A 72089-nucleotide genomic window follows, 5' to 3' on the forward strand; every position below is an offset into this window, starting at 1 on the left:
ATGCTTGCACATCTCCAAGTAATTTATGGCTTCTTGACTAGGAAGATCTGCACATTAATTTTGTCTCATTGCTGTTACATATTTAATTTTTACTCAAATAAATTTCTCAGGCTTTATCTTATTTATTTCTATTGAGCAGATCCTATTGGAAGCACGAGCTATTTATCCTAATCTTTCAAAAGCTTGGTTTAGCTCCTGAAAAGGTATACTAATTTTTGTGTTGTTTCTGTTTGTCGATGTTGAAATCTTCTATGATTTATTGCCCTGTTAAGCGCAAGTTGTGTGGGTTTTCAAGTCTTAGGCTGTATGGTGCAATTGTAAAAGTCTCAGGTTTTCAAGTGCAAGTGCGCAGGTCAAAGTCTTGATAGCAGACATTTCATGCAAAAAAATGTTGGAGTAGGGACTGTTAGTCAAACTACCCCTTCTAGGACCCTAGTGGGATCGGGATCAGCATTGGGTAATGACCCCGTATAATATAAGCATTAAGAGTCCTGCTGGTATGCCTTATTCTGATGCTGCTTTCTAATATGGTTTTGTGAATGTTGATGCTACATTATGTGGCCTCAGTTTTTTGGGTGTGCTTGTCTTTGTGTCTAAGGGTCAGACTCCTCTAATCACCAGACTTTGATTGATCAGTCTATGTTTATGGGTTTTCTTTACGAGTGATCTAGAGATACTACTGATTTTATTTTTATTACATAAGCTTTACAAATTGATGTGTCAACATTTAAACATAATACAAAGTAATTAAATAAATATTTATTATACTGTTGAAGTGGTACCAATCATATTTATTACCATTTCAGATAGTAAATTTTTTGTAGTAAAATTGGTAGTACATTTTTTAATGTTTTTCTTGACATAATCACTAGCTTCATAACGTGTCTATTTGAGGGCGAACGTGTTGTAAGATTTCACAATTCTTATCGTTTATCCCTTTTCATTTTTTTATTTTAAGAGGGGAAAAAAAAAATTCCATTCCATATTTTGTTATGTTTTGCATGGGCACTCATCAAATATAGAGATGTTTGACATGGTCATGGCATACACTGCTTTCCAAATAGTTATAGAATGGTGGTAAAAGTTTGAAAATTGAAATGGCTTAATATATCAATATAGTAAAATTTTAAAAATTGTATTTATACTTTCCTACTATTTTTGATGCTTACTGTTCGGACAATTTATCTTGTCCTGCCTGTAGAATTTGTTGGTGACGTCTATGTTAACCAAATCTATTGATCAATATCCACAATCAACTGTGCAAAAGCCAGATGAACCAGAGAAAGCAAGCGAAGAACTCGAGGCTCACCCCAATTCGGTACAAATGGGGTCGAACCTATGGTAGGAGATGGAGATGAAGTGATGACAGATGTAGAGGCTGATATAGATGATGATTTGACCGTTGACATGGAAGCTTTTGAAGAAATAGTTGGAGCATCAGAAATAAAATCCGAACCAACTACTAATTCTTAGTCTTGGGTGATTATTTTCGGTCAGTTGAATGCCTCAATTTTTACCGAGCTAATGGCTCAATTTCATTGGAGTTCTGGATTTCTAAATGCGCGTGGTTGGCCCAGTGTACTCTGCTTCTGGGTTTGGTAAACTTCATGATAGCGTTAAAGGAAGGATAGATCCTTGGCTCAATATCCCAGGTGCTGTATTTATAACATAACATGAGATCGAAGATTACTTGGCTTTTCATCCGCTTATCAAGAAAAAAAAAAAGTGAGAGGATTACTTGGCTTTTCAGGTATTAAATTGGTAGTGATGTATTAAATTAATAACTTGTGAACGAATTTAAGCTCTTTATTGGATTTTAAATACTCAGGTGCAAGATAGTAGCTCATTTGTTTTTGAGAAACAAACACACGCACACACAAGGATGGGCTCTAACACAGGCACGCAACAAACCCTACTCTAAAGCCATAATAGATAAGTAGTTCAATTTTAGAACATATGTGACATCTTAGAACTTGTATTTTAAAAATATTTTTCCTCATTGCTGAAGGCATTAAGTATATATAATGTTGAGTCAATTGGTTGTAATGAAATGCTTTTGGTTTATTCCCATATATATAGATTTGTAAATTAAGTTAAGCAATTTTTTGCAGAGAGTTTATTAAAGAGCACGATCGTTGGCTACTACCGATAATTGGTGGCATAATTTCCAATTTCCATTTTAACTAAATTTTAAAACTAAGTCTAATGTGATATTCAAATATTAATTCATAAGAGGTCTCAAGAATACGGAGGAAAAAAAAATTCTATTTACAAGAGGATGGCTTTATTTCCTGCAATTTAATTCATTGGAAAATTTGATGTTTTATTTGACTTCTAAAGAGAGTAGAGTTGTTGTGATTGCAAAGAGAAGGGTAGAGCTACCAAGGAGAATTCATAGTTACAATATATCTTTTGATGGTATTTTGTTTAGAGAAGATGAAATTATGGATTATTTTTATGGAACAGGTTGAATGAGTTACAAATTTGAATTATTAGGAGTTTTTATTTTCTTGTTTTTGAATGGGATTTTTTTGTTGAATATTGTAAAAGAATGAAGTTTCTGGAAACTGAGAGAATTCTTATTGATTCACAAAATGAAAATGTCAAAGTGTACAAAATAATTAACCTCTTCGTTTATATATACAAAAACAGAGGCAGGAAAAGCTAAAATATCCTAACTAACTTCCTGATCTAACTAACTTCTAATTCCACCATTGGATGTGTGACACTTGTGCTTTCCTCTAACAAATTTAGACTTGCATCCACGTACATGATCTCCACGTGCCTTCATTAAGCAATACGCTGCCATTTTCTGTATAACTTTATTCCTTTCATTAAAACTACCCGTTGTCGTTTTTCTCTTTGTTTGTTGCTCCTCTTTGTCGTTTAACTTGAATTCTTGTGCTGCTGAATCAGTTTCAACACTCCCCCCAAGTCCTGAACTTTAAGTTCTGAGACTTGAACTGAGGATTGTGTCTTTAATTCCCTTGGAGTAAAAATATGCTTTAAACCTAACTTTCTTGAAAGTCTTGCAAAAGCTGAAAACCCCAGAGCCTTAGTAAATATGTTTGCTACCTGAGAATTAGTAGCTACATGAAATGTTTTAATCATACCCTCCATGATCTTATCTCTCACCAAGTGATAGTCTACCTCGACATGCTTTGTTTTTTCATGGAACACTGGATTTGCAACTATATGCAGGGCTGCTTGGTTGTCACAAAACAACATAGCTGGCTTGGCATGATCTACCTTTAAATCCTTAAGTAATTGTAACACCCAAGTAATCTCATAGGTCACACTTGCCATTGCTCTGTACTCAGCTTCAGCTGAGGACCTTGAAACAACTCCTTGCTTCTTAGATTGCCAAGAAATCAATGATTCCCCCAAGAAAACTGCATAGCCAATTAATGACCTCCTAGTGTTAGGGCATCCAGCCCAATCTGCATCACAAAAGGACTCTATGTGCAGATCAGAATTACTAGGAAAGAAAATGACTCTTCCTGGTGAACCTTTGATGTACTGAAGCACCCTGTTGGTAGCAAGCAAATGGGGCTCTCTTGGCTGTGACACAAATTTGCTTAACCTATTCACAGCATAGGTAATATCTAGCCTTGTCAAGGTGAGAGAAAAGAGTCTTCCAATGAGTCTTCTAAACTGAGTAGGATCTGCAATAAGTTTTCCTTCATATTTGGATAACCTCAAATTTTGCTCCATAGGAAATTTGACTGGTTTGGAACCAAGAAAGCCTGTATCCTTCAAAATCTCCAAAACATACTTTCGTTGGTTTAAACTGATACCTGCATCAGTTCTAGCCACTTCAAGACCTAAAAAATACCTTAAAGACCTAAGTCTTTCAACCCAAATTTGTCATGAAGTAATTTCTTTAGACTATTAACACAGGTAGGATTATTACCAGTCAACAGTATATCATTTACATAAACTTAAAGTACTGTAAATGAAGATCCCTGTGTGTAAGTGAAAAAGGAGTAATTAGACTTGGACTGAATGAAGCCCATTTGCAAAGTGGTGGTTGAAAACTTCTTAAACCATTTCCTGGAAGCCTGCTTGAGGCCATAGAGACTCTTATTCAATTTGCCCACTAGATTCTCCCCCTTGCTGTGAAATTCAGGTGGTAGACACATGTAAACATCTTCAACCAAATCACCATGGAGGAATGCATATTGACATCCATTTGATGAAGAAATCACCCTTTCACAGCAGGCAAAGACAACACAATTCTGACTTGAAAGCTCGAAAATGCGTTAAAAACACAAGAGCTGTTTAGACCCCCAAATTAAAGTTACGGCTCAATAGTTTTTACACTAACTTAGTTCTAAGTGCGGAATAGTGTAAATGCGAGCGGATAAACAAACAAGCTACTCTAATCCATAATCAAAACAACACAGCAGTAAAATGGAATGTAAAAGAGTAGGGAAGAGAGATGCAAACACAAGATAACACGCCGATGTGTTATCGAAGAGGAAATCGAAGAACTCGGCGAAAAACCTTTCTGCCGCCCTTTAAGCGGTAATCGATCCACTAGACAATTAGTTGGGATACATGGGTTAGCAAGAGACCCTCCAAGCCTAATCTACCCGCTGTACCTTAGCCCTCCAAGCTCCTACTCCAACAAGACTTTTCGGAATCGTGTCTTGTCTAGCTCTCTGGATCCCACAAGAAGCTCCAAGTTGCATCTGCCATCCTTGGCTTCTTCCAATGCTTTCCAGTAGCACCAAAACATCACTTGACACTCTAAATGGGTGTGGTAAGTGTTTGGGCTATCAACCTCTCAATGGTATGGAAATTGAGAGGTAGGAGTTGAGGAAATCCACAAGCATATGTGTAGAGATATATGGGTGTGATAATCTCTAACTCTCAAGGTTTGATGCTAGGGTTTTCTCTTAGAAGCACTCTTTAACATTTGTGGGTAATATGGGTACATATAGTGTGGGTACAGATAGTGTGTATCAGATAGTACAGTCTGGCAGAATAGAATGTTTTGCGGGTGTCTCGTGGGAAGGCCTTACTCGCGAGATACTCGCAAAACACAGCTGTCTCCATCTGTACTGACTCTTCACATTCTAGTCATGTGCAAGGCACATGCTTCACTTCGCGGGATGTTTAGTTGCGAGATACCCACGAAAACTCTTCTGGCTTTAATTGCTTGAGTCTTCACACTCTCTCTCTAACACACAACCCTTACAATCAAATCCCATAACAAATACAGGGTACAAAAGATTGAATATAATTACAATCAAATTTGGCATGGAATAAAAGCCAACAAAATACATATTTGTAAATCACAACTTTACATGACTGAAACAGACTTGGCAAGTGAAAGTTCAAATAATGTATAAAATACCCTTGAACGTTTAGACCCCCAATTACAAAATAACCAACTCAAGCTTTATGACAAACAACTAGTGTGTAGAAAATGAACATAAGCTATAAACAGAATTGGTAAACAATCTAAACCAATTAAAATCACATCCACAGCAGAAAATAAAAGGCAAAGATTAAGGGAAGAAAGATGCAAACACAAGGACAATACAACGATGTGTTATCGAAGAGGAAACTGAAGCCCTTGGCGTAAAACCTCTCCGCCGGCCTCCAAGCGGTAAGTAATCCACTAGAAAATGTAGTTGGGATACATGAACAGTAATAGACCCTCCAAGCCTAATCTACCCAGTGTACCTAAGCCCTCCAAACTTCTTGCTCCAACGAGGTTGCGCCGAACCTATTTCTTTTCTAGCTTCCTGGATTCCGCTACTTGACCATAGCATCTACCAATGTCAAGTTGGTTCCTTCCTAACTGCTTCCCAGAACACCAAAAAACCCTCTCACAGTAATGGATATGGTGAGAAAAGATTTTGGTAAAAGGCCTTTCAAGGATTTAACAATGGAGAGGAAAATAGTAGAGGAATTTGAAGAGTCTCTTATGTGAAGATTGTGGATGAATCAATCTTGTTTTACTCAAGGGTTTCTCTATCAAAATTCTCTCTAGAAGCTCTCTTTCTTTCGTGGGTATAAGGGTTATTTATACTGGGGTAAGAATGGAATGTGAAGAGCCAGATTTTTCAAAACAGGGTTGGCTCGCGGCTTCATTGAGTCGCGAGATCCAGCCGCAAGATAACTGAACGGCCAGTTGTCCTATTTTGTCCTGTAGTGCTTCAGCTAGCATGACGCTTCAATTTCTGGTATGCCTGGCACGTGTGTTGCTTCTGGCGGCTTACAGCCGCAAGGCATTGCGAGATCCAGTCGCGAGTCTCTGTTTTTCTTGCACACTCTTGAGCATTTCATCACACTATCTCACTCACTACCTTTACAATAATCCCACCTAAATACAGGGTTACTAATTGCTGAAATACAAACAAATTTGGCACGGAATAAAGCCAACAAGATGGTTGATTAAATTAAACCTTACAACAACTATTATTGAATAGGAGCCTTGGAGCTTAAACAGACTTGGCATGTATCAATCTGAGTGATACTCAACTCTGTAAACCAACTTACATCCAATAGGAGACTTGCCTGCAGGTACAGAAGTTAGTGTCCAAGTATTATTGAGCTTCAAGGCTTTAATTTCTTTGTCCATGGTAGCCTTCCATTCAGGAAACTGAACTGCCTGAGAAAAGGAAGCAGGTTCTGATGGAGTGGTATTAACAACCATGACAAAAGAAAAATACTGAGGTCCAAGATGAGAGTAACTCATAACATTTGAAATGTCATAGGGCAAACCAGAAGTAGGTTTGGTACTAATTACCTTACAAGAGTAATCAAAAAGGTAATCAGGTGGATGATGAGATCTAGTGGACCTTCTTAACACAGGTAAGTCAGGAATGGAAGTAACAGGTATAGGTTCAATTTGAGTAGAAAGAGGTAAAGGAGAAGTAGAAATAGGATCTGCAGAATCCAAAACAGGTTCTGCTTGGACATCAGGTATAGGTTGAGAAACTTATTGGAATCAATGATTGGATTAGGTTGGGAAGGAACCAAACTTGATTCAACCATATGAGGAATACTAGATGGTGAAACAAAAAAAGGATCAGTATTACTAGAGGCATCTGAAACATAGTGAGGAAACACAAAATATTCAAGATATGAATTGGGAGGATGATATGATGTAGCATATGGAAAAATATGCTCATAAAAGGTGATATCCCTTGAAATGTGAATAGAATTGGATTCAAGGTCTAACACCTTATAACCTTTAATGCCATGAGGATAGCCTAAGAAAACACATTTTTTGGCCCTAGGTGCAAATTTTTGCCTATTAAGTGATAGTGTGGAAATGAAGCACAAATAGCCAAAACATTTAAGATGATTATATGGAGGTGGAGAATTAAAAAGGAGTTCATAAGGGCTCTTATTCCCTAAAGATTTTGAGGAAATTCTATTGATGAGGTATACAGTAGTAAGGATGCAATCACCCCTTAGGCATAAAGGCACTTGAGACTGAGATTTCAGTGCTTTTGCAACATTGAGAATGTGTTGATGCTTCCTCTCAACAATGGCATTTTGTTGAGGAGTATCAACACATGACAACTGATGCAAGATGCCATTGGAATGAAAGAATTCCTTTAAGTAAAATTCTGTGCCATTATCACTTCTAATAGTTTTAATGGTAGCATCAAATTGAGTATGAACCATATTAACAAAATCAGGAATTAGAAATTGAGTATCAGATTTATTCTTGAGAAGATAAACCCAAGTACAACGAGAGAAGTAATCTACAATGGTCAAAAAAATGCTTGAATCCCTCAATAATACAAGTAGCGAAAGGACCCCATAGATCACAATGGACAAGTTCAAAAGGCTGAGTAGAGACATGACTACTAGAAGAAAAGGGTAACCTTTTTTGCTTGGAAACGTGATAGACTCCACAACAATCTGATTTATTTGAAACTTTAGAATCTACAAGTTTATTTAACAAAACAAGCTTTGAAAAAGAAGGATGCTGTAATCTACTGTGCCATAAATTTGAAGAAGAATGACCAGCAGATGCAGCCAATGCAGTATGAGAAGTAGGAGCTTGCAACAGATATAGCCCTCTACATTCTTTACCTAGACCAATCGTGCTCCATTGAGTAAGGTCCTGGATAAAACACCAATTTCCAAGAAAAATAAGGCAACATGAAAAATTCTTTGTAAGCTTGCTTACATATATGAGATTAAAACTGAAAGTAAGGACACACAAGACATCAGTGAGTGTTAAAGTGGGAGAAACTTGCACAGTGCCTATGTGTGTAACTAAGGCCTGTTCCCCATTCGGCAAGAAAACTCAAGATTGCACAATAGAAGTGATAGTGGTAAGCTGAGATATTGAATGGACCATATGGTCAGTAGCACCAGTGTCTAAGATCCAATCATTAGACTAAAAAACATGCCTATCAATAACATGAGCAGAGAAAACAGAGTGTGACATAGTTGGTGGAATCCAATATGGATTACCTGAGAAGTTAGAGGAATTGGAATTGGAAGATGAAGCTGAGGTAGGAGTTAAAACTAATTGTATAAGAGGTGCAGGTGCCATAACAGTAGCAACTTGATGAGCAGATTGAGTACCAATACCTGAACCCGAAGCTAAAACTTCTTTTAGAAAGTTAAGAAGTTGCTCACATTGAACCTAAGATATAGGACACTGAGGCAAAAAAGCCTGTGCAGGAGCCTGTTGTGAAGCAAATTGAGCAGCAAAAGGATTCTATGGTGCAAGAACAACTTCAGATTAAGTGCCATGATTGGGAAAAACTGCATTATTTTAGGTCAAATGTGGATTGGCTAAGGCAAATCCATCCAAGTTCCCAAAAGTTCTTGAAGGCAAGGCTATTGAAACTTGATTAACCATGTCCTTGTTGTTTCCCTTGTGCTTGTAACTCGGAGGATACCCATGTAGCTTATAGCACTTGTCGGCTATGTGACCAGTAAGTCCACAGTAAATACAAACAGGTCTTTCCTTCTTGGAATGCCCTCCTTTATTACCATGATAGCCTTGATTCTGGCCTTGATTATCATTAAAACCTTTATTATGATTCACATACATTGCAGTGTCCTCAGTGGGATAGACCGTATTGACTCCATGACCAATACTCCTCCTCTTTTCCTCTTGCAAGAACAAAGAACAAACCTTGCTAACAGAAGGAAATGGCTCAATCAACAAGATCTGGCCTATAATATTCCCATAGCTATCATTCAAACCCATCAAAAAACAAAAAAACTTGCTCTTTATGCTGTGCATCCAATTAAGAAGCCTCAGATCCACATGTACAAGCACAAGTGCATACAGTGAAGGTTGAAAATTGACAAATTCATACCTTCTGGATGGAATAAAAATGTAAAGGCTAGCATGCAGTAAAAATGTAAAGGCTAAGACCTTTGTGGAAAGGGGCTTGGTCTGGAAATCATTCATACCATCTAGAAGGAATATTTGTTTTTATGCATGCACATTCATCTATCATTGAAACCAACTATTTTTTTACCTTTTTAGTTAAATCTGACTCATGGTTATTTTAGGTTCACCATGTGTGATTTTTCCATTTCGAAAATGGGATAACATTTTATCAACGGCATCAGAGGATTAATGGGTACAAATTGGAGTTTCTATAGGTAAATTAGTTTAACTCATTATGAAAAGTGCTACGTCCACAATATTTTCACAACAAATCATAGATGGTAAGTTGTTATTCGTTTTAATTTGAATCCACAATTGAAATTACTTTTTTTGTCCACCCATAACAACTAGTAACAACTTGCCATTTAAGATTTGTTGTGAAAGTATCGTAGATGTAGTACTTTTCATTAATTAACCCTGTCAAAGATATTTCAATGCAATAATAGAATTTTCAACCTCTATCTTAAAACTTTAAAAGCCAACACTTCATATTTTTGCCTCCATATTTTAAGACCAACGTTTTCCAGAAGATAACATAATAATTTAACTACTTAATTTCACAATATCCACAAAGATAATAAACCAACAAAACACTCAAATAGCCTAAATAAACTAAAATAAAGGATTTATTAACCAACTAAACACTCAAATAACCCAAATAAACTAAAATAGAAGGATTTACTAATTGCAACATGTTAGAAAACCAAATTCCTACTTTATTTTGGGGGTCCATAGAAAAAGCTTAATCGGCCACCCGTTGTACAATGCCCTAACCCACTTATCAAATAAGATAACTCCCCCAAAACCAAAATCCATACTCATAAATCATGGTTTAAGGTCTTCACTTAATTGATGTTCAAGTTTGGTGTAGTATTTGAATTGCTAGAAGACATCTTGGAGTGAGGAATGGGCTAAATAAGTAACGATAATATAGTATCTTTAGTTTTTCGGTCTGCATCACCCAACCCATCTCCATATTGGTACATGAAATGACCCATCCTTGCAAGGTGCATTGCAATTTCAATAAATGTTTGATAGAATGGAGAACTCGCAACTCTCTCTTCGTTCAACTTATTCCATGCTGTACTAATCAAAGACTTCACATACTCACAAGCGTCTTTTTCACTAGCACCAGTTTCATTCATGTAACATTGGATTGATTTTGGAACGTCACCTCTTTTTAATTCATTCTAAGTTTCCAAAGAAAAAAAGAAAAAAAAGAAAAAGAAATCATTGTTAGGCTATGCTTGTGTGAAGTAGTTGAAAGCATTTTTAATGAAACTATTAGGATAGTGTGATTAGCATACTGCAGATGTTCCAAGATCATCTGTAAGTCATAGAATCATTGATGACCAATAGAATATTTTGGGGTACTCTTCCAAGCAATCCAAGGCTTCCTTCGTTATTGGATTGGTGACCATAAAGTAAGCATGCATTAGTATAACCGGTGTTGTTATTGTAATCCATGCATTCTCAAGGTATTCTTCAAGGCTTGGTATATATCCACTGTAGTACCACTTTGCCTCCAACAAATCAGATCTACATAAATCTGCCCACTGAAACAATTATAATGGACCATGAATTAGAGGAATTAAAATCATCATGTATTTAAGAGAAAATGTTAACAATAAACAATGATAGATTCAAAAGCTCTATTCATGCCAATACCGCTTTTTTCAAGTGCCAAATGATGTAGAATCCTTGTTCGTTAAGGGGATCAAAAGCCATTTCATTAACAAAGTTGTAGATAGTGAGGAAACATATCTTCATATAATCTGGAAGTCGATCCATTGCATTGATGTCCCATCTAGAGTCACAAAAAAAATGAAAGAGCAATTTTTTAGTTTTTATGTCAAAGGGGATGAGGCGTAATGCACTAATGTGATTTATACAAACCTCTCAATGGCATCTGTGAAGAGCTTGAGTTCATCCAAAGTTCCATATATGTCATAAAGATCATCTACTATTGTTAACAGTGAACCCAACTTTGTTAAATTTACCCTACAACACCCAAACTGAGGTTGATCTATCATACCCATTGACTAGAAGAAAAGCTCCATTAGCCTATCCCTTGCAAATATCAAATTTTCTCCAAGCTTAGTGTTCTTCCACCACCTTTTTATGGATAAAACAAGAAAATATCAATTTTCTAAAGTTAAAATTTAGGCTATAATAAACTTGATTATTTGTTTTATGTTGCCATGAGATTTGATTTAAATTTTAGCATTCATCATGGTACACTTCAATAGTTCAATAGAGAATCTATATAGTCCTTAAGGGTTGTCAATAACTAAGTAATTAACGTATTGATTATATGTCAGATGAAGCTCAACTTAATGTGAGAAATAATAAGCGTTTTTAACCTTGACACTTGCTTTAGATCTTCTTGGTGGACTGCTTGCACCATGTTGAAATCCATTTCTGCAAGCTTAAGTAAGATAGGGTTCATGTCTTCTCTACTCCTATATATATCAATAAACCACCTTGTTTCAAACTTTATTATTCTCCAATGCAATGGAAGCTCCAAGGCATAAGTGATCACCATAGCAAAAAGAGTTTTATCTCTGTTATGCTTGACATATTCTTGGAGGTGCTTGGTTGCGAAATTTCTCAATTCCTCCAACACATTCTCACTTTCTGTCAAAAGGAATGATGCTTCATACAAGGATAGTATACCCTTCGTTTCCTCAAAAAGGCATGCCTTGAATTTCCCCCTCTCATCCTTGAAAATATTGAAAACTCTTGCAATGACCAACGCAATAATTATTAACTATATTATGGTAGTATGTACACTGTCAAATCCAACAAATAAACTCTTTACCTAAATCTAGTCTTTCCATTTTAGGTGAATTGGAGATGAATTTATTCCGTTTAAATATCCAAATTTTTTTTTTTTTTTTTTTTTTTTTTTTTTTTTTTTTTTTTTTGTGTGTTTCTAAATTACCTTGAGAGATGTTATATCCAAATGGAGGCCTCGTTATCTCCCCCTGCCATACCGACATGTGCTTTCCAGAAAAATCCATGTGAAAGGTACATTTTGTGAGGCTTACTTCAAGGAAATTTTAAAGAAAGAATTGATTTTCACAAAAGAAGCCAATAATAGTGATGGGTGATATTAATCCAAAATGTGTGTGGCTGTGGAGTCATGTTGCATGGGGGATTTGACCTATTCTCTAGAGAATAGGTCAAATGAAAACATTGCATGCGATTTTTACAACTATGATAAAAGTGATAGAAGTAACGCCGCCCATGTGGGAGACTGACCTATTCTCTCTAGATTCTCTACAGAAAGAGACCTTCTAGTTATCTTATTCTTATTAGAAACGTGCTAGATTCTAGTTCAATGTATGTGATGGCATAAGTCGGATAAAAGTGACGGGTGATATTAATCCAAAATGTGTGTGGCTGTGGAGTCATGTTGCATGGGGGATTTGACCTATTCTCTCTAGAGAATAGGTCAGATGAAAACATTGCATGCGATTTTTACAACTATGATAAAAGTGATAGAAGTAACGCCGCCTAAGTGGGAGACTGACCTATTTTCTCTAGATTCTCTACAGAAAGAGACCTTCCAGTTATCTTATTCTTATTAGATACGTGCTAGATTCTAGTTCAATGTATGTGATGGCATAAGTCGGGCGAGAAGATATGAAAATGAATTCTAGCACTCAGGGACAAAGCCAAGAGTTCAAGTTAGGGGTTGAAGTAAAAAAAAAAAAAAAAAAAAAATTATAAAACTCCAAATAACATCCATTTAGTATTAAGTATTAACAACGTAATCATCTATGAAAAGGGGACTCAATGGTTTTTTAAATCTTAGAAATCATTTATAATTGCCACCGCCCACCCTTGGTGCAGTGGTCACTCTACAGGTATAAATGCTTGTGGGGTGTGGGGGGCAAGGACTGGGATTCAAGTCTCCAGAAGGGAGCTTTACACACATATACACTTAGATTAGGCTAGAGTAGAAATTCTATCTTGTATAAAAAAAAAAAAAATCATTTATAGTTGAATTCATACATAAAATTGTTCCTTAACATAAAATTGTTCGTAAAAAATTATACCATGCATAGCACAACACTACAATCAACCAACTTTATTAAATATCAACAACTAACTATTAAAATTTCAAACCATCTCAACTTTAAAAAAAAAAAAAATATATATATATATATATATATATATACTAAAAGTCAAGCACAACCATTAATTATTTATCTATATTGTATCATTTGTTACTCTCAGTTAAAAAATCTATATTTGACATAGTTTTGTATAGAAGGAATTATAGATGGTAAAAAACATTTTTTATTGATATTGTTGCTCCTTTATTCATATAGGCATATTATATGAAAACAAAAAGACAAAATCACCCGATCAGGGCATATATCAAAATCACCCAATCAGCGCATGGGTAGTTCATAAAAAATATATATATAAAAAAAAACACCCAGTACATGGGTACAAACTCCAAATAGTAAAAGAGAGTTACAGAGAGAGAAGAAGAGAAAATATGCTCTGCCTCCGCCTTAGCAAAGATGAGAGAGGGATTTGGTCTCTCTCAGAAGCAGATTTGGTACCGACGTGCCGTGCGGTACTATTGCATTTTGGTCTTAGTCTTCACTCCTTCTGCCTCGCGTCTCAATACTAGTGTCTCTCTCTAGGTTAGAGATTTTTCATTTGGGGGAAATTTGATGGAATGATTTGAGATCAGATTGGTTTTGTTTCAAAATTTTTAAGGGTTGGGCTAATGTTTTGGTAAAATGGCTGATTGTGCTTAAATTTCTTTAGTTTTTTATTAGCCTTTGTTGTTGGGCTAATTTTTTGGGTCTATTAATTTGTTTTGTTTGGTATTTTAGATTTGTATATGTTTCTTAGGCTTTTTTTCATTTTGTTTAAAGGGGTCAAAGATTTTGTTGGGGGGGGGGGGTAAGTTTAATTTTTTATGTGCAAAATTGTTCAAATTTGTAACCTATATATATATATATATATATATAATATATACTCTTAATTTTTTTTTCCAAATTTTTTTTTTTGGCCGGGGGGGGGGGTTATAGTACGTCCAGTGATCATCATTTAGATATGTACCACACATGCATAGAGAGGAAATTGGTAGTTTTAAAATTTATAGAATAAAACTTGATGACAATATTTCATAAAATAAATTCAACCATTATCATTTTCATAGTGAATTATTACAATTTTCATTTGCAATATAAATTACTAATTTTGTCTATCAAAATGAATAAAAAACCTCCAATGAAACAAACGAAGTCTTCAAAATTGTGACTTATCCAAAGCCTTAAAAGAATTTGTTAGGCTTCAAAAGTTTAGAACAATTAGCAAACTGTGAGCATAAACTTGTCTAGATATAAATTCCTAAGTCTATAGGTATGATTAGATAATGCTCAAGGTGCTGCAAGTCAGAATACAAGAAAAAGGAAGAAAGCAGGTTCAAGAATTCGAAACATGCCAGATTTGACCAATCGAGAAGAAGGCTCGACTGATCGAGACACAGATCTACAGAAATTAATTAAAGCCCAACAACTCGTTAAGCCCATTAAGTGATTAGGTTTTAGATCTAATTCTCCTAGTATTTAAAGGAAATCCCAAGGGACGTTTTAGAGGGGTTTCTAGAGAGAGAAGAGTGCATCTTGTGCCTCTAATTTTAGATCTAGGGTTTTTGTACCTAAAGCTCTCTAAAATCTTCTACCGGTATTATTCTTTGAAGAAACTCAAGATCCGGTGCTGTGGAAGTTGCTACTACAAGATCAACTACTGCTGATGACCCAAAGTTTTGAGTGAGATCTCAAAGTAACAAATGTGGATGTTTGTATGCAACAAATTTAGATAGAAGAGTCCGTGGATTTGGAGCTGCATATGGTCATGTGAGTAAGTACTACAATAGGTAGATTTAGATTTAGGGAAAAATCTATTGTAAAACTTCCATTCTATTTAGTTAATTTATTGCCTTGTGGATTGTTTAGGTTAAATCATCCCCATATTTTTTACCTTGAAACTGGATTGTTTTATTGGTTTTCCTGGGTCATCATATCGCTTGTCTTCTTTATTTTTCCACTTTATATGATATGATTGTTTTATTTTGTTTAACCCAGATCTGAATAATAAACCTAAGTAACAACTTGGTTAATTAATTAGGTTAAACAATCTGAGTGTACAAGGGTCTAAACAAACTAACAAGTGGTATCAAAGCATGTTAACTCTTGATTAGGTAGTCTTACGTAGAGTTGATCCTTGATCCCTGCTATTATGGATAATTTTTAATGTCTTACTTCTTTTGGCTATGTTAATTTGAATAAAAAGGACACTCTCTATCGATCTTCTTGATGCCTGTGAAACTCTTCGTAAGGAATTATCTAAATCTTTGAAAATTGCTAAGAAATTCAAGAAGAGTTAAAATTGGCTAATCTTGAAAAAGAGGAATTGATTTTGAGATTGGTGGAATCCTACAAAAAAGAAAGAATTTTTAAGAAACCAATTTTCCTCTCAAGATGAAAAGATGAAAATTTTGTAAGAAAAGTTAGCTGAGTCTGAAGCTAAACTTGAAAATTTGTCTAATACCAAACTTGCTGTTGATAATCGATCTATTTCTGTTTCTGTTCCTCTTAAGCCTAAAGCTAACAAAGTTTATATTCCTCCTTTTAAGAGGAATCATAAAGAAAAGATTTATTTTGCTAGGTTATACAAAGGTGTTGATAATCGATTGCTTGAGGTTCCTTTTGCCATTTCTTTGTCCACTTGGCCTTTGAGAGCTGCCATTCTTTAATGCCCAAAGCTTGTAGCAATTGGGTCTAGTGTGACCTTGGATTCCACGATGGTGACAAAAGTGTTGAGTTTGCAGTCCCCTTTATGACTTTGGAAGAGATTTTCTTTTCACCTTGAGTTTAGCCACTGTTGGGTTTGGAGGCTTTGTTGAAACCCGTTGAGCAATCACCTTTGGCTTCTTCTTAAACTTCACTTTCTCAACAGCTGAAGTTGTTACCACTGGTTCCTTTGCTTTAACAAACTTTATCTCTTTTGACGCAATGGTGCTTGAACTAGCTTCTCCAGTGTATCCTAAGCCGTTTTTGTCAGAAAAGGGCTTTTGATGTGCAAGCACTTTGTCAAGCTTTTTGGAGGAAACCCGCTTTACTTTAGCATTAGCTTGAGTCACCTCAAGCTCAAGAAACTTGATCTTTGTATAGGCTTCGGTTAGTTCTTCATTCAGCGTCTCAACTTCACATTTAGTCTCCTTGTATCGCATTAGAAGACTTTTGTAATCTTGCTCAGCTCTCTTCATTTTCTTCTTGGCTGCTCTAGCCACTCTTGCATATTCACCAGTCTTCTCAAGGAGAGTATTTTAGGATTCTTGCAATCCCATTGTTCTTTCATCTTCCTCATCATCAGATTACTCTACAATCCCCATTGACTCCACTTTGGTGTGCTCACCAAGCTTTTCCACTAACACACTCAAATCATCCGAAGGATGCACGGGAACAATGGTTATAAATGCGGAGTAGTTTCCTTCTCCGTCACAACTTTCTTCTGAGTCTGAATTAGAGGAGTCTGTGTCACTAAGAGTAGTGGCATACACTTCACCCTTCCCTCTCAAATAGTTGGGACACTCCTTCTTGAGATATCCATGACCATTGCATTCATAGCACATGATTCCTTGAGAGGATTGAGAATCCTTCCCATCTTTCTTCTTGACCTCCTTTTTCTCCTTACCACCTTCCTCAACTGAAAACTCAAATGTTTTTTATTCAAAAAAAAAAAAAAAAAATAGAGCCTCCTATATTGAAAAAGAAATCAACAAAAGAAACATAAAAAACACACAGAAGAAAGCAGGAGAACAGAGAAAAATCTATGGCTAATTCGAGGTAGCTAGGCCTCAATCTATACACACACAGAGTAAATTTGGGTAAAAGAACATAACAACACATAAAATAATAAGAATATACTCCAGAAGAAAGAAAAAAAGCATGATCAACAGTACAAATGAAGTTTATTATACCCCTATCAGTTGGACTTCTGCTTGCTTACGATTGATGTGCTAAATACTTGTGGACACAGCTTTGGTAGCAGCCCCCTTTTCTGGGACCCTTTTTTTGGTTAGTTTTTCTTTTTCTTTTGTAAAATACTTGCTGAGCTAACACCTATATTAACTACTGTTTTTGTCTTTGAACTCTATGCTAACCATTATTAGATACCAATTCGGACTCTTACGAACATGGTTTTGTTGGGTTCTAAGACTTTAGGTTTAAATGTATTAGAACTTCAATTTGTAATGTTGGCAAACAATGATCAAAACGTTTAGTCTTATTTTAGACTTGCTCAAAGTATGTTTACGTGTAAAGTTGGAATCGAGTGTACTGCAGGATTTATTGTGTAAATCTGTCTGGCTCGATCAATCGAGAATTAGACTCGATCGATCGAAGCTCGTGCAGATTTTTTTTTTCTGTAGAATTTTCCAACTCAGCCCAAGCCCGTTTGATGTGTAGGGTTTTATGTTTTGCCTTATGTATAAAAGGAAAAACCCTAACCACGTTTTAAGGTTGCTCTTTTATGTTGTGTGTGTGAATCTCTTGTGAGATCTAAAGGTACTTGCCTTCATACACACTTAGGGTTTCCAATCTCAAGAGTGATGTCAAGAGTTTGGTGATCAATTTAGTTACTACTTTTAAGAACTTAAAGATACACAAGTGGGAGTGCTTGTACTTGCTGTGAATCCAAGAAAGAAGTAGTCCGTGGACTCGAAGCTGTCACGTGATCGTGGTAGTAAGTTTCCTATTCGAGATAGCAATACAATGTTAGTGGTCAAAGTCGCTATTTTGTAAACTTCAATTCTTTCATAGTGGATTTATTTTACTTTAAGGATAGCTAGGTTAAATCCTCCCTAGGTTTTTTACTGGTTTGGTTTTCCTAGGTTATCATATCGTTATGTTCTTTATTTTCCGCACTTGTCAATGATATGATTTATATGTGTTAACCTAGATCTGCATAATTTACCTAAGTTAATCACTTGTCTAAATAACTAGGTTAATCTAGTTGTGTTTAAGGGGTCTAAAAACGTACAAGTGGTATCAGAGCGGGTTAGCTCTAGTGTTTAGATCCTTTGATCTAAGAGGTGATCCTTGACCCTTGTTGTCATGGAACATGGTCACTCGTTATTCTACCTCACTTTGATGGGATTAATTATGCTTATTAGAAAGTAAGGATGAAAGCTTTCCTGAAATCTATTAATGAGAGAGTCTAGAACTCCGTTGAATATGGATGGGAGAAGCCCACTACTCCTGTTAGTGTGTGGCAAACTTCTCAGAAAGAAACAACCACTTTTAATAGCAATGCTATGAATGCTATCTTTAATGCTGTTTCTATAGAGGAATTTAAGAGAATCTCTAATATTGAGGTTGCTTATACTGCTTGGAATATCCTCCAAACTGTGCATGAAGGTACAAAGGCAGTTAAAATCAATAATTTGCAGCAATTAACAACTAGATTTGAAAGCATTAGGATGTCTGATGATGAATCTTTTGATGAATTCTATGCTAAGCTTAATGATATAGTTAATTTTGCATATAATTTGGGTGAAATCTATGATGAACCTAAAATTGTTAGGAAGATTCTTAAATCTTTGACTGAGGATTTTAGACCCAAGGTGACTGCCATCATTGAAAGTAAGGATGTGGACTCCATCCTTGTTGATGAACTTGTAGGATCTCTTCAGTCCTATGAGTTGGACCTACCTAAGACTAGCAAATCCAAATCAATGGCTCTTAAGTCTGTTGATGATGTTGATGTGAGTGGATTTGATGATGAGCTCTCTGCTACAGGGATTACCTATCTTGCCAAGAACTTTAGAAATTTTCTTAGGAACAACAATAGAAGGGCGAGAGGTAAGAACAGTACTGAACCTAGAAATTTTAGGAAGAATGATCCCACTAAGGTTAATAATACTGAAAAACCTAAAGAGAAAGTAGGTTAACCTTCTAACAATTCTATGGGTCAACAGTGTTTTGGGTGTCAAGGATATGGTAATGTGAAATTAGAATGTCCTACATTCTTGAGGTCTAAGGGTAAGACTATGGTTGTAACCCTTAGTGATGATGAAGTTTCTGACAATGAGTCTGGTAGTGATGAGGATGGAAACTTCATTGCTTTCACTGCTACCGCTGTAGTTGATGAAAGTGTTGCTGTTGAGGAGAACCCTTCTGATGGGGAACTTTTTGAGGATGCAAATTTGCAAGAAGCCTATAATAAACTTTGCAAGGTTGCTACAAAGGATGCTATGAGTGTTGATCTAGGCTTAAAGAAAATTGCATCTCTTGAACTTGATAAGAAAAATTTGCTTGTGAAACTGTTTGATGCTAATGAATTGTTGAATAATATGAAGACTGAGAACATGCTTTTACTTGACAAAGTTAAGAATTTGGAACTTGAATTATCTATTGCTAGAGTACAAACAAATAGGTCTGCAAGCTCCAAAATTGATCATATGCTGAGTGTTCAAAAGTCTCCTTCAGACAAAACTGGCTTAGGTTTTGTAGAAAGCATCTCTGTGCCTGAAACTCATTCCACAAACTTTGTTCCTTCTTCTGAGCCTCTTGTGAGTGAGGTTGTCAAACCTGTAGAAGTCATACCTCCTAGGAAAATTAGGGTTGATCTTTAAGAAACTAAACCTAAGACTCTTAACCCTTCTAAGGGCAAGCTGCATGATAGACTTGCATGGGTTTGTCATTTTTGCAGAAAGTCTGGGTACATTCGTCCAAACTATTTCAAATTGCAAGCTGCTAAGCGAGCAAATAAACCAAAAATACCTGTGCCTCAAGCACAAGATCCTATAGTACTTATTGGTGAATTAGTAAAGGTTTTAAACCTTTATTCCAATACTGGAGTTGCTCAAAATTCTAATGTGAATAATAACTCCAATGCTAGAGTTGCATCTAAAAAGTTGCAAAAGGCTCGATCTAATTGAGTCTTTTTGACATGGTCCTTGTGCTTCTTCAGTCTACTCTTTGTGACCATTCTTCTTTGTTGTTTTTGTTCTCTTTGTTTTTCTAGGATTTGCATTGCATAACATTCATGGATTTCATTCTAGGTTGTTTTTTTTTTTTTTATTTCTTTTTATTTCTTTTAAAAAAAAAAAAAAAAAACAAACAAAATAAAATGGAAGCAAAATGTGTTTTGCATTATTTTTCTTGGATTTGAAATCAAGGTTGGCCAATTATATCTTTACATAACATGTTTATGTACCTTGTTTAGCTTTGATGAGCTTATTTATTGCACTTTACTAGTTTGAGTTTTGTAGTGCATGTTGTGTGGGAAGGTGTTTATAGTTTTTGATCACTTTGTCTTGATCTTGAAGTCACATGGGACTTGATCTTATTGAGAAAGACATAAATAACCATCTCACCACTGTTTACTAGCCAATCATGAACACCTTAGTGCATATCATATGATTTAAGTGCTCGAGAAAGTGTAGCACATGCACAAAAGGAATATAAGGTGTAGCCTCGGTTTAAATAATAAAATTGGTGTGTAGATTATTGGACTATAATGAATTCAATCAAATAAAATTGATATGTACATTATTCTGGCTATTATTAATAAGTTTCTGATTAAATAAAATTGGTGTGTACATTATGAGGCAAATCAAGAAACTTACATGATTGCAAGCTTGTTTTCTAGGAGATGTGAGAGTTATATGATGTAACTCTTTAGGTGCTAGTCTTTTTCAAATTTATGTGATGAATTTTGTAGAAATTGTGCTTGATTTCTATTTATGTATCATCTAACATGTATCTCAAGCTTTTACTAGTTGCACACACTACACAAGTTACTCTTTGCTAAGCTTTGTACATGTTATTGTGTGTGATTTTGTTTTGGCCATCCAAGATTGAAACTCCCTTGAGTTTAATGCAAAATGTGTTTGAAGTTTGAGAAGTTAAGGAAAATTGATTGAAAATCTTAATTTTGGGAGATCTGGGTTCAATATAAGTGTTTTTGAAAAGCATTTCATCTCATACTCATGCATTCTATCCCTAAAATATTGTGTTTTGAGGAGTTTCTTCATTAAAATGCTTTTTTTTTTTCAAAAATCTATTTTTCCAGATTTTCAATCAATCGAGGGTGTTTTTCGACCGATCGAAATTGCGATTAAAATATTGGTTTGAATTTTTCCGGTTCGATCGGTACTCGATTGATTCTGGATCGATCGAACCTAATTATCGATCAATTGAAAATTGCATAGAGAGTTTTTTAAAACCTTGAGTTTTCACGTGATAAAAACTATTCATACTTTTTCAAAAACTCTTTCTCAAAAACTCTTTCTCTCTCTCTTCGATTGGTCAAGGATTCAAGCTTAATTTTTTGTCGTTTTCCCTCAAACTTTTTGAAATGTTTTTGTCTTCTAAGGCCGGTAAGACCCTTTTGCCCCTCATTTTTCATTTATTTTCATTATTCATGCATTTTTTTCATGCATTTAAGGGAGATTTTCGGACCTAAGGAAATTTGGGGTTTTTGACGTTTTCAATCTTTTCTTTGGAAATTGATCAATGGGTTTTTGTTGTGGGATGATATACAACTGATCTTTGTGAATTAATTTGATCAATTTGTTGATTTGGGAAAAATTGAATTTTCTAAGGCTTGAAACTACCTGATTTGGGGATTTTGTTCAATTGAGCTTAATTTGATGAAATTGGCTTGTTAGATTGATTAATTTGATCATTATTTTTTTTTATCAATCTTGTGTAATGATCAATTGATCAATTTGTTGGGTTTTTTGAAAGTGGGTTTTCAAAATTTGGGTTTTTGATATAATCTCTACACTCAAGCCAATTTTGTGATTTCAAAGTAAAATTGAACTTATTCTCATTGCATTAGAGCATGCATCATGTGTTGACATTGTTCATGCATCATATAGATTGTTATTTTCTATATTTCTGTGCAAACTTGCAGTCTGCCCTTGGTTTTGTGTTTTTTTCTCTTTTGTCTCTTTTGTGTCTGTCCTTTGGATCCTTAGCATCATGTCTAGGAAGACTAGAGCTAATAGGAAACCCTCTTCTTCTTCTGTCCCCACCATTGATAGTGAGAGGTTTCTAAGTGAGAAAAATCAGGAAACTTATGTGAAGCTGAACATTCATAGGAATGTATGGGCTGAGCGGAATGTAGTGTTAGATGGTGAGATTCGGAGAAATTTTGAGCGTCGGGGTTGGCTTCCTTTGTTGGACATTTCACATCCCCCTCCGGCTACCTTGATTAGAGAGTTCTACTCGAACCTCTCTATCCACTCCTATGATTCCAACACTCTGGTGAGAAGTTGGATACGGGGTGATGAGTACACCATTACTCCTTCGGTAGTGGCTAATGCTCTTGGGGTGCCATTGGTCCAGCATCTTGTTTATCCTTACGATGAGTCTCCTCCCCTAGATTACATATGTCATTTATTACTGGTACTTCTATCTAGTGGGGTTCTGATCCTCGGATCACCTTTCACGAGTTGACCGAGATTCACTAGCTTTTCTTTTGGATTTCTTGCCATTCGATTTGGCCTATCTCTCATTTGCACACCATTCCTTTGGAGAGATGTGCGTTTTTGTATGCGCTTGTCACGGATGCTCCTATGAGCTTTCCTTATCTTTTCATTTGTTCTTTGATTGAGGTTCATAGGAGTAGTTCCACTGCTCATGCTTTTTTCTTTGTGGTTTTTATTCATCGGATTCTTTTGCATTTGGGTTTAGAGGAATTTTCGGCGTCTGAGCCTGTTCATATTATAGCTCCTATAGGTGCCACCTTTCTTAGGTAGAGGGCTGCTCAGATGCAAGCTAGCTCTAAATGCCCTAAAGTAGATTCTTCCTCTTCTGGTGCACCTCCTCCTTCTCCTCCTCCTCCTTCTACTTCAGGTGATCCAACTGCAGATGCTTATGTTGATCTGACCACTGCTGATGTTCCTCCACCTTCGACTTCGGATGACTCGGACATTCGTCGTATGTTGGAGACTGTCATGACCGTTTAGGCTGCTCATGGTCAGCTTTTGGTGGACATGCTTGATGAGCTTCGGTTTTTGCGAGTGGATTTGGAGAGTCTTAGACGATCACCTCTGCCACCTCCTTTTGATGATGAGTGATTGCCCTTTGGAAATTCGTCATAAAAAAGGGGAGTACATATATGTAGAGGAGATTTTGTTGATAGAGGGAGATTTTTTTATTTTTATTTTTGTTTTGGAGCTGTGGAGCTTTAGATTGTATCTAGGTGCTTTATCATGTATTTATTTTGGCTCATGATGTTTTTTGTTTTATTTGAGTTGTCTATGATAGAGGGAGATACTGTGATGTATTTATATTTGTTTTTTGTTTCACATTGTGCTATATTGATTATTGATTTATATTTATAAATTTTTTCATGATGTATGTCTTGTAGTTTATGCTTATGTGAAATCAAGAATTTATTTTGTTTTACTTGCATTTTCCACACAGGAGTTTATGTGTTTGTTAAGTGTTACAGGAATATACAGGTTGATTCAGTCATGCTGCTGTCTACACTTGCAATTGATAGATAGTGGTTAGGTTGAATTTGTTTGGTGGGCAATGTTATTATAATGGACTGTTTTTGTAAACTTTGAGCATTTTGTTTAGTTTGTGTTTTGTCATGGATTTTCAAAGGGGGAGTTTGTTGGGTTCTAAGACTTTAGGTTTAAATATATTAGAACTTCAATTTTGTAATGTTGGCAAATCATGATCAAAACGTTTAGTCTTGTTTTAGACTTGCTCAAAGTATGTTTATGTGTAAAGTTGGAATCAAGAATTATGTAAATATGCTTGGATCGATCGATCGAGAATTAGACTCGATCGATCGAAGCTCATGCAAATTGTTTTTCTGCAGAATTTTCCAACTCAGCCCAGGCCCGTTTGGCGTGTAGGGTTTTATGTTTTGCCTTAAGTATAAAAGGAAAAACCCTAGCCACGTTTTGAGGTTGCTCTTTTATGCTGTGTGTGTGAATCTCTTGTGAGATCTAGAGGTGCTTGCCTTCATACACACTTAGGGTTTCCAATATCAAGATTGATGTCAAGAGTTTGGTGATCAATTCAGTTGCTGCTTTCAAGAGCTTAAAGATACATCAGCGGGAGTGCTTGTACTTGCTGTAAATCCAAGAAAGAAGTAATCTGTGGGCTCGGAGCTGTCATGTGGTCGTGGTAGTAAGTTTCCTACTCGAGGTAGCAATAGGATGTTAATGGTCTAAGTTGCTATTGTGTAAACTTCAATTCTTTCATAGTGGATTTGTTTTACCTTGAGTATATCTAGGTTAAATTCTCCTTAGGTTTTTTACCGGTTTGGTTTTTTTGGGTTATCATATCAGAAAGCTCGAAATGTGTAAAAACACAAGAGCTTGTTTAGACCCCTAATTCAAATTACAGCTTGGTTGATTTTACACTAACTAAATACTAAGTGCGGAATAGTGTAAAAGCAAGCATACAAGCAAGGGAGCTACTCTAATCTATATTTAAAGCAATATAGCAGTAAAATGAAATGAACAAGAGAAGGGAAGAGAGATGCAAACATAGATAACACCGAGATGTGTTATTGAAGGGGAAACTGAAGAACTCGGTGAAAAACCTCTCCGCCGCCCTCCAAGCGGTAATCGATCCACTAGACAATCAGTTGGGATACATGGGTAAGCAAGAGACCCTCCAAGCCTAATCTACCCTCTGTATCTAAGCCCTCCAAGCTCCTACTCCAACAAGGCTTCTCGGAACCGTGTCTTGTCTATTTATAGTGATGTTTGTATGCAAGACACGTGGTGTAGTTCGATGTGGTTTTGGGCTATTTTTAGCAAGAGACCCTCCTAGCCTAATCTACCCTCTGCACCTAAGCCCTCCAAGCTCCTACTCCAACAAGACTTCTCAGAACCGCCACCCTCCTACACGGTTCTATGCAAGACACGAGGAGAGCGGTCCCAATGTATATTTCTTTTAAACTAGGATGCAATTTCAGTTCTTGTTGCTACAGTGTTTTCTTTACATATTTTTCAATCATTTCCCTTCGAGGGTCTCTTACATTATATAACTTCCTTTAGATGATCTCGGCCCTTCATTTGTTGATTGTTCAGGCTACTACTTGAGTGTTTGTCCTATCAGACACCTTCCCAAACCTCTTGTGAGTTGCGGCAGCCAAGGTGACACTGTTCAGGGGTCTTCTCCACATAAATGAAGCCAGGAAGTTTGGTGGGATGCATTAAATGTGGTGGCATCCACCATCCCTTCAGTCATGCCAGGGCTAACCCCTTCATCGAAGCTCTTTTTCTATAGTGTGATCTCATTTGGTAACGTGCCACTGATGTGGCCTTATTGTCTGAGGGTGTGCCCACCTCAGCACGATAATGGCCCCTTCGGCCATGGGTGTGACACGTGGCGCAATTACCTTACTTAAATTTCTGTACACCACAAGTGTTATTTCCCTTACAAACTAGTTTACAGAGAAATCCTTCAAACTTACACTAAGTCTTTTGGGTAATTAGTGTCCCTCTATGATATATTAACTACTCAGTTAAAGAGTCTCCATGGAGTTGTCTCTCTTACAAGTGGCGTTAGAACCCATGGTAGTGTGGGGCAAGATGACAAGGTTATCAAGGTCCTTTTTGCTACTAGAGGCGGGACAAGGTGTAAGTACTTGGAGTTCTTTCAAAGTTTACACAAATGATCTTAGAAAAAGACCCAACAATGAAATATTGCTAATGAAGCTAGATAATGGTAGGGTGCGAGATTCCCATGGACATGGACGTGCAGGGTTGATACATGTTCCCATGGATAGTGTACGAGAAGCCCATGGATGACACGCTGATAAGAAAAGATACTCATAAGGTAAGGGGGAGCAAATAAGACTTGTTCACGGCCCACAAAAATGTTTTGAAACCCACACAGAGGTAGATACTCACGCATGAAAGTGAGATTGTTGGGTATAAGTCCAATATTGAAGAATGAAGAGAAAAATGAGTTGTTAATTTAATATAGTTTATGTCATATCTATTGAACTTAAGCCATTTGAATTGAGTGGTGTTTCTATATGTTATATTAACTAGTGTGTAACCCCGTGTATATGCATGGGTACATTTAAAACTAATCACAATGATATATATATATATATATATATATATATATTTAAAATCTAATTGGATCTAGACTCTTCGGTTTTTGCACCCAATAATTCACTTGCCACAAAAATTAAAAAAATTAGATTAGACATATGACAGATTTGACTTGAAGGCGATTATTGAGGAGACCTTTTGCTTGGCGGGGGCTTTCAATCTAGCAGATTATGTTCCTTACCTTGGGGCACTAGATCTACAAGTTTGTATTTGTTTCTATTTACTGAACTTTTTCCTCCATTTGGAAATCCCAACCATTGATTTATTGCTCGTAGTATCTAAAAAGGAAAAAATCAATACTTCTGACTTTTCTTTTTAGGCTTTACATTTCAAGTCAATTTCAGCTGCGGCCACCTTAAAAATTCAGAATTTTCTTTGTAAGTAGTGTTTTCAGTCCAAAAGTGTCACATTTAGCTGTTCATACTTCAAACTTCAAAGCAAAAGCCAAATCTCAAACTAGAAAGCTCATGAAAATCATAAAAAATAAGCACTGAATTAACTTTTTACAAGTCTTTAATCTTTACGATTTTTTTATTGGCTAGCTCTTAATTGTTGCCCACTTCCATAGCCAAATTCTATTTGGGTTAATTATAAAGAACGCTTTTCATTTAGAAACTCATACAAATTAGATTCATTAAACCTTGTGGAAATCTGAAAAACAACAGATGGATAATTTAACACATATTTCATTCATGTGTTTTAACTTTATAATTTAATTTTTAAATTAATAAATCATGCTACTATTCTGAATCAAACTTTGTATCTCCTCCTTTAAATAGAAACTATTATTAAGATTTAATGGATATAATATAACAAATAATAATAAATTAGAATTCACAACAGTATTCCAAAAATTAACTAAACACCTTTTTTTTGCACCTAATAATTCACTTGACACACAAATTTAAAAATTAAATGAGACATGTGGCTCAAAATTAGACTCTAATATAGAATTTAATTGAATTTTCTCTCAGTTTTGGCTATATATATATATATATATATTTAAAATCTAATTGAATCTAGACTCTTTGGTTTTTGCACCCAATAATTCCCTTGTCACAAAAATTAAAAACTTAGATGAGACACATGACAGATTCGACTTGAAGGCCATTATTGAGGAGACCTTTTGCTTGGCGGGGGCTTTCAATCTAGCAGATTATGTTCCTTACCTTGGGGCACTAGATCTACAGGTTTGTATTTGTTTCTATTTACTGAACTTTGTCCTCCATTTGGAAATCCCAGCCATTGATTTATTGCTCATAGTATTCAAAAAGGAAAAAAATCAATTCTTCTTACTTTTCCTTTTAGGCTTTACATTTCAAGTCAATTTTAGCTGCGGCCACCTTAAAAATTCAGAATTTTCTCTGTAAGTAGTGTGGTCCAAAGTTGTTAATTGGAGTTTTCCAAAGTTGTTATCTCTAACTCATTTTCATCATACCTTTTTTCTACCCAACCAAAGTATTAGTCTAGCTTTTAAGTTGAAGTATAAATTATTTGGTCTACTGGCTGCTAGGAAACATTTTATCGTGAAAGATATTTCCAAAATGGTTGGGGGTTTCAGTTAGAAATACCTTCCTAGAGACGGACAAAATGGGCTTTTGCCCTTTTCCACAAAACTAATTAGCCTTTTGCCCTTCTTCCCAAACTAAATAGGGAAATGCCCCTCTTTTAAAACTCGACTTTCTCAAAATCGAGTTAAAAAAAAAAATTCTAAAGCCCTATAGTGACGTTTTTAAGGACCTATAGTGACGTTTGAAGAACCTATAGTGACGTTTTATAACTTGATATTCACAAAATCGAGTTATAGGCAATAAAATTGCCTATAACTTGATTTTATGGATATCAAGTTACGAAACGCCACTATAGGTCCTTAAAAACGTCACTATAGGTCCTTAAAAATGTCACTATAGGGTTTAACTCGATTTTGAAAAAGTCGAGTTTCAAAAGAGGGGCATTTCCCTATTTAGTTTGGGAAGAAGGGCAAAAGACTAATTAGTTTTGTGGAAAAGGGCAGAAGCCCATTTTGTCCTCCTAGAGACGTGTTATCTTAGAATTGGAATTGTAACCATTTTGACAAAACTGAGAAGCCAGTGATGACTTTTCATGTCTCATGCAATGTCATGTAACAAATTTTCTGCCCCAAAAGTCGTGTCATGGTTTGGATTTTCCAAACTCAAAAGAGTTTATAATCCCCAAACAGTCTTGCCCATTCCCAGCAGTCCCAATGTATCCATTAACATTAACCATTCTCTTACTACTCCTTGGATGTGTATGGACATTCATACACATCCTACTATGCCCAAAAAATGAGCGTAAACTCCCACCAGGTCCTTGGGCCTTACCAATTATCGTTAACCTCCACATGCTAGGTGACCTCCCACACCTTGCCCTCCAAAGCTTAGCAAAAACATACGGACCTATCATATCATTGAGGCTTGGTGTGATGCCCCAATTTGATTGATTTTGTGATGTGTGTGGGTGTGTGATGAGTCCCACATCGGGTATTTACTGGGTTGAACTGGGTTTTATTAACAACTGCAAGGAGTCTCAATTGTGACTAGTCCTTTTGAGGTATAGCGCAGATGTGGCTAGCGCTTTTCCTTGGGTCGTTACATATAGTATCAGAGCCGGCCCGGTAACCCCGTGTGGGCTCAGAGACACTACCCCACAAAGTGGACCCTAACGAGGACGTTAGGGATTTAAGTGGGAGAGATTGTGATGCCCCAATTTGATTGATTGTGTGATGTGTGTGGGTGTGTGATGAGTCCCACATCAGGTATTTACTGGGTTGAACTGGGCTTTATTAACAACTACAAGGAGCCTCAATTGTGACTAGTCCTTTTAAGGTATAGCGCAGATGTGGCTAGCGCTTTTCCTTGGGTCGTTATATATTTGATTGATTGTGTGATGTGTGTGGGTGTGTGATGAGTCCCACATCGGGTATTTACTGGGTTGAACTGGGATTTGTTAACAACTACAAGGAGCCTCAATTGTGACTAGTCCTTTTAAGGTATAGCGCAGATGTGGCTAGCGCTTTTCCTTGGGTCGTTACATATGGTATCAGAGCCGGCCCGGTAATCCCATGTGGGTTCAAAGACACTACCCCATAAAGTGGGCCCTAACGAGGACGTTAGGGATTTAAGTGGGGGAGATTGTGATGCCCCAATTTGATTGATTGTGTGATGTGTGTGGGTGTGTGATGAGTCCCACATTGGGTATTTACTAGGTTGAACTGGGTTTTATTAACAACTGCAAGGAGCCTCAATTGTGACTAGTCCTTTTGAGGTATAGCGCAGATGTGGCTAGCGCTTTTCCTTGGGTCGTTACACTTGGTCATGTCCCAACAATTGTGGTCTCATCACCCCAAGCCGCTGAGCTATTTTTAAAGACCCATGATACCATTTTTGCTGGCAAACCTAAACTCCAATTCTCTAAGTACATGACTTATGGTACCACGGGTTTGGGTTTGACCGAGTATGGTCCAGATTGGCGCAACGTTCGGAAAATATGTACGTTGCAACTTCTTACTCCTTCAAAAATTGAGTCATTTGCACCCATGAGGAAGGCGGAGGTAGGATCATTGGTGCAGTCACTCAAAAACGCTGTAGTGGCGCACGAGGTTGTGGACCTTAGTAGAAAAGTTTGTGATCTTATTGAGGAAACCTCATGTAGAATGATATTTGGACGAAGTAGAGATGACATATTCGACTTGAAGGCGATTATTGAGGAGACCTTTCGCTTGGTGGGGGCTTTCAATCTTGCAGATTATGTTCCTTACCTTGGGGCACTAGATCTATAGGTTTGTATTTGTTTCTATTTACTGAACTTTGTCCTCCATTTGGAAATCCCAGCCATTGATTTATTGCTTGTAGTATCTAAAAAGGAAAAATCAATACTTCTGACTTTTCTTTTTAGGCTTTACATTTCAAGTCAATTTCTGCGGCCACCTTAAAAATTCAGAATTTTCTCTGTAAGTAGTGTTGCTGGTCCAAAAGTGTCACACAGTGGTTCATACTTCAAACTTCAAAGCAAAAGCCAAATCTCAAACTGGAAAGCTCATGAAAATCATAAAAAATAAGCATTGAATTAATTTTTTACAAGTCTTTAATCTTTACAATTTTTTTATTGGCTAGCTCTTAATTGTTGCCCACTTCCATAGCCAAATTCTATTTGGGTTAATTATAAAGAACTATTTTCATTTAGAAATTCATACAAATTAGATTCATTAAACCTTGTGGAAATCTGAAAACAATAGATGGATAATTTAACACATATTTCATTCATGTGTTTTGACTTCATAATTTAATTTTAAAATTAATAAATCATGCTACTAATTTGAATCAAACTTTGTATCTCCTCCTTTAAATAGAAACTATTATTAAGATTTAATGGATATAATATAATAATTGAAAGTTCAAAAACGTGTACAAAACACCTTTGAACGTTTAGACCCCCAAATTACAACTTAACCAATTCAAGCAATATGTCAAACAACATGTGTGCGGAAACTTAATATATGCTATAATACGAAATTGGTTAAAAACTATCTAAGCCATAACAAAATAAAACCACAGCAGATAATAAAAAGACAAAGATAAAGGGAAGAGAGATGCAAACACAAGGACAACACACGATGTGTTATTGAAGAGGAAACCGAAGCCCTCGGCGTAAAACTTCTCCGCCGCCCTCCAAGCGGTCAATAATCCACTAGAAAATGTAGTTGGGATACATGAACAGTAATAGATCCTCCAAGCCTAATCTACCCGATGTACCTAAGCCTTCCAAGCTTCTTGCTCCAACGAGGTTGCGCCGAACCTTTTTCTTTTCTAGCTTACCGGATTCCGCTACTAGACCATAGCATCCGCCATCCTTGGCATCTTCCAATGCTTCCCAAAACTCCAAAAACACTCAACACTCTAAATTGGTGTGGGTAGTGTTTGGATAGAAATCTCCTCTCAATAGGTATGACAATGAGAGAGGGAATGAGAAGAGATTACAAAGATTTCTCTCTAAGAAAGAGTAACTCTCTCTAATTGGGTGGGTGTTTTGAAGAAACCTCTCTTAGGGTTTTTCTTTCTGAATAGCCACACATATCTTGTGGGAATGAGGGGTATTTATACTGGTGTGAGAATGGAATACGAAGAGTCAGTGTTTCCAAAAACAGGGCTGGCTGGTGACTTGACCTCGCGACTTGACTGAGTCGCGAGTTCAAGTCGCGAGCTAACTTAATGGCCAGTTTGGATTTTTGTCGTGTAGTGCTCCAGGTGGCGTGACTGTTCAGCTCCCCTGCATGCTCTGCACGTGAGCAACTTTTGGCGGCTTGCAAGCCGCGAGCCACCCGTAAGTCCTAGCCGCGAGTCTCTACTTCACTGCACTGTCTTGAGCATTTCTTCACACTCTCTCACACACTACCCTTACATGATTTCTACCTAAATACAAGTTTCTAAGTGCTATATTACAAGCAAATTTGTCATGGAATAAAGCCAACACATGGTTGATTAAATTCAACCTTACAATCTCCCCCTTTGGCTATTCCATGACAAAACACCCTAAAACAGACTCTAGACTTAAACGTGAGTTTGGGAACAATGACAAAACTCACTCACACCTAAATCTAAAAACTGTGCAGCTCTTGAATCATAAGAACATGAATCTCCTGAAACACAACAATACATCATGATCATTGTATGCAGAAAAGCATGAAATGCATATGAAGCAGGCAATATGTGATCAAGCATAGATGGAGTTAAGAAACAAACCATGGCTTGATCAACCAAGTGAACACCACAAGGTAGTGATCACAGTGCTCATTCACACTTGGAATGAACACAAGGACATACAAGTTGACAAGCACAAGGCAAGACACTTGTATGTTCAACACTCAACCAATGCATAATACACAAGGTATACGAATCTAGGAACAATCCTACAAGGGCACAAGAGTGACAGTACATAAACCAAAATGCAGAACATTTAGATTAACGTACTGAATTCAACATAGTATAAAGACTGCATTAAGTAAGGTACATACCATAAAGCCTACAAACTATGCATAAAACAATAACCCTAAAAGCTTACAAAAGGACATGGGTACAAAGCACATTATATTGAATAAAAACTTAAACAATATAAACTAAAAGTGCTTAAAGTTTCTTCCCTTCAAAATGATGAGAAGTTGTGATGCACTTAGAACATATATACTTGTAACCTGAAACACTTGCACAAAACACATTAGACCCTCAAGGTAAAGCAAGTAATAAAAGGACAAGTATAATGTAACAAGTAAATTGCGATCAAGTAAACAAGATGTGAAACATGTGAGCAACTTGATCATACACCAAAACAGTCATATAGAAATGACTACAATGATCACATAGCAAAGCAAATGATCGTACGAACATGCATTCAAAGAAGCACAATAGCATAGGGATAAATGCATGTCCAAAGCACAAACATGATGCAATGAGAACAATAAAGCATAACTCAAAGCACCATAAAGCCAACAAGAAAACAAACAGAACAAAGTTTTCAAGATAACACAATGTCTTCTCCCCCTTGGTATATGCATCTCCACTATGGAAAATCTCTCCCCCTACAAATGTGCACGAGAAATAGAATTTCTCCCCCTAAGGATGTGCACAAGAGTCATATAGAAATGACAAAACACTCCGGTATACTCTCTAGAGTATACTCTCCCCCTTTTTGTCAGGAATAGACAAAGGGTCAAGGAGAAAAGAGGGCAAGAGATGAATGAACAAACAATGATAATGATGCATGAGGGGTGCAAGATGAATGAGAAAATGAAACTCAAACCTAAGACAAAGTAACATGCTACAAAGCATAAGGTAACCATGACATGCTAGGATGAAGAAATAAAGTAAAGACCAATGCATGACAAGGGTAGCAAAGGTGTGTGCAAGAGGTGGCTAAGTGCAATGCATGACCAATGCATGAAAAATGCACATGTGGGGCAAAGTGTGCAAAATACACAACTAATGAACCAAACATGTTCCTAATGAGGAAACATGAGAAACCCCAAAGTTTGGTACTCATCGGAGTCCAAACAAGCGAGAAAATGTCTAAGAGGCATTTTATCAAACACCTAGCATGCACACTATGAACAATAATGTGAAACAATGCATGAACATCATGAAATCCACCCTTAATACATGTTCTTTCTGCCATAAGGGGCCAACATCCAATGCATATCAACAAAAGAAACCAATCCCATAAAGAAATTTGACAAAAATTAAGTTTTCCCAACCCCAATGATAAAAATCCCAACCAAGAGCACAAAACTCTCCAAAACATAATCCAAGGATCAAAAATAATGAAAAGAATTTATAATTACCTTAGAAATGTTAATGGAATGAAAAACCATTCAAATTGGTTGGGTTTTGATATAAAAATATTGAAAGAGAGGTTTTAGAGAGGATGGGAGAGGTTTAAAAAAAGTTTCCCACAAAAAGCCCATTAAAAAGCTGTTTCTGGGCGATTCGCGACTGGGCGAGTCGCGAGTTTCAGTCGCGAGCCGCGAGTTTCAATCGCGAGCCGTGAGTTTCAGCCGCAAGCCGCGAGTTTCAGTCGCGAAAATTTTCGCGAGTCGCGAGTGAGCCGCCAAAAGCTTCTGGATGAACTCATGACTGGGGTTTCGCGACTGGCGAGTCGCCAGCTGATCCGCGAAAAACTCTGACACCTGTTTTTCAATTCAGAACATGTTTAAACATTGAAAATCAAAGTAAGCACTAAACAAAAACACAAAAAGTGATAAAAATCACTTCCAAAAACATATAAAATGATCAAAAATCTTTTTGGATTAATCCATATAAGATTGAGCACACACACATCACATTTAGACAAGTACAATCTAACAAATGAATAAGACATTCATTGAACATTAGGCATGTGTGTTGTGTGTGTGTATCAAATGTGGAATAGTCCTTAGTCTAGAGTGAAGTTTTAATGATCAATTCAATCAAGTCATACACAACTAGTACTAAGTCAAGTGGTCTATCTCAATTATAGAAATGAACATATATGACCTCCCATAAGAAAATGATTACATAAGATTGAAGCTTTTCATTTGGCTTCTTTACAATTCATAACATTTGATCATTTTGAATCAAAACATCTCATTTTGAGATTGATGCCTGAAATTTGTGATATTTCAATTTGATGAACAAGCCTTTGGCTTTTTAGGCATCATACATTTTCATATAAGTCGCTTTCCCTTTTTCCTAGTCGAATACTAGTATATGCGACGGCTTTTGCAGCTCATTATCTCTTTTCATTTTGAGATTTACATTTATTGAGCTCTTTAAGTAATAAAAATAAAAGAGTGGGAAGAGATATAAGCACAAGTCTACGCATGTATCAAAACCAACATGACTATTGACTAATCATTCATGACAGGCTTGAAGATCGATTTACAACAATCACACAAAGATGTCAAGATTTTTCCCACAAAGATATAAGTGCAAAAATAACAAGCTAAGCTCGTAAATGCACAAAGCCATTTGTACAAAGGTACAAGGCCAAACTCACATGTGATATGTGCTCAAACATATATAATCAAACTTTTTGAATTTTTCACTTTTTATGTGGTTTTGGATTTTTTTTTTTACTCACACAAAACTGAAATATAAAAGTAAGATAAAAAAAAACAATGCATATAGATAAATGCAAGATGCACAAAATGCATGAAGATATGAAATATAATGCATGAAGGGTCCTACAAAGATCGAAAGAATTAGATCAAGGACCAAAAGAGCAAAAACTCAACCATAGGAACCCTTCCTCATCCAAACGGAATGATTTTTTGGAATGAGTGTCTCAAGAGAAGTGAGACAAGGGTTGGAAGAATGAGAACCGGAGATGCACATAGACAAGGAGTTAAGAGCATTAAACATTTTCTTTAACAACATGCTATTTTCACTCAAAACCGGTTTACTCTTTTTAGCACTTCCAAAAAGCTTAAGTTTCTCTTTTCTTTTGATTCTTTTAAAAGCATGAAACTTAGAGCATTGAGGTCTTAGATGACCAAAGGCACCACAATGGTGACAAACAATGTGTTTAGGTCCACTAGACTTTTTGGGAAGGGATCTAGCAACATGGTTTTGTTCCCTCTTCAACTTATGACATTGAGGTCTTATATGACCAATCACACCGCAGTGGTGGCAAGTTGGAACAAATTTAGATCCATTCAAAACCTTAGGTTGAGACCTAAACGAAGGCTTTGACTTAACAGCCTTTCTCTCCACCTTTTGATTTCTTTTATGTGGAGGAATGTACACCGATTTGTCCTTCAAGGTAGAACACACACTAGGCACAAAATCGGGTACCACAACATGATTGCAACAAATATTATCATCCTTTTTAGTAATAGGTTCAGCAATCAAACAGTTGGCATGCATCTTAAGAGATTCATTTTCACATTTTAACTCATCAACAAGTTTGTTAGACAAAACAAATTTAGCATCCAAGTCCATATTCAAACATTCAAACTCTTTCAGTTTTTCAAGAGAAATTTCAGCAAGTTTGTTATATTTCTCAATCAATTTGTTGGATTCATTGAGCTTAGCAATCAAATCATCCTTTTCACAAAATAACTTACTCAAATTCTTTTGAAACTTCTTAGCATTTTTCTTCAAGAGTTTGTCAACAACACCCATAGATTCAAATAACATGTCATCACACTTATGAGGATTAACACTCATAGAGGCATTTTCACAAACACGTGGCATGTTACATTCATCACCAACCAAATCATGCAAAGAGTCATACAAAGCACAATCCATGGCAAATAAACACAAGGGGTCAAGGATCACACTTAGGTATTTAAACCACAACAAGTGTACCCGCTCTGATACCAATTGAAAGTTCAAAAATGTGTACAAAACACCTTTGAACGTTTAGACCCCCAAATTACAACTTAACCAATTCAAGCAATATGTCAAACAACTAGTGTGCGGAAACTTAATATATGCTATAATACGAAATTGGTTAAAAACTATCTAAGCCATAACAAAATAAAATCACAGCAGATAATAAAAAGACAAAGATAAAGGGAAGAGAGATGCAAACACAAGGACAACACACGATGTGTTATCGAAGAGGAAACCGAAGCCCTCGGCGTAAAACCTCTCCGCCGCCCTCCAAGCGGTCAATAATCCACTAGAAAATGTAGTTGGGATACATGAACAGCAATAAACCCTCCAAGCCTAATTTACCCGATGTACCTAAGCCCTCCAAGCTTCTTGCTCCAACGAGGTTGCGCCGAACCTTTTTCTTTTCTAGCTTACCGGATTCCGCTACTAGACTGTAGCATCCGCCATCCTTGGCATCTTCCAATGCTTCCCAAAACTCCAAAAACACTCAACACTCTAAATTGGTGTGGGTAGTGTTTGGATAGAAATCTCCTCTCAATAGGTATGACAATGAGAGAGGGAATGAGAAGAGACTACAAAGATTTCTCTCTAAGAAAGAGTAGCTCTCTCTAATTGGGTGGGTGTTTTGAAGAAACCTCTCTTAGGGTTTTTCTTTCTGAATAGCCACACATATCTTGTGGGAATGAGGGGTATTTATACTGGTGTGAGAATGGAATACGAAGAGTCAGTTTTTCCAAAAACAGGGCTGGCTGGCGACTTGACCTCGCGACTTGACTGAGTCGCGAGTTCAAGTAGCGAGCTAACTTAATGGCCAGTCTGGATTTTTGTCGTGTAGTGCTCCAGGTGGCGTGACTGTTCAGCTCCCCTGCATGCTCTGCACGTGAGCAACTTTTGGTGGCTTGCAAGCCGCGAGCCACCCGCAAGTCCTAGCCGCGAGTCTCTGCTTCACTGCACTGTCTTGAGCATTTCTTCACACTCTCTCACACACTACCCTTACATGATTCCCACCTAAATACAAGGTTTCTAAGTGCTATATTACAAGCAAATTTGTCATGGAATAAAGCCAACACATGGTTGATTAAATTCAACCTTACAATAATAAAAAAAAAAAAAAAAAAGAATTCACAACAGTATTCCAAAAATTAACTAAACACCTTTTTTTTTGGTTTGTTTGTTTGTTTTTTTTTATTTTTTGAATCAAACATTCAATTAAGGAATTGAGGTGGTTACAACTAGTATGAGGTGCTAATGTAGCTCCATCCACAAATAATTACCACATCAATTAATTTGTTAGGTTTATTTTTAGTGAAATTGGTGAAACACTAACAAAACTCTTTCACTTTCAAACAAAAATATTTCCTCAATTATTTATGTTTTGAGAACTGTTATTATTGACTTAGTGATTTTCTATCATTCAAATGCCCTCAGGGATTGACACGGCGAATGAAGAAGGTTAGCAGGGCTCTAGATATAGTCTTAGAGAATATCATCAAGGAGCATGAAAACATTCCAAGTGGTCAACAAGATCGTCAAATGGACTTTATAGACACGTTACTTTCTTTGATGAACCAACCCATGAATCCCCATGATGAGCATGCATACATATTGGATCGAACAAAAATAAATGCCATCACAGTAGACATGATTTCAGGTGCATATGACACTTCAGCTGCTACAATTGAGTGGACCTTTTCTGAACTCTTGAGGCATCCACAGGTGGTAAAACAAGTACAAGCAGAGCTGGAAGGTGTAGTAGGGATGAATAGGATGGTGGAGGAGACAGATTTGGAAAATTTAACATACTTGGATATGGTAGTGAAGGAAAGTTTAAGACTACATCCTATTGGACCATTACTAGTCCCACATGAATCCATGGAGGACATTGAATTAAATGGATATTATGTCCCCAAGAAATCACACATAATAATAAATTTTTGGGCTATTGGACGAGATCCTTATGTGTGGTCTAATAATGTGGAAGAATTTTATCCTGAAAGATTCATAAATAGTAATATAGACCTCAAGGGACGTGACTTCCAACTTATCCCATTTGGGTCCGGTCGAAGAGGGTGCCCTGGAATACATCTAGGTCTTACAACTGTCAAATATGTTCTAGCTCAATTATTGCATTGCTTTCACTGGGACCTTCCAAGTGGCATGTTGCCTAATGACTTGGACATGACTGAGAAGTTTGGGCTATCAATGTGGAGAGCCAAGCACTTGTATGCTGTGCCAACTTATCGCCTACTCAATTAAATATGTAATCCAATTGCAATATAATAATCTACAAAAAAAAAAAAAAATTTACTTATTAGAAGAAGTGTGCTCCTAGCATTCAAGTTCATGCTCGACCACTAAATGTAAGGCCAAGATTTTTATTCTCATTATTGGAGTTTTTGTCTAATTATTTTCCAGGCCAAAAGAAAAGGTTCCATACTTCCCTAGGAAGAGTTGAAAACATTGGAACATCAAATCAACTCAAGTTACCTTGAATAATATATTATACTAACTTGTTGTTTTGGATTCGAATGTATTTTGCGCTCTTATAAATAGAATGTCACAAGCTGGGGACTTCTGCTCAATATATATATATATATATATATATATACATACACATACAAGGTAAATTCCTAAAATAATTTGTAACATGTGCCTTTTTGAACATGGTGGCTTCAAAACGATTCTGAAGTTGGAATTAAGTCTTCAATACTGATCCTGAAATTATGTCTTCAAGACACATTTGCAATTACATTGCAAGACATGATTTCAACAATAGAATGGAAATCATATCTTAAAAATTTTAAAAAACACTCATTACACTCCAAGCTAAGGGTGTTCGTGGTGTAGTTCGATGTGGTTTTGGGCTATTTTTAGCACTGCACTTTGTAGAGCGATTTGACCAAAATCATAACCGCACCGCACCTCAATTTTACGGTCATAGGTGTGGTGCAGTAAACAAGGTGCAGTTTGAACGGTTTTGGACTAATATATTTTTCAAAATTTTGGACTTTTCCTGCCTAGCTCAAAACTGATTTTTCTTTTGTTTTAGGCCAAGTTTTAAATTGTTGAGTTAGTTTTTGTTTATTTTGGGTTGGCCTTTCCTAATAACCACCTATAACCATTGATAATTATTCATTTGCACCAGTAGACATTTGATACAATCCACATACAAGTCACGAGATCCAGTCGTGAGATCCAGTCGCGAGGCCCTGCTGAGTGCACACTCTTGAGCTTTTTCTTCACACTCTCTCACACACTACCCTTACATGATTCCCACCTAAATACAGGATTTCTAAATGCTGAATTACAAGAAAATTTTGTACCGAATAAAGCCAACAAAATGGTTGATTAAATTCAACCTTACACTTTTCTCACCAATTCAATTTCTAAAATGTCTCCATTAACAGTAGTCATTTTCCTGCTACTATTTAGATCCATTTAGACATTTATACACATCCTATCATGCCCAAAAAATGATCGTAAACTCCCACCAGGTAATCAGTCTTTACCAATTATCGGTAACCTTCACATGTTGCGTAGCCTCCCACGTCGTGCCCGGTGCCCTCCAAAGCTTAGCCCAAAAATACGGACCCATAATGCCATTGCAGCTTGGCCATGTCCTAACTATTGTGGCCTTATCTTCTCAAGCTGCTGAGCTATTTTTAAAGACCCATGACACCGTTTTTGCTAGCCAACCTATATTCCAAGCCTCCAAGGTCATTGGTATGTCCAAAGGTATTGCTTTCACCGAGTATGGTCCATATTGGCACAACCTTGGGGAACTAGTTACATTGCAACTTTTGAGTGCTTCAAAAATAGAGTCATTTGCGCCTATGAGGAAGGAGTGTTGTAAAATAGTGGAAGCTCAAATTACAAAGATTGATTGTGAAAATATTTTATGCTTGTGAAAGATCTTCAAATTAACAATAGGAACGAAGAAAATAAATCCAAAAGAAAATAAACACAAAACACCAAGAATTACGTGATTCAGCAATAGCCTACATCCAAAGGCGACGACGAACACATTTCATTATAACAGATTTGGAATAATACAAATTGGTGTAGAGGCACTCTCACAAACCCAAATCCCAAATACACCCAATTAACTCTCTCTCACAAATACAAAACCAAATAACCAAATACGAATCAAATAACCAAAGGTTCACAAATACTAAATATGAATACCAAATACCAATTGCGCACAAACCAAAGAGAGAGCCATACAAAGCAAATCCAAAAGTTGCAATGCACCAAGAGAGAGCAAATTACCAAACCACAGAACCAAAACCAAGCAGCAACAATACCTCTCTCACAATTCCAAATTGCAACCCACAAATATCAAATAACCAAACCAAGAGAGAGCCTTTTTTTTTTTTTTCACACCCTCTCATCTCTTTCTCTCTAATTTTCCGTACAATGCCTCTATATAGGAGACTTGAGTCGGCTAGTATATCCAAATCCAAGAAGCACTAGACTTCTTTTCTACACACAAAAGGAGAATCACTCCTACTGCAAATAGAACTCAAAATCAAGTGGTAGACAAGACTTCTAATAAAACTTGATAACTTCAAATAACAGTAACCCAAAAGGAATAAAATTTCGTCCTTATCCTAATCCGACAAGGAGTTGAACTCCTGATTCAAGCCATATTCTACAAGGAGGTGGTAGTATCATTAATGTAGTCACTGAAAAAAGGCGCAGCAGCACATGAGGTTGAGGATCTTACACTATGTTTGGTTGTTGCTAGGGAAAGGGAAGAGAAAGGAAAAGAGGAAGGGAAGGGAAAGAGAGAAGAAAATATTTCCTTTTGACATGTTCGGATATAGGAAAGTAAGGATAGAAAATAATGTGAAAATTGTATCTTTCATTTTTATGGTTTGCATGAGGAAGAAAAAGGAAAAATGCATGCTTTTACCTTTATGCCCTCGTTAATGATGAGGAAATTCATATATTAAAACACTTATAATTTATTAAAAAGTGTTAAAGGCATATTGGTCATTTAGAGTATAAAGTGATGGACCCTAGAAAAATATTTCTATCCTTTCTTGCCATTTCTGCCCAAATTGGGGCTGATACAAAAACTGTGAGGCCCATAGAAAAACCATCACTCCAACTCATCAAATTTCATTTTCCCTTGGACAACCAAACAGTAGAAATGATATATTTTCCTTGTTTTCCTCGTCTTTGCTCTTCCCTTCCCCCCTTCCCAAACACAGTATTAGTGAGAAGGCATGCCAACTTATTAAGGAAACAACATGTAGAATGGTATTTGGGCGAAGTAATGATAATTGATTCGACTTGAAAACAATTTATGTTCCTTACCTTAGGGCACTTGATCTACAGGTATGTTTCAATATTTTCATCTAAAAATTTCAAATTGTCGTAACTCATAACTTATCTTTTATTATTTCGTAGTTAAAAGATGCAATATCAATGATATCGATCGTAAACCTGTAATCTATAACTATTTGAGTTTGAAAAATAAAGATTTAAGATTCAGCTTGTAATTGATGTCAAATTAAGAATAATTCACTTTTTTTTTATATTAAAAGAACAGATGTTATCCATTAACAAAAACTGTTAAATTTTTGTGCGCACAATAAATTTTGGTGTGCCTTTTGATGATGCCAAAAATCGTCAGTAAGTCACACAATCCTCACATGCTCGAGACAACACCTATGCAATACAGAAAAAGAAGACCTTAAGAGAGTACCGGTTTGGTACCGGTTGAATACCCTCCGAAGGTCAAGTTAGAGAACTTTCACAACTCTAGAGTGCCAGAACTGGGGAAATTATGCGTATCTTGGTGTGTAAGGGTTTTGGGGTTTTTATAGTAGCATAAGGTCGACATCCGTTCCTTGACATAGAGGGCTTTTCCTTGTAAGGAAGATCTTCATTAATACGTGTATCTTACGGGATTCTTTCCTTGTAGGAATCCCCTTGATTAGTGTTAACCGTGGGGCACAAGATGTTTTCTTATATACTCATGCGTGGAGGCCAAGTAAGGCCATGTTAGACCCGTCAAAGGTTTACTAACCCCATCAGCTTCTTTCCGTCAGCTTCTTATCCCGTCTATGCATTCTTGTGGTCTTATTCAAGTGTTGTTGATCTCAAGGCGCAGCCATCGGCTTTGAGGTGGAACCGTCTTTTATGCCCTTATCAGTTACCCCCTACTCCATAGCCCTATCGGCTCTAGTTGACGAGTTATGGAGTTCGATTTGTAGCTTTTTTATTATTTTTTATTTATTCAGAAAAAAGAAAGGGGTCTTTATTGATGGTTCCTCGAGCAGCCATTATTAAATGCTAGTACACGTGGCACAAGCTAGTTGGCCTCGTTTCTAAACAAGAGCGTCGCTTTGTCTCCCGTGCATTTTTCGTCCTATATATATCCCACCTCCTCCACTCATTTCTCTTATTTCATCATTGCTGATCTTAAGAGAGAGAGCTCGTCATTTCGTCAACTCCGCTTTCGTTAACTAGCTGATCTCGTCACCTTTGCTGCCATCATCTTGCTAATCCCGTCACTTTTCAAGGAACTGTCTACTAATCCCATAAGTCCTTTCCTCTTTTCATTCTATCTTTTATTTTCGTTTTTCTAGTTGGTCATTACATCTTTAAAGAGACCGTCAACTTAGGTTCTTAGAATACCTTCGTCGCTTGTAGGTGAATTGATGTCTAAAGAAGCAACGAGTGAACAATCGTCAGTCCGTGAGGGAGAATGCTATGAAGAAGTCTTCCAGTCAGGTCATAAGCCTGATGAGCGCTTTTCCTGGTTGTCAGAGAGGGAAACGTTTGCCTATTCTCCTGAAGACAAAGTGGAAAGTTATGATGGAGGGGAAGTTGAGGAAGAAGAGAGAGACGAGGGTGAGGATGAGGGTGATGAGGAAGGAGTGGAGGGAGAGGATGACGGGGACGAGGGTGAAGTTGACAGGGGAACCTCTGAAGGAGGAAGTTCAAGAAGCCCTAGGGATGGCCACACTTATCCATTTATTCTCCCCAAAATGTGGACTGTTAATGACTTTAATCCGAAGATGACGGCCAACATCTTTAAGAATTTAAGGGACCGTTATCAAGTTCCTGACCATATCCTAATCCATCTCCTTGGGAAGTTTAAGAAGTGCTACTCAAGGAAGACTATGGACGTCGGCATGTACAATGCAATGTTCATGGCAAGACTGAGATTGCCACTGAAGGCATTGTACCGTCAGTCGGCCAATTTTCTTGGATTATCCATTAGCCAGGTTGCTCCCAATGCTTGGAGGATATTCATTGGAGCTGAAATCTTATGAGGTCGTCTTAGTGGTGGGAACTGTTAGCTTTCACTAGACGAGTTCTTTTGGTATTTTAGACCCCAGCACATTGTCTTGTCCCAAGGGATATACCACTTTGCTGCACGGAAGAAAGAGCTTAGGCTTGTGTCGGATATGCCTAATTCCAATAGGAATTGGAAGGGCAGATATTTCTTTGTTCAGGGGATGGATTGGGTATGCCATCTAGAGGAGTGGGTTACAATGCCCCATGGCTTCGACAATACTTGGGGTATTGTCAAAGATTCAGGTTTAATGTCGTCAATTTTTTTTTTCTTTTACTTCTTTCTCTGTTTATTTGTTAAGTATTTAACGTCATCGTTCCTCTTTTTTCAGCTAGTGTTCGTCCACATATAACAGACAAGCAGGAGGCTTTTATACTTCAGGTTCTTAAGATTCCATTCGAGGAATGGAAGTGCAGGGACCTGATCACTCTTGATACTCTGCACGCCTATTGTGGTAGGCTTGAGCTGACGCCTGCAGCACGTAGGCTGAATAGTTACTCTCGTCGGCGTAAGTTCTTCCTTCATTACCTATTTCTTTCTGTCGTTTCCTTGTCATCATTACTTTAATGTTTATTCGTCAACTGACGGTTTGTAATTTATTTTCATGTGCAAGTGCGCATGAAGGCGCTCCAAGATAGGTGCGTCGCTGAGGAGGGGGTAATTAGCCGTCTTAGGAAGTGTATTGAAACTTTGACCAACGAATAGGATAAATACAAGGACGCCCTCCGTACTCTCAACAAAGAGGTGATAGAGTTGAATGAGAAGTTGAAGGAAGAGACCCGTCAGCGGGAAAAGGAGCAAGAGGCCAAGGTAACCTTAGAGAAGGAGCTGACGGCTCTTTGTGGGCAAGTAGAGATGGCCAGGGCTAATGTCGTAACAATATTCAAGGCTTCACAGCCTTTCCTTGATGCCTGTGCCGTCTACCATGGTAACGAGTTTAAGGATTACCTAAAGTAGGTCAAGTCCATCTACCCACACTTGGATCTATCCAAGGTCACCATGGATGAGCCCCTACCGTCAACTCTTGCTGGCGACACCATCTTTGAGGAGATCAACGACTCCTCCCAGTCAGAGCGGGATCCAAAAAATGATGGTGTTGTTCTTGCTCAACTTATTGTGGAGAAGCCCGTCACTCCTTTGATCCCGTCCACTGAAGCTCCTCAAGATGCTGAAAACCCTTCTACTCAGGATGCCCAGGATCCTCCTTCCAAAGACGACGAGAACCCTCCAATTCAGGATGTCCAGGATCCCTTAGTTTAGCTTTTTTATTTTTAAGGATAATTTGTTATGTATTTTTTCCAATTTCCAAACAATATTAAGTGCCCTTTAGTTTTTTGGGCCTTGTTTGTAAAGATTTTACTTTATTTATGGTATATTTTTATTACTTTATATCTATCGCTTTTAGCATGTGTGTTGATCTTTATTTGTTGATATGAGTATGTCCATCCATTCTTGTGCCTATATGTTAGGATGTACTTGTCCCTTAAAGGACATGATAAATAACTAGGATGAACTCGTCTGCTTTGGTGGACTTGTCCTCCTTTAGGCATGACAATGAAATAGTTCTATTTGAGGACCTAATAATAAATCTGTCCACTTGTGGACTTAATAATAAACTCGTCCACTTGTGAACTCAATAATAAACTCGTCCACTTGTGGACTTAAGTAATTTCAAAGCATCCTCATGGAATGGACTCGTCCACTTGTGGACTTAAGTAATTTCAAAGCATCCTTATGGGATGAATCCGTCCACTTGTGGACTTTGTAATAAACCCGTCCACTTGTGAACTTTGTAATAAACCCGTCCACTTGTGGACTTAAGTAATTTCAAAGCATCCTTATGGGATGAATCCATCCACTTGTGGACTTTGTAATAAACCCGTCCACTTGTGGACTTAATAATTTTAAGGCATTCCAAGGGGATGGACCCATCCACTTGTGGACTTAATAATTTTAAGGCATCCCAATGGGATGAACTTGTCCACTTGTGGACATAATAATTTTAAGGCATCCCAATGGGATGAACTTGTCCATTTGTGGACTTTGTAATAAACTCGTCCACTTGTGGACTTAATAATTTTAAGGCATCCCAATGGGATGAACTCGTCCAGTTGTGGACTTAATAATGAATCCATCCACTTGTGGACTTAATAATGAATCCATCCACTTGTGGATTTGGTTACAAAAGTAGTTTTGTAAAGACAAATATATACACAGGTCATATCTGAATAACTCTTCTTATTATGATAAATGCGTGCATAAGTAAATTTTTTTTTTTAAAAAAAGGATAAAAGCCTCCCCTTTGGGCTTAGAAAGTACTGTAGGTAAAAATTAACTAAAAGAAATATATGCCATGATGGAATATGTTTCGAAACAGTCTTTGTTTTAATTAATAAACTTCCTTTTAAAATGATTCTAGGAACTCCTTTTATGGCTTTTCTTTACCCCTTTTAAATGACAGATGAAGGAATTAAAACTAATGTTTTGGGAAAATATATATTTTTTACACATTAGAGTTCTAATACATTAGTTCTAAGTACTTAGAACCTAACAAACTCCCCCTTTGGAAATCCGTGACAAAACACAACTTAAAGCTCAAAGTTTACAAAGAAAAGCCATTTAAAAAAAAATGCCCATTATAACAAATGCAATCCTAACTACTATCCATTAGTTGCAAGTGTAGACAGCAGCTCAATTGAATCAACCTGTATATTTCCTGAAACACTAAAAAAAACGCATAAACGCATGTGTGGAAAATACAAGTAAACAAAATAAATTATTGATTTCACACAATACAAAATAAAGACATATATCATAAATATAAATCAATAAGCAGTGAAACAAGAAACAGAAATAGACATAACATAGTATCTCCCTCTATCAAAAACAATTTTAACTCCCCCTAAACAAAACAATCAGGATTCCCACATATTGACAAAGACAACTCAATATACGCAATAAAGGATGAGAGAAAATAAAGAATTAAGGGAACACAAAACAATTCAACTCTATAGAAAATAGTGACAACTCCCCCTATGAAGAGCAACAACTCCCCTTATGAACAAGAAGGGTTAAAAACAAGCTTCTCCCCCTATAAAAATAGGAAAAACAAAACAAGTTTTGGGAAAAATTGTTTTGGGGAAAACCTTTTTGGGGAAAATCTAGAAGGTGGGGAAAAGAAAAACACACAAACCTAACTTAAAAAAAATTAAGTTGAGGGTACACATGAAGAAAAAATATTCTCTCTTTCAATAAATGCAAACTTGACACTATGTGACCCATAAACAGTTGCATTAGTAGAGAAAATATTTGGACATTGATTATCCATTATATCTCTTAAGAAAAAAAATTTCTACAGTTCACAAATAAAAATAGCATATACTAAAAGGTACATAACTCAAAAATTAATCAATCAATTTTTAAATCAAGTTGAGTACCTAATTTAGCAAAGTGTATGCATGTTATGTGTGAAACAATAAGAGATATGATTGTAAAACTGCAAGGTGGATACAGAAAACATTGCAATGCATATGAATCCTAAACATAAATGATGCATGAAAAAAAATTTGGTCAAATACTTAAAAACTGAAAATTTTTCAGTTTCGATCAGTCGAGCATCAATTGAGCACCGATCGAGCTAGGAAGATTCAAACCAAAATTTTTATCGCAATTTTGATCGGTCAAGAGACAGATTCAATTGATCAAAAATCTAGAAAAATCAATTTTTTGAAAAACAGAGCATTTTAATGCAAAAGCTCCTCAAAGCACAATGTTTTACGAATAAAATGCATGAGTATGGGATGAAAAGTTTTCCAAAAGCCCTTGAATTTAACCCAGATATTCCAAAAACAAGATTTTCAATCAATTTGTCCTCAAATCTCAAACTTTAAACACATTTTGCATCAAAATCAAGGAACTTTAATCTTGGATGGCCACAACAAGATCACACACAATATAATGTACCAAGTTTAGCAAAGAGTAACTTGTGTAGTGCGTGCAATTAGCAAAAACTTGAGATACATATGAGGTGATATGTGAATAGAATTCAATCACAATTTCTACAAAATTCATCATATAGAATTTGAAAGAGACTATCACCTAAATAGTTCCATCATATAACTCTCACATCTCCTAGAAAACAAACTTGGAATCATGTAAGTTTCTTGATTTTTCCTTATATTGTACACACAAATTTTAATTGTTTAGAAAATTATTAAAATAGCTGGGATAATATACACACCAATTTTATTTATTTGATTTAGCTTTAAGTCTAATAATGTACACACCAATTTTAACATTTAAACCGAGGCTACACCTTATGTTCTTTTTGTGCATGTGCTACACTTTCTCGAGCACAAAATCTTACAATATGCACTAAGGTATTCATGATTGGCTAGTAAATAGTGGTGAGATGGTTATTTATGCCTTTCTCAAAAGGTTCAAGTCCAACAGTCAAAGACATGTGACTTCAAGATCAAGACAAAGTGATCAAAAACTATAAACATATCCCACACAACATGCACTACAAAACTCAAACTAGTAAAGTGCAATAAATAAACTCATCCAAGCTAAACAAAGTACATAAACATGTTATGTAAAGATAACATGGCCAATCATTAATTATAAATCCAAGATGTGAAATACAAAGCACAAAAAAAAAATTTGGTTTTTAAAAAAAATTTATGACCAAAAACAAAAAGCACACATTATGCTAAATGAACAATGTAAATGCAATGCATGACAATGCTTAACTAAGCTATAGAGGGTACATAAACAAGAAATATCAATTTCTTAATTAACCCATGAGTGCATGTACAAACAAGTACATACTCATACAAAATCAAAAATAGCTTAGCACATATATAACACATTCTATTCAAGTTTCTCCACAATGTCAAGCATGTTCTAAATCAAGAGAGAGATATCATAATTCATGTAATCCTCAAGAAAAATAAAACAACCAAAAACAGAAATAAAACATGTCCACAACTAATTGAAAGAATTAAATCAGGGACAAGTCAGCAACACTCACCTTGGAGAATCTTTTCTCACCCATAGAGCACGAGTCTTCGGATTTGTAGGTGAAAATTCATGAGAAGCAGAGTGTATTTGAGGGATTACACCAATCTTCTGAGAAAGAATGAAATCCTGCAAATTCCTTTCACAAGCCAACAAGCTTAAATTTTTCAAAATAATATGAAACAATTTATATGGACTTATGGCAAGAGAAATATCATCACATATCCTAGATTGAAACACTGAATGCTTAAATTTCAATTTATCACAATTAGGACGAATGTGACCATGGACACCACAAAAGTGGCAAATAGGAACAAATTTAGGAACATCAGTATTCTTAATAACAAATCTAGTCTCAGATTTTGGTTTTTGCCTCAACAAAGAACAATTTGGTCTAATATGACCAACAACACCACAAAGGTGACAAGTAGGCACAAAAATAGATTTATTATGCTCTCTAACAGTAGGTTTAGACTTAGGTTTAGAAACTTCAACGTCTACATCAGAACTTTTACCTTTGTCTAACCTAGCAAAATAAGCCATTTCTTTATTATTCCTCTTAAAAGGAGGGATATAAACTTTCTCAATTTTAGGCTTAAGAGAAATAGAAACACCTCTGTTATCAACAGCAGGCTTGGTACTAGCCAAATTTTCAATTTTAGCTTTAGATTCAACTAACTCTTATTCCAAGCTTTTCATCTTTGCATCTTGAGAGGAAATTTGATTTCTCAAAAATTCATTCTTTTTATTAGATTCATCTAATCTCACAATCAATTCCTCTTTTTCAAGATTAGCCAATTTTGCCTCTTCTTTAAATTTCTTAGCAATTTTCAAAAATTTAGATAATTCCTTACGAAGAGTTTCACAGACATCAATAAAATCAATAGAGACATGAGCAGAAACATGATCAGAAAGACATTTCAAATTATCCATGACAACAGGGGTCAAGGCTCAGCTCTTAGATCAAAAGATCTAAAACAAAAGAGCTACTCGCTCTGATACCACTTGTACATTTTTAGACCCCTTAAAACATAATTAGATTAACCTAGTTAATTACCCAAGTTATTACTTAGTGCAAATTCCAGATCTAGGTTATTACAATCAAACAATCATATCATGCATAGTAGCGGAAATATAAATAATACAATGATATAATGACCCAGGAAACCACATTGGTAAAAACCTGAGAAGGATTTAACCTAGCAATCCTTAAGGTAAACCTGAATCCACTATGAAAGAATTGAAATTTTACTATAGCAACTAAGACTACTAACATCCTATTGCTAGCCACTAGTAGAAACTTACTGACACGACCACGTGCAAGCTCCGATACCACGGACTCCTTTCTTGGATTCTCCAACAAATATAAGCACACCCGCTTGTGTATCTTTAAGCTCTTATGGTAGCAACTGAATAATCATCAAGCTCTTGAAGAAATCTCCTTCTTGATAATCCTAAGCTTGTGTGAAGGCAAGCACCTCATAGATCTCACAAAAGATTCACACAAACAGCAAATAGAGCGACATCAAAAACGTGGCTAGGGTTTGCCTTTTATACCTAGGGCAGCAACTAAATTACCCTCAGGTTTTTTACGGCAGCAACTGAATTACCCCCAGTTTTTTACCGGTTTGGTTTTCCTGAGTTATCATATCGTTGTATTTTTTATTTTCCGCAGCTATACATTGATATGATATATTTGTGTTAACCAAGATCTGTTAATTTGACTAAGTAATCACTTGGCTAATTACCTAGGTTAATCTAATTGTGGTTTTAAGGGGTCTAAAAACTATTAAGTGGTATCAGAACGGGTAGCTCTTTTGTTTTAGATCTTTTGATCTAAGAGCTGATCCTTGACCGCTGTTGTCATGGATAATTTAAAGTGTCTTTCTGATCATGTTTTTCTCATGCTTCTGTTGATTTTATTGATGCCTGTGAAACTCTTCGTAAGGAATTATTGAAATCTATGAAAATTGCTAAGAAATTCAAGGAAGAGTTAAAATTGGCTAATCTTGAAAAAGAGGAATTGATTGTTAGATTAGATGAATCTAATAAAAAGAACGAATTTTTGAGAAATCAAATTTCCTCTCAAGATGAGAAGATGAAAAGCTTGGAACAAGAGTTAGTTTAATCTAAAGCTAAAATTGAAAATTTGACTAGTACCAAACCTGCTGTTGATAACAGAAGTGTTTATGTTTCTCTTAAGCCTAAAAATGAGAAAGTTTATATCCCTCCTTTTAAGAGGAATAATAAAGAAAAGGTTTATTTTGCTAGGTTAGATAAAGGTAAAAGTTCTGATGTAGATTCTGAAGTTTCTAAACCTAAGCCTAAACCTACTGTTAGAGAGCATAATAAATCTATTTTTGTGCCTACTTGTCACCTTTGTGGTGTTGTTGGTTATATTAGACCAAATTGTTCTTTGTTGAGGTAAAAACCAAAATCTTAGACTAGATTTGCTGTTAGGAATACTGATGTTTCTAAATTTGTTCCTGTTTGTCACTTTTGTGGTGTCTCTGGTCACATTCGTCCTAATTGTCATAAATTGAAATTTAATCATTCTGTGTTTCAATCTAGGAAATGTGATGATATTTCTCTTGCCATAAGTCCATATAAATTGTTTCATATTATTTTGAAAATTTTAATCTTGTTGGCTTGTGAAAGAAATTTGCAGGATTTCAGTCTCTCTCAGAAGATTGGTGTAATCCCTCAAATACACTTTGCCTCTCATGGATTTTCACCTACAAAGCCGAAGACTCGTGCTATATGGGTGAGAAAGGATTCTTTAAGGTGAGTGCTGTTTACTTATCCCTAATTTAATTCTTTCAATTGTTTGTGGACATGTTTTGTTTTTGTTTTTGGTTGTTTTGTTTTTTAAGTTTTTTTTTTTAAATAAAAAAAATCCAACAACATTAAAAAATTTCAAAAAGACAAAAATATTTTATTTTGAGTCTTGTTTTATTTTTCTTGAGGATTACATGAATTATGATATCTCTCTCTTGATTTAGAATATGCTTGACATTGTGGAGAAACTTGGATAGTATGTGTTATAAGTGCTAAGCTATTTTTGATTTTTTATGAGTGTGTACTAGTTTGTACATGTACTCAAGAGTTAATTAAGAAATGGATATTTCTTGTTTGTGTACCCTCTATAGCTTAGTTAAGCACTTTCATGCATTGCATTTGCATTGTTTATTTAGCATAATGTGTGCTTTTTGTTTTTGGTCATAATTTTTTTTACCAAAAAGTTTTTTGTGTTTTGTATTTCTCATCTTGAATTTATAATCAAGGATTGACCATATTATCTTTACATAACATGTTTATGTACCTTGTTTAGCTTGGATGAGCTTCTTTTATTGCACTTTACTAATTTGAGCTTTGTAGTGTATGTTGTGCGGGAGATGTTTATAGTTTTTGATCACTTTGTCTTGATCTTGAAGTCACATGTCTTTGACTGTTGAACTTAAACCTTTTGAGAAAGGCATAAATAACCATCTCACCACTGTTTACTAGCCAATCACGAACACCTTAGTGCATATCATAAGATTTTGTACTCGAGAAAGTATAGTACATGCACAAAAAGAACATAAGGTGTAACCTCAGTTTAAATGTTAAAATTGGTGTGTATATTATTGAACTTAATGTTAAATCAATCAAATAAAATTGATGTGTACATTATTCTGGCAATTTTAATAAGTTTCTGATAAATTAAAATTGGTGTGTACATTATGAGGCAAATCAAGAAACTTACATGATTGCAAACTTTTATTCTAGGAGATGTGGGAGTTATATGATATAACTCTTTTGGTAATAGTCTCTTTCAAATTCTATGTGATGAATTTTGTAGGAATTGTGATTGATTTCTATTTACATATCAGCTCACATGTTTTTTAAGCTTTTGCTAGTTGCACACATTACACAAGTTACTCTTTGCTAAACTTGGTACATTATATTGTGTGTGATCTTGTTGTGGTCATCCAAGATTACATGTTCCTAGATTTTGATGCAAAATGTCTTTAATGTTTGAGTTTTGGAGACAAATTGTTTGAAAGACTTGTTTTTGGAAGATCTGGGTTAAATTCAAGTGTTTTTGAAAAACTTTTAATCTCATACTCATGTATTTTATTCATAAAACAATGTGCTTTGAGGAGTTTCTGCATTAAATTGCTCTGTTTTTCAAAATTTGGATTTTTTCCAGATTTTCGATCATCGAATCTGTCTCTCGACCGATCAAAATTGCGATAAAAATTTTTGGTTTGAATCTGCCTGATTCGATTGGCATTTGATCATTGTTTGATCGATCGAAACTGAAAAATTTCAGTTTTTTAGTATTTGACCAAATGTTTTTTTCATGCATCATTTATGTTTAGGATTCACATGCCTTGCATTGATTTTTTGTATCCATCTTGCAGTTTTGCAGTCATATCTCTCATTGTTTTCACACATAACATGTATACACTTTGCTAAATTGGGTACTCAACTTGATTTAAAAATTGATGGATTAATTTTTGAGTCCTTTGTACTTTTTAGTATATGCTATTTTTATGTGTGAACTGTAGAAAATATTTTTCTTAAGAGATATGATGGATAATCAATGTGCAAATATTTTCTCTACTCATGCAACTGTTTATGGGTCACATAGTGTCAAGTTTATTTCATCAATAAATTAGATATGATTGGTGTAGAAATGGACGGTGAGACCAAAGTTGATGCGATTCTAGCATCTTTACCTAATTCTTTTAATTAGCTTGTTATGAACTATAACATGAATAAGTTACATTGTTTGAGTTGCTTGAGATGTTGCAAGCAATTGAGGATGTCATAAAGAAAGAAGTCTAATGTCATGTTGGTAAAGTAATCTAATTATTCTCTTAAGTACAAGCCTAAGGATAAGAACTTTATGAGAAAAGAGGTTCAGTCATCCAATATGCCCTAAGGTGACAAAGCAAATAAGGGCAGTGAGCAAGATAAAGCAAAAAGAAATTGTTTCTATTGTGGTAAACCTGGTCATTAGAAGAGAAATTGTTGCCACTCTTTGGCTTTTCTAAAGAATGGCAAGCCTTCATAAGGTATGCCTATTTTGATCATTATTCAAAAATATTTAATGGATGGTCCTTTTAATGCTTGGTTTGTGGATTCTAGTGAAACTTCACACATTTACCATATACTGTAAGGGTTCAAGGAGACCTAAAGGATAAATGAATGGGTAGTGATCCTGAAGATGGGGGCAAGTGATATTGTTGCAGCCACTACCATTTGAACCTTCCATTTGGAATTATCTTCTAATATAACTTTAGTTTTGAAAGAATGCTAATTTGTGCCAGAAATATGAAGGAATTTAGTTTATGTTTCAAAACTTGGTTGTTTTGGATACTCCTTACTTTTTATGAGTTTAACCTAGAAACTTGACCCTTCCTTAGTAGTGAGGATATGTACTATGCTACCTCCTTGGTGCATTATGCCACTAAGTCAAAAAATGAAAAGCTTGATTAGACCAATCTCTATGCACTTCATAGATGCCATGGTGACGACCCATCTTTCATTGTCAACTCCATAACTTAATAACATGTTTAGAGGAAGAAAGTAATGAGAATTTAGAACAACTAAGTTTTGAAATGTGTACGTGCAAGTTAGATTTGAACTTATATGGGAGAGTGAATAAGTTATTTAACAGTACATCTTGATGAGAAAGCTCATGAGTGACAAAAATGCAAGTTTTGACATCATAATGTCTGGAGAAGAAGAAAGTGATTGCAAGAATGTAAAGTAGACACAATATGTACGTGGAAAACCCTAAGAAAGGGATGAAAAACCATAGTTTGAGCAAGAAAGAATCATTCTTGCTCTGTTTAGCTTTGTATTGTATGGAAAAGAGGTAACCCATGTATAATAAGGATGTTCTTCCTTAAAAGAGAGACCTTGTTTTCTACCTCACTTTCTTATCAACTTTCTACTCACTTCTCAAAAGATCTACTTGGGTTCTTATCCTAAAAGTCCAGTTGCATTTTCCTCTTATGATCTGAGGAATATGGCTGAGTACAAAGACAGGTGTCAAGTCATCATTTTCTTATTTAGGACCTTACTACAATTGGGGTACTATTTGGTGACTAGAGGAGAGAGAGAGTATGCCAACATCAGCACTGTGGCAAAAGGGTAGGTGACTTTGCCACTGCCTAGGGAACAACTCTTGAGTAATGAGAGGGACATCAGAAATACTGTAGGTGATACACATGTCCCTGAAGTGGTCCAACATGCACTCAACCAATAAGGGGTGTTTCTATAGCTACTGACCTTAAGAGGTCACTATCTCTCTTTTGTGAGTGCTTGAGTACTATGTCAGATGCATATCTTACTTCCTTTCCAAGGCAGTCACGCCTTTGGCATGGGCTAAGGATAAAATCTTGTAGCCAACGTTTCCTCTCCCTTGCTTACAGCCACTCCATGTGTAAGGTCCAGATTCAGCCACATCAACACTCTCCCATGCCTTGGCTGGTGTATTGTACAAAACAAAAACTAAATTCTTTGTACTTATGGTATATATATGTATTCTTTCAAAACTAAAGTTTTATTAGAAGATAATTTCAAAAAGAAGGTACCAACAGCAGTGGTTACAATAGTTGCACATATACCCATCTTCAGGATCAATTCCCTTTCATTTAGCTTTTGGGTCTCCTTTAATCCTTGCTATATACTATTGATATGCGAGGTCGCACTAGAATCCACACACAAGGATTAGAAGGACCATCCATCAATTTTGTTTTAATAACGAGCACAATAAACATAACTTTTGAAGGTTTGCCATTCTTTAGAGAAGCCAAATAGTGAAGATAGACACTTCCAATGATAGGGTTTACCATAATGGAAACAATTTCCTTTTGTTTTATTTTTCTCAATGCTCTTTCACTTTGTCACACTAGAGCCTTATTGGATGACAGTGACCCATTTCTCTTTAAGCTCTTACCCTTAAACTTGTGCATAAGTGAATAATCAAATTTCTCTACCAAAATGAAAGTAGGATTTTCTTTCTTGATAGGATCCTTAGCTGCTTGCAACATATTGAGCAACTCAAACAATATATCATCCATCTTATCCGATTCATAATTCATAAAAAACTGATTAAAAAAAAATCAGATAATAACGTTAAGATCACATCAACTTTGGTCTCACCAACCAATTGTGCACCAAGCATATCTAGTTTGTTGATAAGAGAAATCATCTTCAAGACATGTTCCCTAACTAGAGTTCATTCCACCATTTTGGTGGACATAAGCTTGTCGTGCACTTCTACTTTGTTCTCCAAACATCTCTTTAAGGTGCAACATCATATCTTGTGTTGTAACTAGGTCTTGGCATTGTTTTTGAAACATATTGGTTATAATGGTCAATATGTAGCTTAGACATTTCATATGCCTCATGCCACTTATTGAATGCGATTTTTTTCTCCTCAATGACAACAACCTCTGGTGGCTCAACATTAAGGACATGAACTATCTTATCAGCAATGAGAACAGTGATTAAATTTATTTTTCAAATCACATAGTTCGGTCTAGTCAACCAATTGTCTTCTAGAATCTTAACCAAGGGATTAAAATTAATTAGAATGAATTTGAAAAATTCATTCTCACACACTAGCCCTTAGATTTCGAGTTTTGAATAACTAATGGTACCTCCCACTAGAACAAAATGTCATAGATCCCAAAATAGAATATAACAATTATATTCATAACCAGTTCAACATGGCTATTGGGAATCCTTACTTGCATGCTCCAACAATTTCTTTTGAAATTTATCTTGCAACATTGTAAAGGTGAATAGATGCTATTCATCACGATTTCATCTCATGTTTTTTAATTATATATAATATATTTAGCTTGGTTTTAAAGTTTAAAGAGGAATTATAAATTACCCCAAACATAAAGGATGAAAAGTGTTTTTTTTTACTAAGTTTTTGTGTGTAAAACTATATGTTTTTACTTAAAATGATGTGCAAAAAAAAAAAAAAAAAAAATACAAAAAGTCAACCTAAGAAAATTGTACATGAAACAATGAATTTTGGCTAAAAAAAGCTGACTAAATCAACAAAAAATTTATAAAAACACAATAGAATGGCACAACATTTTCATAATATTTTTATAATTTTGTTATATTTTATTTTGAATTATAAAGAATTGACAACTCAACAGTTTTGAAAATATTGTGACGACAACAAGATGTCTTAACATTTTTGCACAAAAAATGCTATATCCACAATATTTTCATAACAAATCATAAGCAGTAGGTTGTTATAGATTGTTATTGGCGGGTAAAAAAATAGTTTCATTGGTAAGTTTAAATTAGAACCAATAACAATTTATCATTTATGATTTGTTATGAAAGTGTTGAGAAAAATATTGTGAATATATAGCACTTCTTGTGAAAAGTGGGAGCTGCCCCTTTTCCCTTTTTTATTTTCATTTTTTTTCCCCTTCAAGTTTGCCGGTTTGGTTTGAGCTTGTTTTTGTTTTTTGTTTTTTTATTTTCTTAAGGATCTTTACATGTTTACTTTGTACTTGTAATATAAGCTTATATTGTATACACACAAAAAGTGACATATTATATACACTTGAAAAAAAATATGATAAATATTGTAAAAATTTTACAAATGTGTACAACATTTACCAATTTTTATGTGTTTACAATCTGTATATAAAAAGAGCCAATAGGCTCATGAACAGTTATTTTAATTGGTTTAGTGATTTGTCCTTTTTTTTTTTCTTAATTATTTTTATAAATTTTTTCTTCAAAGTTTGTCAATTTGGCTTGAGCTTGTTTTTGTTTTTTATTTTATTTTTATTATTCTTTTAAGAATCTTTACATGTTTACTTTGTACTTGTAATATAAGCTTATATTGTATACACACAAAAAGTGGTAAATATTATATACATTTGCAAAAAAAATGATAAATATTGTACAAATTTTGCAAATGTGTATAACATTTGCCAATTTTTATGTATTTACATTATAAATTTATATTTTAAGTACAATGTATATTTTTATATATAAAAAAATGAATGGGAAAAGCTACAATAACTTTGTTACAGTAGTTTTGGTTTGTCCAATTTTCACTGTTTCGTTGGCCACTTTTTTTTTTTTTTTTTTTAATTTTTTTTTTAAGGATCTTTACATGTTTACTTTGCACTTATAATATAAGTTTATATTGTATGCACACAAAAAGTGGGAGCTGCCCCTTTTCCTTTTTTTTTTCTTCAAGTTTGCCGGTTTGGTTTGAGCTTGTTTATGTTTTTTGTTTTTTATTTTATTTTATATTTTTAAGGATCTTTACATGTTTACTTTGTACTTGCAATATAAGCTTATATGGTATACACATAAAAAGTGACAAATATTATATACATTTGCAAAAAAAAAAAAATGATAAATATTGTACAAATTTTGCAAATGTGTACAGCATTTGCAATTTTTATGTGTTTACAATCTATATATAAAAAGAGCCAATAGGCTAATGAATAGTAATTTTGGTTTAGTGAGCTGTCATTTTTCCTTTTTTTTTCTTCAATGTTTGCCAGTTTGGTTTAAACTTATTTTTGTTTTATTATTCTTTTAAGGATCTTTACATGTTTATTTTGTACTTGCAATATAAGCTTATATTGTATACACACAAAAAGTGACAAATATTATATACATTTGTAAAAAAAAAAATGATAAATATTGTACAAATTTTGTAAATGTGTATAACATTTGCCAATTTTTATGTGTTTACAATATAAATTTACATTGAAAGTAAAATGTATATTTCTATATATAAAAAAAGTGAATGGGAAAAGGTACAATAGCTTCTTTACAATAGTTTTGGTTTGTTCAATTTTCACTGTTTCGTAGACCACTAATTTTTTTTTTTTTTTTTGGTGAATTCATAAAGCAATAGATGTGTTACATTATTTTTGATTTGTCCAATTCACATTGTTTCACATTATAATAAAATATTAACACAACAAATTGGCACAATTCACAATTGTTGAGGTGTTAATTCTTTATAAGTCAAAATAAAATAATAAAATATTATACTGGAACCAACCACAACTAAAAATAAAGGTATTGTGAAAAAAGAAGTGTTACATTCACAATATTTTTCATAACACTTTCATAACAAATCATATGTGGTAAATTGTTATTAGTTTTAATTTAAACTTACCAATAAAACTATTTTTTTACCTACCAATAACAAACCTGTAACAACCTACTACTTATGATTTGTTATGAAAATGTCATGGATTTAGCATTTTTTGTGCGAAAATGTTAAGACATCTTATTGTTGTCACAATATTTTCAAAATTGCTGAGTTGTCAATTCTTTAAAAGTCAAAATAAAATATAACAAAATTATAAAGGTATTATGAAAATGTTGTGCCATTCTGTTGTGTTTTTATAAATTTTTTGTTGGTTTAGTAAGCTTTTTTGAGCTAAAATTCATTATTTCACGTACAATTTTCTAGGGTTGATTTTTTGTATTTTTTTTTGGCACACCATTTTAAGTAAAAACACATAGTTTTACACATAAAAACAAAAACAAAAACTTAGGAAAAAAACACTTTTCATCCTTTATGTTTGACGTAGTTTAAAATTCCTCCTTAAACTTTAAAATCAAGCAATTTTTTCCTTGATATTTTGAAAAATAGCAAATATGTCATATTGTTATTCTTTCTGTTAAATCCTAATGAAAGCTTATGATTCTTAAAATATTTTATTGTGTAATGACTAAACTACTCCCACTAAATTTTGACATCCCAAAAATTTTCTTCATGTATTTTGAGTTTTAGATGGTAGTAATTATTGGAAAGTTAGAATGATGATATAATGTGTTTTATTTGTTATCTAAAAAATATTGATTTTCTAGGTTTAAATTTTCGAGACTTATAATTTATCTAATGAAAAATTAGATGACACATGCCTTTTTTTATCTTTTAATTTTTTTTCTTAGCAAAACTCAGTTGTTTATTATTGAAAGATAATGATATTCGTCATCATTCTTAGAAATTTTTAGTGAGTGGATATATTGCCTTTAGCAAATAGGTATTAAAAAACTATTATAGTAAAATAGATATTATATGTAAAATAGTTACCCTAACTTTGTGATTGATCAAAATTCTTATACGAACGAGATTAATTTTTTATGATATAATTATTAAAATTCTTAAAATTAATGTCTTTTTAAACTAATGTAAATCTCTACGTACTTTAAAAAAAAAATGATTTATATTTTTATTTTGTGATACAAATAAAATCTAAAATTGATCTTAATCAATATTATTTTTCCACGGCAAGCACGTGCCTTGCACGTGTTACCCTAACTAGTAATTCAATTAAACTTTTATTTACCGACAATGGAGGGCCATAGGAATTACTTTTATAAAATAATTCTATTTAGCACTTAAATTTTAATGGGGCTTTTGAACATTTTTTTTTAAGGTAAAGTTTGTATCTAATACAATTCTCACTAACTAAAATTTTCTTAAATTCATATGAGATGTAAAAATCTAAACATCCAAGAACATGTCACACATGTATGTAAATATTAAGTGAGATTGAATTCGTAAGTAAATTTTGATGTCAAAAATTTTATAATTCTAAATTTTTTTTCCTTAGCATCACAATATAACAATGATAATGATGATGCATTAAATAAAATTTTAATGCCGAAAGAGAAATTATCATCAGTGTTAGCATACTTCAATTATAATAAGTGAGATTGAATTCATAAGTAAATTTAGATTTCACAGATGTTATAACCCTAAAGCTTTATTCCTTAGGGTCACAATATAATAATGATAATGATGATACATCAAATAAAACTTTAATGCCGAAAGAGAAATATCATCAGTATAAGCATACTACAATTACAAGTTTAGAACTAGGTAAAACACTTCTTATCAATCATAAATTCATAGTTCTAAATATCTACTCGGTTACTGGTTGTAGTTTAAAGTTTAAACTTTTTTTAGACCAAAAAGTTTAAACACAAGCCAATTGATTTTTGTTTTGACAATTTTACTCACAGCATCTATCGTCCATTAGATTTAACAAAGCAAACAAAACTTTATTTTTTAAAAAAAAATTTAAGTTTTGTATCAACACAGAATTATTACTCCAACAATTACGTCATGTGGAAATCAAACGAAAGACCCATCGGCACCCCACTATGAAATCAAGCAGAAAAGAAACACTGAAACAAATCTAGCCCACAATACTCAAAGGATTGATGGCACTCATATCCAATCACATTATCACATATGATATGAATATTTAGAAAAAGCACGTATAATCGCAGTGCCTCTGAATCAGGATTGTACTAAAACACAAATTAACACTGAAGTAAAAATAGAGGACTGAGGCCGAACACGACAACAGATCATATATCTGTCTCATATATTATGACACACGTATTCATGTCAGCATGATATCATCGATGGTTTTCTGAAGCAATAGCAAATATATATATATATATATATTTTTTTTTTTAATATTTTCATTCAATGATTGTTATACCACACAATCATGATTATGGATAGTTTAAAAATTGCATACCTCTCTTAGCAATCCAAGTGTCTCTTTTTCTTTTAGAGGTTTGTAGAGTACCACGCACTCACACAATAGTTTCTGATGGCTAACCACTAATGTGATGTCTTATTTACAAAGAACTTGATAAGCCCTAGAGAGAGATTCTATGTGGGATCCTTGTAGTATCTGTCAATAACTTTGAAAGGCTATTGAGTTGACTTGAAACTCTTCAAATATTATTCCTTAATTTTCTCAATCATATCAAGAAAATATTTTGGATTTATACAAATTGCAACAATGTTCATCAACACAATGCAATTAACTCCTGAAGATTGGAGAATTACATATGACATCCATTTACTTACAATTTTATATATTTGTCATCCTAACACATATTAATGTCAAGTCCCTAGCTTTTGTAAGCCTTAACTTTATTGTAGTCCAAAAATAATTTTAGAGCGAGAACTCTTTATAAGTGTTATACATATGAAAACAACTTTGAAAAATGTCACTGACTAGTTTTGTCTCGAGTCCCACTTTAGGGTCTGTTTGGGATCCATTTATTTTGCTGAAACTGAAAACTTTTTGCTAAAAGTACAGTAGATAAATGTAAAAGTTAGCTGAAATAGTGTAGTGGGACCCATGAATAATACAAAAAATAAGTTGAATAGTAAAATAAGTTGGTAAAAATAATCTTTGCCAAACGGACACTTAATATGAAATTAACTGAATAAACTATCTCTCTTAGAGCTTGGTAAATTCATTGTTAAACATTTACACATTTTACTCACTATACATATAACCTAACGTGTCCATATATAACCTTTAAATGAGCATAACAGGTTGACATCTTCAAAGTTACATGCATAATAAATAAACATGCTCAAACCCCTTATGTTTAAGGATAATAGGAAAATTGTGACAGAACACCCTTTTAATTGACAGTGATCACTCTATAAGGTGTTTTTGATTAGATCCAGTTTAGTATATGCACCTATTACACCCATATGTTTGCTTAAGGCCATTACCTCAATGATGGAGTAAATCATCCTCTCATAAGCACGACAAGTGTAGGCGATCTAGTGGTGAGATTCAGTTTGTTTTTTTAATTTTTAATTTTGAGAAGAAGGTGAGATTCAGTTAATATCCACAGTTTTGAACAATTCAATAGTTTATGAGAAATCACTACTTTCTTCCTTTAGTCCTTTAACTACTGGCATAATTTTTGTATAGAGGTGACATCACATCACATGCCATATTTAAATATTGAAAATAGTGTACCCACGATAATCATGCATGTGAAAATGTAATTTATTATTAAATAAAATCGATAAATTTGGTTTTTAAGGGGAGTGGGTAATGCATATATTGTATAGAGAATTTTTATACCTAGGGTGTTGATTGCAAAATACAAGTTTCCCAGAAATTTTGAATCGTTAGCGGAGTGTGCCCCTTAATCGCCATCGTCCACCTCTCATCATATCATGGTTTTAATGATGGAAGAGACACCATCAAATGAAAATTCGGAGGAGCACTCAATCACGCCTCCTTCTAATGATGCTACTCTTACTACTGTTGCCGTTGCCGTTGCCGTTGCTGTTGCTGATGCTAATGTTGATCACCATCACCACGAAAACGAGGTTAAGTTACTGTAGGTTGCTTCTTTGGGTCTTCTATATGATGCCCCATATCTAGTGCAAAACCAAAATAAGTTGATCGAAAGTGCCCTTCATGATTGATAATGGTTTGGTTTTCATAGATACGAGAGAATATGAACCTATGGCTTCCACTCCATGATGGTTGCCTTTTATCATAACATCAAGACATCAATGGATTTGTTTTTGATGTAGCCATAGGGGCGGGATTCGAACCTAGGTCCTTTATTTGACAATAAGAGACTTAATTAGTTAAGCTAATTAGAATTCAAAATAATGGTTTAATTTAAATTTAGTGCTAAACATATTCAATTGACGTTAAAACAAGGTTTTGTAGGAAACATACAATAATCATCCATTCATAATGAAAGTGGAATAAAGCAGTGACTTGCTGGAAACTTGGAGTCTTTGCTTTATTTTGGACATTTGATGGATTCTGATTAAATAATTTCAAGCTTGGCTTAGTTGAAAATGGGCTAAGCAGCAAAACCAAATACTATGCGGCTTGTTCTTGGATTGGTTGGCGGAAGATGTATTTAACTTCAGTCCAATCCTAATTAAGCTTGGCTTGATGCAGTACACTAGCCTTCTGAGAGAGAGAGGTTTGAACTTGTTTTGCATTGTGAAACCAAAAATTTTCATTAGATTTTGGTAGAATCTATAAGAGACCTGGTTGCCAGAATCTTAGTTTACCTGGAATTGAACTTGCTGGGTGAAGCCAAACTGCTTCACAGTTGATGTTGGTAAATATGTTAAGATTTCTTTTACAGGCTCCTGACAAAGAAGATTTGGTTTTGGACTAGCTCCTCAAAACTAATCCATTATTTGCAAGACAGAAATAGATTTCTTGGTTTTATTGTATGTACAATGCTTTATGTGGATATTTTAATTGAGGATTTTGATCTGCGTTTATTCAATGAAATATGGACTTATCAAAAGAAAAAAAGAAAAAAGAAAAAAGAAAAAGAAATTGAAGATTTAAATTTATATTTTATTAGGAAGGTTATCAAGCCTCTTTTTCTGTAGGCCCATGAATCATGATAACACTCTTAACAGTGCTTGTTAAACAAAACATGAGATGGCCATAACTAGTGCTGTAGTATTTGATGTTGTTCTTATGTATAATTAATTTATTGCTCCTCTACCCATCAAAATTGTCACATTTTATGATTTTTAGTTCCATTTGTAACTATTAGATATTTTAGTTCTATTAATTATTTAGACAGTATTCTTTAGACATGCAGGTTTTTTGAGCAGCCATTTCACTGCAAGTCAGTCCACTATGTAATAAAAAAAGAATATTTAAATGAAATGGTAAAATAATAGAACCTTTGATGTTGGGTGAATTGTAAAGTAAGTTGTTAAAATGAATAAAGTAACTTTTTGAAATGCGAAATGCTATATTTTATAGCATTCTTGATGAAAATGCTCTGAGTGACGTCTTAGAACTTGTATTTTTTTTAAAAAAAATTTCTTCATTGCTGAGTTATTAATGCTGTTGAAGTTCTTTTTATGTCATCTAAATTCAAATGCAATCGAAAATAATATTTGATGTATATATAATGTTGAGTCAATTGGTTGTAATGAAATGCTTTTGGTTTATTCCCATATATATAGATTTGTAAATTAAGTGGAGACATTTTTTGCAGAGAGTTTATTAAAGAGCACGATCGTTGACTACTTTTGATAATTGATGGCTTAGTATGCGTTTGACATTGGCTTAAAAAGCCAGGTTTTTTACTATTTAATTTATTTTTACTACTATTCGAGGGTCTCATTGCATTTTTTGATACTATTCATAGGTCTCATTGTATTATTTCAGCTACCTTTTAGCTTTATCTACAATATTTTCAGCAATTTTTTTTTTTTTAATAGTTTCATCTAAATAAGCTGTTTCCAAATAAACACTAATTTCCAATTTCCATTTTAACTAAATTTTAAAACTAAGTCTACTATTGATATTCAAATATTAATTCAAAAGATGTCTCAAGAATACAGAGGAAGAAAATTCTATTTACAATAGGATGGCTTTATTTCCTGAAATTTAATTCATTGGCAAATTTGATGATTTATTTGACTTCTAAAGAGAGTAGAGTTGTGATTGCAAAGAGGGTAGAGCTACCAAGGAGAATTCACAGTTACAATATATCTTTTGATAGTATTTTGCATTAGGAAAGATGAAATTATGGATTATTTTTATGGAACAGGTTGAACGAGTTACAAATTTGAATGATTAGGGGTTTTTATTTTCTTGTTTTTGAATGGGCTTTTTTTGTTGAATATATATATATATATATATATTTATATATATTTTATTTTGTTGCTGTTCGGTCTAATCTTATTGTTTGGGTTATTTTTACTGTTATTTGGACTAATATTTATTGTTATTATTTTGGTTTTTGTTTGTTTTTATTTTTTTAAGGGGTTAAGGATTGTGTTTAATTAGGGGGGTCAAGATAATTTTTGTTGAATCCAAATTCTTGAGATTTTCAAGTCAGGTATTCAATATATTTTTTTAAAGGTAGACAAAATAGGTTAAGTTATAGAATGTTGGGTTAAGATAGCTTGACCCCGGTTAATTAATTCAATTATCCAAGTTGATTAATTAGGTTCAATAGCATAGAAAATGTGTAGGCACCAATAAATCACCAAAAATACTTAGTACAGTGGAAAATAAATTAGACACAGTGATTTGTTGACAAATGGGGAAAACCTTGCAAGGCAAAAACCCCACCGGGTGATTTTAAGGTCACTATTTCCAATAATCTACTAATCAACAACTAAACGGTTACAAGTATAAGGAATTTTACCAACTACCCAAACCTATCCGGAAATACCAACCTACAATTGAACCTTTGCTCCAATACCTAATTGGACTTAATCTTATAGTAGCCTTCTTTCCTTTGATGCAAAAACCTTAAATTTGTGACTAGCCCTTTACATAGATCCCAGTATGTGACTAACACCAACAACTTGAACAGATGTTGTTGGCTGCAAAGTTCTTCACTTCATCAACAATGAAGATCAGGAAACACTTGGTTGCAAAACCCTATGGCGTACAAATGCAGTAGCTTCACATAGAGAAAATAAGTCTCTTGGTCTCTGTATCCGTGTGTGATAGCATTTAAAATAATCCTTATATATGTCTAGGATTGTAAGAAAAGAAACCCCAAACAAATATACAAGATTAGGCCGAATTTCAGATTTGGAAATTCTGAAATCGTAATTCTCGGTAGATTGAGTTGTTGTCGAGCTATCTATCGAGCTTCATATTAAGTCTCGATAGCAGGCATCTCCGGGAATGGTGCCAAAAATTTGTTGTGAAATTTTAAAGTACTCGCAACTGTACGAACCATATCGAAGTATAGTTTGACAAGAACGAGGTCGAACCCACAGGGACTTGAATGAACGTAGGAAAATTAATCAAATCTTAACCAAATTAATCCTAATCTAGTTTAATAAAAATTGGTTGTTTGAAATTAAATATACTAAGAAAATAATTAAACTAAACAAAGATATAATGTAAAGAAGTAAAGAGATGTAAACAATTTAGAGAAAGGAATTAAGGTTTTGGAATCCATCTTGTAAGTCATATCAGCATATATTTATGATCATTGATTTTTCCCAACCACTACATGATAATCTAGAAATCAATCTTGCTACCATGGAAAATATTATCATTAAAACTTCTATTTAAATATCTAAAGCATGTTCTTCTTTACTTCTTAAATATAAAATCAAATCATTAATTGTATCTGTTGACAGACAAATCATAAGAGATATCCAATTTTATAATCAAGAAATAATAAACCCAACATTCAATTAATTAAGATCAATCCTAAATCATGAGGAAAACATGATTGAACTCATATCTAGGATCCCATCTTAGTCAATTGATATGAAGCAAGAACAATTTAAATCATTAAAGAACAACTATTGTGGGAAAAATCAAATCATATAAATATTACTGATAACCCATAACAAGGTTTCATCCTCAACCTTAATTATAAATTTAGCTACTCATAGTAATTGAAAGATAACACAAAAATAAAATACTAAGTATTAAACTAGACAAATTATTAAAACTAACTATCATGGAAGAAAACCAAAGAGGTAGCCGTGCTCTATATGTTCAGACCACAGCCGTAGCACCAGCCTCCTCTGAATTTTGCCCTAAAGAGCCTTTAAATAGGTCAAGGAATCCTATTACAAGTTGAATTCCCGTTTGGAGAAAATCCCAGATTTTTAGGCTTCACTTAACCGATGATTTTGGCCCATTTAACGTCAGAATTAAGACTTTTGGTAAACTACAAAGTTGTAGCCCTTTAAGTTAAATTTCCAGCCCAACTTAAATCATCTCAATTGGACATCTGACCTGAAAGTTATGCCAAAAATACTAACTGATATGCAGGCTGAAATCCTAATCCTAATTGGACTTGGATTTGTTGCAAATTTCCTTTGATTCTTTGCTCCAATTGTACTTAAATTTAATTGGGTTGGCCTTCTTTAACTTCATCATGGCCCTTAAAAAATATAGTCCATTAGCTTTCTTTTCTACACAAATCTACTTATTTAATTCCATTCTCCCACAAAAGTCAAATTCATGCAACAAAATTCAATTAAGCACAAAATTGATTATTCAGTATTATTCCAAAACCGAATATAAAATTCATGAATTAACTCAAAATAAGAATGATAATACTTTCTGATAATGATATAAATATGCAAAATTAAGCTATTATCAATGCACATTAGTAGCCTTCTTTCCTTTGATGTACAAACCTTCAATTTGTGACTAATCCTTTGCACGGATCCCAGTACGTGACTAACTCCAGCAACTTGAATAGATGTTGTTGGCTAGAAAGTTCTTCACTTCATCAACAATGAAGACCAGGAAGCACTTGGTTACAAAACCCTGTGGCATACAAACTCAGTAGCTTCACATAGAGAAAATAAGTCTCTTGGTCTCTGTATCCGTGTGTGATGGCCTTTAAAATAATCTTTATATATGTCTAGGGTTATGAGAAAAGAAACCCCACACAAATATATAAGACTAGGCTGAATTTCAGATTTGGAAATTCTGAAATCGTAATTCTCAATTGATCGAGCTGCTATCGAGCTATCTATCAAGCTTCATATTAAGTCTCAATAGCAGGCATCTGTTGAGCTATTTGTCTAGACATAATAAACAACTTTTCTTCACTTGTTTCTTGGACCAATCTTCATGTCTTTAATACTTGGCTTGAACAACATGTTTCTTGAAGTATTAAACCCATCTTAGATCTACCCAATTACAAGTAAAGTGCATTTTGTCAAAGGATTAGCCAATTACAATAAATTATGACCCTAACAATCTCCCCATTTGACAATCTTGGGGAAACCATTTCTGAATCCAAGATTGTGAGAAAGGTGCTCAGATCTTTACCTGAGAGATTTCATGCCAAGATCACCACTATAGAAGAATCAAATGATATTGACAAGATTCCTTTGATAGAGTTGGTTGGTAATCTGCAGACTTACGAGCTAGGGTAAATAAGGATTGGTAAGTCGGGCAGGAGCAAGAACATGGCCTTGAAAGCCAAGAGCAGTGACACAGATGAGTCTTTAGATGATGAAGATTCTAAGATGAAGTCCTATATCACTAGGCAATTCAAGAAGTTCATGAAGAATGCCAATGGGAAGGGTTTCGACAAGGACCGTAGGCAATCCAGTTGTTCTCAGTTCCAGAGTCAAGACAAAGGGAAGAAGGATGCTAGGGATGGTGGTCAGTACACTATTCTTGCAGGACCAAAGTGCTTTAGGTGTTAAGGTTTCGGTCACTTGAAACAAGAGTGTCGTACATATCTCAGAACCATTAGGAAAAGCAAGGTACTTGCTGCTACTTTGAGCAACACCGAGCCTGAGAATGATTTCCATCATGAGGATGACGGAATCCTGAATGCCTTCACTGCCACTGTCAATCCTACTGAGGGGATTGTTGAAGATGTGGATGAAGAAGAGGAATTGGTGGAGTCCAAGTTTGAGAAGATGGATAATCAAGATGATATCCATACAGCCTATGAGAAATTATACAAGCTTTCTGAGAAACATGAGAAACTTTATAGGCTGGCCACCAAGAAACTCAGTGATGTGGAACTTGATCGTGAAGAGCTTTCCACAAAGTTTGATGAAGCCAATCAGACTATTGGAGCACTGAGGTTTGAAAACAATTTCTTGGCTAAGAAGACCAAGAAGTTTGAAGCGGAGCTGTTTCAAGTCAGAGCTCAATTGGAGAGGACTTCAAATGCAAAACCTGATGAGATGCTTAGTCTCCAGAAATCTGCTTCTGATCGAACAGGCTTAGGGTATGGTTTCTCTTCCTCTAATATTGCTTCTACTAGGTACTACTATTTTTGTTCCTCCTAATAATAATGTTGAAATTGAGAATAATAATGTTAAAATTGATATAGCTAGTGAGAACATAGATAAGGGTAAATCTATCTTAGGAGCACCTCCTAAGCAAGATAAGAAGGAAGCTAAAAACCCTAGTGTTGACAGAACATATATTCTCAAGATAGAATTCATAGTCTCTTAACGGAAATATAAAATATTCTCTTGAGATAAGTTTAATGGGTACAGTTATTCAGAGTGTTAGGCCTAACCACTTTAGTAAGAAATTACTAAAGTATATATTTATGGAATTGGATTTCATACATATATGATGAATAACTTAAAATGATTAAACCGGATACTCAAGGATTAAGATGTAGTAATCTACAAAGTGGCATTCTTCATTTATGACTTTGTATTACTATGAATATTTTATGAAGGGGTTACATGTACAATAAAGTCTTGGGATATAATTCATTAATAAGGCCTAGAGTGCAATTATATTTATATAGTGGTATTAAATATAATTAATGGTAACTTTGAACTTGTCAGGAGTTGACAGAAAAGCCCAAGACCCATTAGAGCTAGTGTCTTATTTGTTCCCTTTTGGTCTCACTCCAAGCCACATACTAAAGCCCAATTGGAAAGGCCTAAAAGGCTAGCCCAATTAGATAATCAGTTGTAAGGGGAGAAACATACAGATTTTTTGGAATATACATTGTAAGGTTGAATTTATTCAACCATCTAATTGGCTTTATTCCGTGCCAAATTTGCTTGTAATTCAGCATTTAGTAACCCTGTATTTAGGTGGGTTTGATGTAAGGGTAATGAGTGAGATAGAGTGAAGATTACTCAAGAGTGTGCAAGAAAACAGAGACTCGCGGCTGGGACTCGCGGGTGACTCGCGGCTGCAAGCCGCCAGAAGCAGCACACGTGCCAAGCATGCTGGAAGATGAACAGTCATGCTAGCTGGAGCACTACAGGACAAAACAGGACAACTAGCCATACGGTTATCTCGCAACTGGATCTCGCGACTTAGTCAAGCCGCGAGGTCAAGCCGCAAGCCACCCCTGTTTTTGTAAAACCTGACGTTTCACATTCCTCTCCCACTCCAGTATAAATACCCCTTTTACCCACGATTGAAAGAGAGTTTCCAAAGAGAATTTTGAGAGAGAAACCCTAAAGAAAAACCAGATTGTTTCACCCACAATCTCTACCTTAGAGTCTCTTCAAATTCCTCAACTCTCTTCCTCTCCATTGTCAAATCCTTGAGAGGCATTATACCAAACCAGGTTCTCACCATCATCATCATTGTGAGACTGCTGTTGGATTTCTGGGAAGCAGTTAGGAAGGAACCAATCTTCAGTGGTTGATGCTACGGTCTAGTAGCGGAATCCGGAAAGTTAGAAAAGAAAAAGGTTCGGCGCAACCTCGTTGGAGCAAGAAGCTTAGAGGGCTTAGGTGCACTGGGTAGATTAGGCTTGGAGGGTCTATTGCTGTCCTTGTATCCCAACTGTATTTTCTAGTGGATTGTTTACCGCTTGGAGGGTGGCGGTGAGGTTTTTCGCCGAGGACTTCGGTTTCCTCTTCGATAACACATCGCGTGTTGTCTTTGTGTTTGCATCTTCCTTCCTCTCTATCTTTGCCCTTTTTATTATCTGCTGTGGTTTTATTTTGTTATGGCTTAGATAGTTTTTAACCAATTTCATATTATAGCATATGTTAAGTTTCCGCACACTAGTTGTTTGACATATTGCTTGAATTGGTTAAGTTGTAATTTGGGGGTCTAAACGTTCAAAGGTGTTTTTACACGTTTTTGAACTTTCATACATGAAATGGTGTATGTGAGTGTTGGACACTCATTCATTCTCTTTTGAACAAACTCATAGAAACTGATTGAGAGTCCACACTTCTTGGGCGTTAGTGGAATTGGAGTGAAGACTAAAGGTGTTCTCAAGAACTTCCCATCTTTGATTTTTGAATTTCACCACATCAAGGTACACTATCTTATTCTTATATTCTGAAATTTACATAGAACATGTTATCAATAACGAATGAAGTAGATTCGTTATTTTTCCGTTGCATATATGCATATTTCCATCAAATGGTATTGGAGCGGTCTTTAATTTCGAATTGTATAGCATGTTTTATGAGTTTTGGAATTAGAGATTATAGTTTCATGTTGTTAGAAGATTACATATTTAATTTTCTGCATGGTTGTTGAAACTATGATTTGATAAAAACTGATATTGATGTTATGATGTTGTTTAAATTTTGAATTGAAGTATGTTAAATTGATCTTTAAGGCTATAGCATCAATGAAATTCAGTTTTTATATCAATCTCTATCAATCATGTTCATATGTTGGTTGTTTGTTCATGAAAAACTGTAGAAAATTGCCTTAGAAAATTTCTGAAAATTCGAGTTTCACAAGTTTCGATCAGTCGAAAATTGTTTTCGATTGATCGAGTGAAACAGTGACCAATGCTTTTTAATTGATTGATATTTGATTGGTAGTGGATTGATCGAATTTTTCTTTTGATCGATCGAGAAGCGATTGAGTACGGATTGAACCAGGCAAATGGTCAGGTTCGAATTTTTTAATTTTTTCAACCGATCGAGGGGCACATTTGATCAATCAAAAACTGGGAATTTAGAAATTTTTCTAAGTGTAATTAGATTATGCATGTTTCAAAATGAAAAACCTCTCTTTTAAAACATCTAGTGGGAGAGAGATACAAGGGTTGGATCTCACAGCCTCTATTGTCGGTTCA

General features: G+C 35.0%; 1 long non-coding RNA gene and 2 pseudogenes across 1 annotated transcript in view; 2 read left to right on the forward strand and 1 right to left on the reverse strand.

The window, feature by feature from the left end:
* The window catches only part of LOC115963000, a 1070-nt gene extending 698 nt beyond the window's left edge, over nucleotides 1-372 (forward strand). Inside the window, exons 1-2 of the long non-coding RNA XR_004085659.1 lie at nucleotides 1-18; nucleotides 140-372. The exon at nucleotides 1-18 is cut by the window's left edge and continues 698 nt beyond it. This is a non-coding gene — a long non-coding RNA (uncharacterized LOC115963000). The remainder of the gene's footprint in view (nucleotides 19-139) is intronic.
* Nucleotides 373-10233: 9861 nt separating this feature from the next.
* Nucleotides 10234-12411, reverse strand: LOC115964537 (annotated as a pseudogene).
* A 16341-nt stretch (nucleotides 12412-28752) lies between these two features.
* Nucleotides 28753-38671, forward strand: LOC115964538 (annotated as a pseudogene).
* Nucleotides 38672-72089: the final 33418 nt, after the last annotated feature.

This window comes from Quercus lobata, chromosome 10 (assembly GCF_001633185.2).
Source record: "Quercus lobata isolate SW786 chromosome 10, ValleyOak3.0 Primary Assembly, whole genome shotgun sequence".
Lineage (NCBI taxonomy): Eukaryota > Viridiplantae > Streptophyta > Magnoliopsida > Fagales > Fagaceae > Quercus > Quercus lobata.